General features: G+C 40.3%; 2 protein-coding genes across 2 annotated transcripts in view; one reads left to right on the forward strand and one right to left on the reverse strand.

Annotated features, from left to right (window-relative positions):
* Positions 1–15,230: 15,230 nt before the first annotated feature.
* Positions 15,231–43,504, forward strand: SMCO4 (single-pass membrane protein with coiled-coil domains 4). The gene is made up of 2 exons (XM_086742715.1): positions 15,231–15,401; positions 42,417–43,504. The coding sequence occupies exon 2, from the start codon at positions 42,543–42,545 to the stop codon at positions 42,720–42,722; it is 180 nt and encodes a 59-aa protein (XP_086598841.1). The 5' UTR covers positions 15,231–15,401; positions 42,417–42,542; the 3' UTR covers positions 42,723–43,504.
* Positions 43,505–50,348: 6,844 nt separating this feature from the next.
* The window catches only part of DEUP1 (deuterosome assembly protein 1), a 46,433-nt gene continuing 24,692 nt past the window's right edge, over positions 50,349–72,089 (reverse strand). The window contains exons 6-13 of the mRNA XM_086742727.1: positions 71,677–71,889; positions 67,107–67,252; positions 66,375–66,480; positions 64,625–64,822; positions 63,517–63,603; positions 60,879–61,078; positions 54,927–55,221; positions 50,349–50,805 (exon numbers count right to left, since the gene is read on the reverse strand). Coding sequence (XP_086598853.1) covers positions 50,635–50,805; positions 54,927–55,221; positions 60,879–61,078; positions 63,517–63,603; positions 64,625–64,822; positions 66,375–66,480; positions 67,107–67,252; positions 71,677–71,889 — 1,416 coding nt within the window. The 3' untranslated portion in view covers positions 50,349–50,634. The remainder of the gene's footprint in view (positions 50,806–54,926; positions 55,222–60,878; positions 61,079–63,516; positions 63,604–64,624; positions 64,823–66,374; positions 66,481–67,106; positions 67,253–71,676; positions 71,890–72,089) is intronic.

Here is a 72,089-nt window from a genome sequence, read left to right on the forward strand (position 1 = left end):
TAGCAAAATCAGAGCTACTTATTTTAAACTTACAGTGCTCTCTTTTGACCTGTACACAAACAAGCAGCATAGTGGAGGACATATGCACATTTTACACTTTGTAATCTTCTGGTGTTAATTTATTTACGTGCAGATTTACGTGCATCTGGTTGCTTTCCTAATAGAATAGACCAGTCTTCCTTCCCTAATGAAAGTAGCCATGGGAAAATTGCTTGAGGTGCTATAATGAAAGCAAATATATTATGATTTGTCTTTAGTAGAGCGAGTTAAGCGTAAGTACCTTGTGCGTTAACTGTTTCTTTCACCTGTTCAGTACAAATTTTGCACTAACAATGACAATGTGTAAGCATTTTACACAGTGAAGAGTCAACGTAAACTCCTTGCCATACCCCTGAGAGAGGAGAATGTCATTAACTTCTTTTACAGATGAGGAAACAACATCAGATTAGCATTGTAACTCCATTGACTTTTGTGGAGTTACTCCAGATTTACACCAGTAGAAATAAGACTAACATTATTCCTCAAAAGAAGCCATTTGCTCACGGTTGTCTAGTCACGAAGCTGCACACTCAGTATTAGAAACTGAAGACATCCACGTTTCCTTTGCTGTTATAATAAGATTTTCTACTGAAATAGCATCATAAACCTTTAGCTAGGATAATTTAAAAAAACCCACACCACCACAGAATCTTCCATTGTTCTTGTGTCTAGAAATAACTGCCCTGTGCCTAGAAAGGTCTGCATCCTACGGAAATAAATGAAAAATAAATTATTTTTTATGAACTTCTACTTGCCCAGAAATGTGAATGTTTTTCTGGGTAAATTTAATAGCAGCAAAGAATAATGGGCTGCCAAAGATTGCCAATGAGCAAAGAATGTAAGTTAAAAGCCTTTTTATATGCAAATACTTCATTATGTTTGGGGGTTTTCTTCTTTTTTTTTTCCTAATTTTTTTGAAAGCAAAAGCACAATGGGACATCAGTTATTTCAATTTGCATATAAATACTCAGAATTCACTTTCCACTTACAGTTATTCCAGAGTCCTGGTGGTACCTGTCAGCATGTGAGGTCTGGAGTAAAGTGTTGCTGACTTCTCTAGACAGAGTGCTCTGCAGAAATGAGGGGTCTACACTATTTCTGCAAAAACAGAAAATCTTTTTGCAAGATGTGTGTTCATTCCCAAGTAAGTGGTGGCAACAGCATTATTTTCAAAGCAGCAGTAGGACTTGAGAATACTTACAAATACAACTATCATGTCTCCTAGTTAAATTATTTCTAACGTATCCATTATAAAAACGCTTAGCTGCCAGTTATAATATACTCACTGGGAACTAGAGCTGAAATTCAGCCTTACACAGAGATCAGTACCAAGCTTCACATGTAAGCCCCACTCAGAACAAGGTAAGGTCCCACTCATTTGTCTCCTTGCTCTGAGTGGCCCTTACGGGTTGAATGGGAACTGACCACACTGGCCAGTGTACCCTTCCCATGGCTGAGCGGTACCCTAAGAATTCAAATTCCTTCTTGGAATCAGGTTAGAAGGTAACTGTAACTAAATCTTGAGTATCCAAGATGAAATAATATCAGATCTGCAGACTGAAAAACTACTTTCTGGGTCAGAAACCAACACCGAGGCCAAATGTCATTAAGCAGTTCAGTCATCTCACTGATACGACACATCTGGTCTGCTGAAATTAAAACTGATATTCCAATGGGGTTTGATATTCTTCTGAAAATGTAAGATATTTAAATATTTAAAATCTGAAAATCTAAATAGGAAATAAAACATATATTTCTTCCAAAATTCTTTCTCACATTAAACTCCTTCTAAAGGTAAGTGTATAAGAAAACCAGTTATGTAAAAGTCTTTGCAAGACCAACTTTAAGCCAGAAAATTAAATCCATTCAGGTTTTAGCAGAACTCTAGAGACTGTAGTCCATTTAAAAAAAATTTGCTGAGTTGCGAATCAAAGGTTGAGAAAATCCTGCTAATCTCAAAAATCAAAGGCAGCATTTTAAAAAGTATGGATTGATTATTTATAGTAGTGTGTATGTAACCATCACTGTTGAATTGTCAAAATATTAACGAATAATTAATATTCAAACCAGCAAACTGCAAAGGGAATTTGGAAAATACTTATCACTGTTTCGTTATTTCCATTATCCGCACGTGCTGCTTTCTTTCTCTGTCAGAGATGCGTGGTTCCTAATAGAACTTATCACCAGGTGAGATTTTTATCTGTCTCCCGTGGCAGCACTTGAATGCATGAGAGATGCTGGCAAGCCTAATGGATTTTGTGTGGAAAACTTTTCCTTTGTAAACAGTAATAACAACTTTCCTGAACAATGAATTAGAAAGCCTATGGATTTCCTGGTTCTTGAACTGTAGGACCAAATAGCCATGAAGGTAAATTTTATTTCGTTGGCTGATGCTTGCTTATTTAAGGTAAGTCATATTCACCATAATTTTTAATTAATTGCACTAGTAAAACACAATGGGGGTCAGATGCTAAAAGCAGAGATACAGATAACGAGATACATTCTCCGTAGGGAAAATCTACGATTTACATATGGATCTGTAGTCTTACGTGGGGGGGATGTGTCGCCATCCCACTCTGTCCCTTCTCTGCCTTCTCCCCCACACCAGTTACAGAGCCGGAGGGTGAAAGACTATTATTTTTTCAGGTTTGCTTCCTAGCAGCAGCTTGTCACAATATAAAATGGCAAGTCAGTCTGGGATATGGTGGGATCAGGCCAGTGCTTAACCAAGAGTACGGGCTTTTGATTCCTTCAGGATCCCACTGGGTTAGTTGTCCCTGCAGCTTTTGAAAGCGCAGAGCAGGAACAGGGGAAGATGCATGCTGCCAAGGTGAGCTTGCACAATATACCTTCAGAGTTCCTTACAAAACACAACGTGAGGTGCTGTAAGAGGGTTGTTTGCACAGCAGTGGCCCAATGAATGTGCGCAGCTTTATTCCTGCAAACATGGTCCCAATCTCCTGTATCTCACCACTTATACAAAATTTATGTGGATAACAAAAGATGGCTAGGAGTCCGAAACACTTCTGGGAAAAAAAGTAATGCTCCTGGTTCAGAAGAATTTCCACGTTTCCTCTCTTCAGAGAGTTTTGTGGCTGCTGTGCCACAAACCTTTATGCCTCTGACACAGACCTGTGTTTTTTGGGACTTGAACAAACCAAATGACGACTGCTCCAATTCCTGCTGTAGTCAATGGGAACAACTGCAGTGGACTTCGGTCAGATCGGTTTAGGCCCTTGATCTCTGTGAATGCATTTCCATTCGAACAAGCAGCAGACATTGATATTACCAGAGAAAAGGAGGGTGACATGAATCAATTTTCAAACAAAAGAGATTTACAGGCTAGTTGGAATTACAGCACATTTATTTTCTTTAAAGTTAATGAGCAGCATGATCCAATAATAACTGTATGTTATGCTTTTCATAAAGCTCTTAAGGCATTTCATAATCAATTAACAGCTCAAGCACGTCATCATTACAGAACATTTTGCAATAATCCATTAGGAATTAATGTAGAGTGAGCTTTCCATCATCACCGAACAAACGGCTACACAGCTAGGATCCTCGCCAGGCAGACAGGCTTTGAATTTTCTAATGAAGACTATACATTCCCTGCAAGCATATCAACAGGACTTTCTATTCACCTCCTCCCCACCACCTGCAATTTTTTTTTTATGTTTAGCCATTTCTCTGTACTCCAGTGAGATTAATAAAATCCAGTGTTTCTGTGTGGCATTACCTTTAATTCAGGTATTTAGGACAAGATGGATCACAGACATTGCAATACGGAGTAGTTTTACTCCTGGGCCGAAAATCAGTTCCTAGAGTGCCTTCATGTATTTCTGAAGTCTTTCCTACTCTGAAATGGTAAGACTCCCACATAAACTTTTGCTGCCTCTTCTTAAATCTTGCTGCTATTCCTATTTTTTCGAGTTAGTATTTCTGACCATATCCCTGTCTCCTCAGATCAAACACAGCAAGGAGGGAGAGTGCACCTATGCAGGTTTTTCCTAGCTGTTGGCAGACCTAGCAATTAAGTGCCTGGCTCTCACAGGTATTGTAGGGCAGCAGTAAGGCAATCAGGCTCCTTATATTCCTGAGACAATGTCTGGATCTAAAAGTCAAAGCTTGCACCTAAACAGCTCCCTCGTCTGGCAATAGCAGGCTATTTATTCCCTCTCCACCCAAGGTATTTCTGGCTTTCCAGGCTCATCTTCCGCCCAGCAACAGTTTGTTCCTCCCTCTCTGCAGCAACAGCCTCATGCAAGCATCTTGCCCTGAGATCAGCAGCAGGAACTTACAGTACGATTTACAAGGAGGGAAAAAAAAAAAAAAGCTTCTTCAAAGATGTCTGACATTGGGCCCCCACACTGACAGCATCACACGGGATGTAACTTTTAAGCCGTTTAAGCAAGATGTGTTTTTGTTTTACGAAGACAGCACCCGGCCTATGATTAATATTTTGCATGAGAGACATGGCAGTTTCCCCGCTGTTATGCCAGACAATATGGTTTGATTGCTTCTGCCTCCTGTCAAGTCTCCAACTGGAAACACGTAATATGAAATGAAGTGCAGCAGAACAGATAAGGATGCGCTGAGGTAGTTAAAACAATACTGGGGTAATTAAGGATTGGTATCTGTCCTGGAAACAAAATAAGCCCACTGTTTGGATGGGCTGACTAACACGGCAGGACTGAAAGGCTACCGATGACACATACTCTGTACAAAGTGCAAGGAGAAAAATCATCTTAAAAAGGAAAGTTGACACTAAATGGTGCACACTGGGAATATTTCATTTATTTAAAGGTTTTCAAAGAAAGATTATCCTCCAAGCAGAAACAAGAATAGAAAATGGTTCTTGCAGCAGCTATAGCAGCAAGTTATATAGCGAGAGGTCACTCTGATCTTTTTGCTAACACGTACTGCATCGTTATTATGCACTCAGACCTGTGGCAAATGTAGCAATAATGAAGGATACTGAATGCCAGGGGCAGAAAAAACTAGCAGCAGCTGACTACATAAAACATGAGGAATTCGTCCCATGCACGCCATTTAAAAAAAAAAACAAACCCAAGAGCTCCTTCTTTCCCGGCACCGAAAAATGATGAAGTACTGCCTAGAAGAGCTGTGCTGAACCATGAATTGCTCTTATTAATGCTATATCATGCAACTTCAAAAAACAACCTGCTTTGCTCCAGAAGGCACCAGAATCCAAGCAACAGAGTGAAGCTTACTGCTAGATATTTGATCCGTAACCCCTGTTCTTTTGCATCTCTTTTAGAGACTATATTAGCCCTTGGCACCCTGTAACCTTACGAGGATCGGTCCCCTCCTGTGTCCAGCTGCACTGTTTTGACTCTCAAAGAGAGTCATTAATTCCTAAGTCTTCAATTCTGTACTTACAAAGTAATCCCTCTTCTTTGGAGAAGAAATACAGCCTGTGCACAACTCTTAAATTACTCCCATAGCTGTGCAGTGTATGTGGGAAAAGGGGAAAGGGTGGAAGCACAGATTCCCATTGGCTTCAAATGGGATGCAAGACCAATAAAGGAAACAAACTCTCCTTCAGACAGATCAAGGAAAAATGAATGAAACAATTCCCTCCAAAAGATATATTGCCTCTCTATTTTTGTCCCTCCTGCTAATCATGCTTTGTCTTACACGCAGTCATCATGTCTCTCTTTGATGAGGGAGATATTCATGCAGTGTAGCCTCGCTCAAACTGAGAATATTCTTACTTTATTTCCCAAAGTGAATGTATCAATTGAACCAACTCATCAACTGGAAATTGCTGTGCGGGAGCCAACCCCAGCTTTCTGTGTTGTCAACTGAACGATGCGCGTTGCTGACAAGCTCGACAGAACAGGCCATTTCATAGTTGTGAGCTGCAGTCATTGAGCCAATGTAGATTTCCAGCGGTCTGCTTTCCTAAAGAGCTACTGCTTCGCGTTCCCCCCGTGACACAGCAAGCGTTGGGGACGCTCTACCCTCATTCCTTCTGCATGAAAAAAAAATACTGCAGCGGTTATTTCTAAATAATGATTAACACCAGAGGAAAGCATATTAATATCAGTCTTGTGACTAGTGTACTGCTAGGACGCTGCTTAGATTTGGGTTAGGGCTAAGCTCTGCTGGGTCTGCTGGATGTTCCTGAGAAGTGTTTTACCCAACAGCTCGCTGATAAGATCTGAGTTTGAACGAAGCCCAGGACACAAGTGCCCCAGTTGCTTCTTTTTCCTTAAAGGTTTGAGCTTGTTTTCCCATGAAACTGCCATAATGTCCAGGCTATGGAGCACCCCGAATGTCTCTCCTGGCCACCTCTGCTGAACATGTTCCACTCTGCATAGACTAATTAATATTCACAGGGACTGGAGAGAGTATGGCTTGTAACTTGGTGATGAAGGTAGGCATCTGGAGAGGGGATGGGATTTCTTGTCTGTTCTCCAGGGAGTATATGAGTTTCCATTTACCAAGTATGTGATTGAAAATTTGAGATGAATGCTAGGCGGGCAATGCACAATGACACAGACTTCAATTTGGTCGTAACTCTACTCAGGGATGAACCGCTGTGGTAAAGGAGCATCCTTACCACTTGCTTCTCCGATGTGGATCACAGTTGGACTCTGGTGCCTTCTGAAGTGACTTCAAACTGTGATCAGCGCAACACTCCAGGGGAATCTGCATTTCTGTAGTATCAGATGCCACCACACAGGTGTAGTGCAGTGGAGTAACTTCCTTTAGCTAAAGGAGAAGAATCAGGCAACTGCGTGCTTCTTGGATGTATAGAGCATTGTTCAACCACTTAAGTCCGCTCCCGTTACATTGTTGAGCAACAAAGTCAGGATATGGCAAGGTTCACTAGGTCTCTAAGATGAAGAGAAACCTATTTCCAGTTGTAGGGATTTTTTTTCATAATGATCTTGACACATAACACTTAGCAAAAAAAGATTGGTCCAATCTTCAGAAATTAGTAGAAGATTTGGATTGAATTCAGAGGGTGACAGAAATCACTCACCCCAAAACATCAGTCTTTACCTTTGAGAATCAGTGATAAAATAGACCAGTCACACTTTAATCTAAATGATTTTCTTTAGAAAGTGCCATTTCTACACAAGTGGAGGTTTTATGTGAAACTGTCAATTTCAAATTAAGAAATAGTGAAAATCTTCCTCTTTCAGTATTTTCCAAATGAGAAGTGTTTAACTTCAGAACTTGTCACCGTTTAGTGATGAACCTCATATAAAAGAAGTTTAAATTGAAACAAAATATTTGGAACGGATTAAGGTAAAACATGGGAACCCATATAAAATTAATTTATTTTTATTTAACAATTTAACAGAGACAATTCCTATCCCACTCATCTCCCTGCCCCTCAAAAAAATGGAGAAGCAGCTTCTGTCCACTTGAAATAAGGAAAACTTCTGTCTCTTTTGGTGTAAGAAGAGCTTATTTCAAGATTTTCACAGACGGAGAAAAATATTTCCTAGGCAGCTCTACCAAATAGACTAGTGAGTCTGAGAGCTGTAAATACAGTTTGCAGATCTTGCATCTGTTTTTTGTTTACAGTAATAGTAAGATATCTGTATAGGTAAGTCAGGTTTTCCATAACAACAGTGTGTACTTCAACATTTCTAGCTAGTGGTAGTTCTTGAAAACACAAGAATAAGAGAATACAGAAAACGAACCTTACAGAAAAGACAGCAAGAGTCTAAAGAGGCAGAATTAGGTAATGCATAGAGTAGCTGAGCTTGTTCAAGTAGGTAATTGTATTAGGATTGACTCAGTGTAACCATCTCCCTCTCATAAACGAATGCTTTGCATGACTGGTTTTCTGCGAGTATAAATGCAATGGATTTTTTTCTTGTTATTGAATTTTATAGAAAAAAACCCACAACTACATAGATGGAGGTTAAGAGAGCTAATCTCTAATATTTTATACGAGAGGAAGTATGAAACACACATAGCAGTGAATCCAAATGTAACTAGAGATTATTCGAACTGCTAGAATGCATAACCACGCTTATCTCCACTGGAAAAAGAACCGAAACCAGAACTCCAGATCTGAAGCCATCAGTAATGTACTATTTCAAATACCTCCACCCCCGACTGTGAGCTTCCACGTGGTTCCAGTTTCAAAACAGAATTTCACGCCCATCTCACCTTTGTGAGATTGCTCCTGCAGACCCTGCTCATGCTGAGTAGCACCTACTCATGCAAGTTATTAGACTGAAGGAGAAGGGGGTAAGAGCATCTCCCCCCTTCATTTCTCGCAACACTGCAAAAAAGTGCAATATATATCTTTGCATTATAAATATAAAACCTTGAGGGGGAAAAAAAAAAGAAAGGTTATCAGCTTGGCCTCTGGGATCCACAGGACTGAACCGATAAGAATGTCCACAGATACAATATCAGATGTTATATCCATGGATACAATGTGGAGAAAGACTTTGGAACTGAGCCCAGAAAGAACTGCTGATACAAGAGAGTTCCTTATGCTTCTCCTAAAATTTCAGTGTCTGATATTAATAAATAAAAAGGTTTTTAGGCTGGAATTAAACTCGCATGGTTTTATGAGGGACAGGGCTTCACTGCCCAGTTCAATGTGCATGACATACAACCCTCAGAAATGTGGGAGTTGGGAAGGTCCTTACGGTCAAGTCACAAACTTCTTTTCAGTAGGAGGTAAGCAGGAACCAAACGTTGTCTTTTTATCACGTTATGTATGAAAATGTCTTACAGTGACATCATTAGTGATATCACTGGAACCAGCCAATCTACAGCCAGGATCTACCGCACTCCTCCACCCAACTGTAAGCAGCATAATCCCCCAGCCCCTCCCTTCCGACACGAACACACACGTCCACCTCATGGCCCAGGCTTTACTGATCTCTCTTCCTAGGCCCAAAGCTGGCTTGTGAACAAGGCACCCCAGCCAGCCAGTCCGAAATCTTCACCCTCTCAAGCTACCAGTCCACGCAATCCAGCATCTCACTTCTGATGGCTTTGGCGGAGGAAAAGATAAATAAAAGCACATCTGTCCAGTTCTGCCCAGGCAAGTGAGGGGCAAGGAAGAGAAAAATTCCTAATCACTTCAGGAAATCATCTGAAGTCCTGAGAGATGAGATTTAATGACAGACACTGGCCTAGTACAGAACTGCAAGTACAGTGAGCAAAGCAAGGACTACGGACACAATTCTGCTCACTGTGCCATGGCCCCTGAGAAAAGGAAACGCTCCACAGGTTCATAGCTCCTGAGACCAAAAGGAACTGCAATGTCTCCAGGCCATATCCTCAGCACATAGGCTGAAAATTTCTTCTAGGTGATGAATGTATATTTTCTAAAAAAAGATAGTAATTCCTACTTTTAAAAACCCTGAGTTACAATGATCCACCGCTTCCTTGTTAAGGCAACCTACTGTTTAATTATTCTCACAGATTGCATTTTATTTCAAGGTTCAGTCTATCCCACTCCAACTCAAAGCCTTTGGATTTTGAAATATCATCAAATGTGAAGGCCCATCACAAAGAATTACAGTGACATCTATGTCAAAAAAGAACAGGACCTGTCTCTCTGCTAAACATGCTAAGCACAAAGCTGGATAATACTGCTGTATGATTTTCTCACGTCGTCTGGGGATACCTACGCTCCCTTTAATGATATTATTTTACTTCCCCAGTCACTGTAAGGTGATCATCAGGGAAGCAGAAGGAAGCAGAAGGCTCCGTTATGTGCCAGAAAGAATAAAGGACATGCTGTAAACAGTATCTACGTGCCAAATGCTGCTGGATCTTTCAACAGATCATTGAGCAGTCAACAGCTCCGGTCTGAAATTAGGCTGATTGTTTAGAGAAAAAGTCCTCAACTGAATCAGCCATTTGGATATCTGGCTGCCACGATTTAGGGAAAACATAAAAGAGCTCACAGCATTAGTATGTTTATATACATAAGGGAGGCAAATCATCTGCTGAAAGTGGTGGAACTGCACATTAACTTTTAAAACCAAAAGCTTTTTATACTTAAGTTTCTTCAAAACATTTTGTCCTCTAACACTGAAGATAACATCAACAGTAACAGAAGTTGATGGCTGGTGTGAGAATCCTAAAGGAAGTGATAGTAGGTGTTTGCCAGTTAAGCATATTTTAATGACAACAAGAAAAAACAGAAAATGTCAAACTATACCTAAAAGTAACTAAAAATGTGTAAGCTAATAGAATGAATTTGCACTTGATTCTTGAAAAGTCTCAGCTCTTCCTGTGAATAGTCAACTTCCTTCAATTCCTAAAAGACCAACAGGAGTTGAAAGCATTTAGTAACTTGCAGGAAGTTGCTCAGCACTACACCATGGTGTTTATCGTGCAGACTTTCAAAGTCTGGCTGGCATGACAGGTTCTTCAGACAGATGTCTTGAAGCAAAGAAAAGTCTTTTCTCAAGCCTATGTCTTCAGGGATTCACCGTAAGTCACATAACTGTTAATATATTTATGATGATTGAATGTGAAAATGTTACACGTAGACATCAACTTTCAAAACCGTTGTCATTTAGAGAGCTGCAGGTGCAGCTTTTGTAAACTTCATATAGTTCAGTGCCAAAAGGAGAGACAGTATGAAAAATTATAAGCAGATCTACTAAAGCATTTATATTAATAGTCTGTATTGAAGAAAGCTTTGTCAACGTCTGTGACTTATCTTTCCACTTCTGTAAAACACGGTACAGATGTAACTGTCTGATCTGACTTTCAGTCACAATATTTAGCTACCTGAAAGATAAAGTATAATGTAACACTATACATTTCTGCTCTTTCAGTCTTTCTCAGCTTTGGAACGGTAAGCCTTTGAAAGCAGACGACATACTCAATTATTATCAAGTAAATTTTTTATCTGTCATTTGATCACTTGTGACAGCAAATGAAATGTAAAAAGACTAAACGTGCACTACAGAATTAGCCTGCAAAATAAAATCGTTATTGTAGTGTATCCAACATACAAACTGAAAATTATCTATCAGAAATTTCTGAATAATATTTTTATGCTTTTCAGATAAGATCAAACAAAGTTCTGGTGATGTCACATTTCTGCAGTACCTTTCAGAATATTACACATCATGTCCTGCTGAAAAAGGAATTCTGAAGTCCAGGAGTCATTGGGAAAAAGGATACTGTCTTAGTGTGTTTCAGTCTTCTATTCAAATGTTCATAGATCAGAATTTCTCCTCATGTAGATCAATATAATTTCACTGACTTCAATGGAGTTATGCCAAGTTAATAGCAGCAGATGAATCCAGTCTTTTTTTTTCCTATAGCAATTCACATTTTCTTCCAGAAGTTATTTTAGGCTCTACGCTGAGCAGACCGTTGTGCCTGTGAAACTGTTATTCAGAGTTCAGAAGAAAAGAGTTCTGCAGGATGGTGACAGTGCAAATTACCTCTTTTACCTCGTCAATACGGGCCGGCTTTCTGTTTGAAGGACTTCTCCCATCGTTTGTAAAGTCAGAACAAAGCACTGTGATAATTTACTCTGACTTTGTGTATATAGAGAGCATCACAATCTCTGGGCTCAGTTCTCATGTGAACTACAGCAATTTTTTAGGAAAGCATCCTGTCTCAATTCAGACGTTATCAGTGTTGACACTTTTCAAGTCATACCAGATGTATATTACTCTCCATGTTTATTTGCTTGCAAGTTTTTAATCTCATTCTTAATGTGAATATGTTGAGCTCTAACTTCCATCTGAGATCCTAAAGGGCCTGTTCCTGAAGTCTTGTCCCCCATACAGGTGCTTCCAGTTCACAGCTGATTTACTCCTTAGAGCATCAATTTGATACACTTGCTCTACCACAGTTAGATCGAGCCCCAAAGATCTCCTCTCCAGAAAAGAGAGAGTACTATAGTCTCTGGGACAGTTCAGTGAGTGACATCTATTATGACATCATCTCTGAGAATACAGATGAAGAGCCACGTGGATTTCTCATTTTTCAGAGACTACCAAACTACTTTCAGACAGTAATAACTGATGGTCACTTGTGTTCTGAGGCAGCTGCTGAGCTAGAAAAGAAGGCACTCGTTATCCATCACCTCAGGTACCATTGTTACCAGGACAAAAAATTTCTAGGCCTTATCTTTCAGTATTGAAATTACTCAGAGTTTGTCTTTCACTTCACCGGGAACAGAGAAGTCTCATAAGGTAGAATTGCTCTCACTCAGCTTTAAACATTTAAATCTGATCTGCTTCTTAAGTACTTTTTACAGTCAGTGAACACAACTAGGCATTTCCATGGCACATCCCTCCCATCCAAAACTTGGCAGATGAATATCAACTGGCTTGAGTGTTTCAGGCAACTGTAGGGGAGATTTCCATGTTAAAACTGTTACACATGGAGGAAGACGACTCTGATGACACGATCCAGGGGAGATCCCACAGGAATATGGTATAAACAGAAAGTAAGGAAAGCAAGAGCTCAGAGTAAATCTGAATAAAGTGTTGAACAAAAAAGAAATCAAAGGAAAAAGGAGTTACTGAAAGGTAAAGACATCAGCAAAACCCAGAGGTAGAACTGCACAGAGGTGGTTAGGATTTCCTGCAAGCCTGCTGTGGCTCCAGCACCCTTTGGAGAAAAAGAGGTCCAGAACTGCTGGAGTCTGGGAAAATCTCGCCTTGGCAAGCAACATTTGTTTCTTATTATCAGGTAATATTTTGCCAGTTGGGAAGGATATCATCTAGAAGGTTTTGCCACTGTAAGTTCTCAGACAAGGAAAAAATTCTCCAGGGAAAGGTCCTTTTAGAGTAGGCACCCATAAAATCACATTTTGTATTTGAACTTTTAACTACTACCACAGTTACTGCACTTCAGTTACTGTTTATGTGTGATTTTTTTCTCTTTCTCTCCATCCACGCACATATGTAAAAACATATGTATTTATTAGAAGACTAAGCTGCTACTGTCACAGAAGTAGGATACAACAAAAGGAAAAAATACTGAATTCAGCAATAGCATTTCCCATCCTTTTACAGTACTACATAAAAAAATCTATAAATTCAGAGCAGGTTTAAGAGGAGATTACTGCTCACTGACAGCACAACCTGAAAATACTTTTTTCTAGATTAAAAATAAAATAATAAAGACCGTAATATAATCCTGGCAGCAGATTTTTACATCCAAAGGACACGCAGGTTTATTAAAGAACAGTGCGATGTCTTCAGATGCGAACCGAACCTTTTACTGAGCTGTACTGCAGCCTCCACTGCTACAATCGATACTCCAAACAGCCCTATTTTTCTTGGACAAAAACCATACATATATCTGACATTTGAGGAAGCCAGGTGAACAAATCAATAGCTAAACAAAAATGCACTTAATCATATCTGTTCTGGACAGATGTAGATTGGGAAATCCTATATGGCCCACGTACTGCCTTCTGCTTAACGCTTAGAAATGACTCCGTGTTTCCAAAATGACAATGTCCTGTTGCTAGAGCACTGCTGAAGCCCGAATGATTACAGCAGCAATTAACTGTGTGCCAGCCGGCACCAGACAGATTTATCACTCAAACTTAAGTTCAGGTATTGGTTGTTTTACAATACTTTAGCCCAAATACATGACTTAAAAACCAAGAAATTACGTCCTTTGTAAGTGTGACAGCTTTACTGGAGTAGGTAGGGAAGAGTCACACTTTCACTTTAGCCTTAAATCTACTGGGCTGCATTTTCTTACCTAGAGTCAGCCCAAGGAGGAATTTAATATATACATGTACTTTATCTTTCCCTGACGGTTTTAAGTGGTGACCATTATTGGACATTTTTCATGGCGTTGTATGTGATCATTAAACATACATAATAGCCCTACTAAATGATTATAGATAACTCTAATGCCAAAAATTCCTGTGTTCAAAGGTGCATTTATGCACAGAATGGCTGCTATGCTTAAAGGTGCTCCTTTACTTGACATTACTTCATAAAGCCCTTTGAGATAACTGCAGTGCGAGAGATGTTTTAGAAAAACACAATTTTATTTCTTCTCTGCTTTAGCCCTAAGCGGTTCAGTGTTATCTGAACATCAGCAACAGCACTTCTTTACAACTTCAAAGTCAGATTCTAATCTCAAATTGGCAGTGCACCTCGAGATTAAAAATCTGCCCGCCACTGGAAGAAATAGATGTTTTCCAGCAGAAAGAAGAGCAATAGGAGGTAACAACATGACAGTCTAAAATCACTGAATTAGAAGGTGTATTAAGGTTACACTACGGTGTCTGATACGACCGCTGTTACAGGAAACATTTTAAGAAAGGCATGAGGAAAAGGATGACACCATTAAGCTGAGGAAGGGTTTTGTGGCTGATATTAACCTGGAAGAAGGGTGAGATTCCTCCGAACTGACCTTTTCAGCTAAAACCTCTGTGTCAGGTGCTCTGCCCAGGTAATGTGTTTTCCTTTCAAAATGTGTAATCCTGAAAAGAAGAAAATGCAAATCGATGTCTGAGGTCTTTTATTTTCTACCAGTTAGAGCTACTGTCTGTTCAGGGACATGGTGAGAGGTCTCCTCCGTGAGAAAGAAGAGCATCTGCGGTGGAGCCAGCCTGGAACAGGGCGATGGGCAGCAGCCACAGGTGTTTCGGCGTCCTGCCGGCACGGAGACAGCAGCAGCTCGGGTGGGGTGCGACGGGGCTCCCCCGCAAATCTACTCCTCCCGCTGTCCCCGGTCAGCCCCCGTTCCTGGAGGGTGTGGGGGCTGCTCTCCATTTTTGGTTCAGGCCCATTATCGCCAAGTTTGACCAAGCACTTCCATCCCGCCAGACGCATGCTTGACACTGCCCACGACTTCCACGCTGCCCTCCCGCCCCACACAACCGGCGGGGCGACACCCGAGGGGCCCGGGGGCCCGGGGGAGTCGGGTGTAACTCACCCAACTTCGCAGACCCCCACAGGTTCCCTTCAGGCAGCCCCAGCGGCTCCCCGCGCCTCACTTTCCCGCCCTCGGCCTTGAGCTGCCCCCGCCGCCGCCGCAGGAGGGGGCCTGGCCCCCTTCCCCGGGGCGGAGGCAGCGCAGCCGCGGGTCGGGGGGTAGCGGTAGCGGCCTGGCGGGGGGGGGGGGGCGGGGAGCGGGGCGAGGCTCGGGGGCAGCCGGTCCCTCGGCGTGCGGCAGAGGGCGCCCCGCGTTCCGCCAGAGCGGGGCCGGGAGGAGCCTCCGGCGCGGCTCGGCTCGGCGCGGCTCGGCTCGGCGGGGCCGGGGAGGGAGCTGCCACGTCCCTTGCGCTGAGCGGCGGGGAGAAGCCAGCCCCGCGCCTCAGTCCCACGTGTAGCGGAGCAGGGAAGTTGCCGGCGGCCGGCTCGGACTCTGCCCCTCTCCCGTCCCTTGCCGTCCCTCGGGTGAGCGCAACTCCGCGGAAGGGCGCGCGGCGGCCCGCTGTCCCGGGGGAGGCCGGCGGGGCGGTGGGTACGGGCGGCGGCGGGAAGGGAGCGGCGGGGAGCGCTGAGGGGGCGCGGGTCGAGGCCCCTTGGGGCCGGGCTCCCGGGCGGGCCAACTTCCTGCTGACTTTGGCTCCGAGCGCTCCTTCCCGGGGCAAGCGGCGGCGGCCCGGGCGCCGTGGTTAAAACCGGAAAGTTTTCAAAGCCGGTGTGCGGGCTGGGTGCCGAGGCGGGCGGCGGGGTGGGGGTGGGACCCGCCGCCTCAGCCTCTGTGGCGAAACGGGGGGCGGCCCAGGGCATCTGCCCGCGGGGCGGCCCGGCCCGGCCGGCTCCGAGCCCTGCACCCGAAACCGCCCCGGGCAGAGACCCCGCGGCGGGGGAGGGGGAGGCGGGGGGCGGCCCCGCGGCTGCGGGCGGGGGCTCAGGTGTGCGGCTCGGCGGAGCTGAATCGCAGCCCCCGAGAAGAGCTGGGAGGCTCATGAAGAAAATGACTTTTTAAAAGACTCCCAGAAGACTTTCAGGTTTTGTGGATTTGCTGGTTTGTTTTTTTTTTTTTTTTTTTTCTCCTCCTCCTTAATTTCGGTTCTCCAGTTGCGAGTACAGCTGTGCTGAGAAGCGTCCCAGACCTGTGTCTAAGCAGCCTATTGAAAAAAAAAAAATCTCAGAAAACCAGTAAAAGGTGACCCAGGGAAAAAAAAAAAAAAAAGATAATCCGTTCTGAATGTAAAAATGTGGCTTTTGTCTTTCTTTTTAAGCACCGTGCCTTCGTTTGTGCGTGTTTTGTCCCTGTGATGTGCTGGCGTGAGTTTGGTTCGTAGCTTTTCAGTTCTCCTTGTTGTTGGTTACCTAAAAAAAAAATAAAATAATCTGTTATGTTTCTAAATCGGTTCTAGTTCAAACCCGCTTTTAAAGCAGTAGAGAAAATAAATGTTCTCCCGTCATGGAGATTTTCATTCAGGGGTCCGGATTCTGCTTTTTTACCAGTCTGTGTGGTACCACCCTGGGCTGGGACCTCCTGGGGTTACCATGTTTCTCTCAATTTTGAAAATGTGATTGTCAGTTATTTTTAGCTTTGTTAAAAATTTCCTCCTCTAAATGAACCAGAAGTCTTGTAGAAATTCCCTGATGACCTGTTAAAGAAAAAAAAGTGAAATGAGTTTCTCATTAGTACACTTTTAATAACTTTTTTTTTGCTCTCCTTCTCTCAATTGCCTTTTAGTGGCCGATTTATAACATACAGACCTCCTAGGCTGAAGTTAAGAAGAAAGCTGATCTTAGACTTTTCTCAGCCTTTGTAGATAGAAACTTCACTGATCTTTGTCAGATAAGTGAACTGCTCCTCGTCACAGCAGTTTTAGTTGCTGCTTTCCCTCATCATGCTTTGTGGGAAACGTAGAGAGGGTATCTACCAACAGGAATTTTGGGTGCAGCTGTCAAATATCCCTTATTGTGTAGGAAACTCTAGAAACTATCTGTGCTTTTTCCAGTGTGGACTTGAACAGGTCTGTTATTCTGCTCCTTGAGAGAGTTTTGGTGGAGCTGCTGACCACAGATGCAGGGTGATACAGAAGCAGACAGCACTGGCAGACACACAGAGATAAAGCCGTGTACAGAGCCGAACATCTTTGGATGTTGCCAGGGTGGCCATTGGAAAGCCCTGCTTCTAGGGAGTCCTTAGCACACGTAACAAATACCCTTTTGGGATGTGATTGGTGTTCACAGACCGATGGGACTGCTTTGTGTGAGATATAAGATATTTCGCAGCGACCGCATGCTCACCACCTCCTGTCTGTGGAACACCACCTGAGCTTTGAAGCTACTCCACAGCATCAGACTTGTGTGGAAATTGCTCCATGTGAGGTGACAACCCTCAGTCACACTCCCTAGCTGACTTCTGCTTCGGTGTTGTTTGTTTGAAGGTGTGCACGGTAACAGTGAGAGAGTGGACTGTTTCCTTGCTGGTCACTGCTACATCCATACGCTAGCAAAATAATCTATCTTTTTTTTTTTTTTTTTTTTTTTTTAATCTAATGGTGTTTTTCCATGCATTAAATAGACAGTGAAATGTTTTTGCATATATATGAGATTTACATGCTGATTAGGTGATATGAGCTGGCTTATGAGATGGTACACAGACTGTACACAAAATCTTTTGGCCATGGCACTTAATGTGTAATGTAATGCAATTTCTTTTTTTATTACAAATTTTCCTCCTCCATCATCTTCCTCCCTTGCCTGTTACTTTGAAGCCCAACAAGGCTCATCCTGATGGTGTGGGCACTACCAAGAAGCAGTGGTGTAGAGGGGCTGAAAGATTTTTGCCACGGAGTCACAGGAGGCCTGTCCTGATTCAGCAGGTAGCACTGCTGTCATGCACTCAGAGAGAGATACATGGATCTTTTAGGGTGGTGTCGGCGTTCGGGGGAACTGCGTGCTAATTCTCTCTGCTGAATTGGGCTGGTTTTTGCCTTTACTGTTACAGCTGTGCCCCAGCTACTCCTGAAGCCGTCTGAGCCCTTTGAGACTGAATCTGTCATCTCCTGGTTCAACTACTTGGGTCCAGGTGCTCCAGAACAAAATGATCTCTGTCTCCGTGCCACTCTGTCATGCACTGCAAGAAGCATTTATGGGTGGATTGATGGCATGCAACACAAATTGCTCTTGGACAATCTGGATTTTTCTGTTTTTTTGACGGATTATGTAAATCTTGTCATGCTTGGAGAAAGGTCCTGTGAAGAGATCTTGGCTGTTGTCTTCTCTGGAGATCCCTCAGGATCACCAGAGCAACAGCAGGGCTGCTCTGTAAGACCCCAAGTTCTGTAACAGGTGGCATTTTTTTTCACAAAGAGATTCTGAGGGGTCTCTGTGGTTGTACTGTTCTGTGTTATTCCCGTTTTGTTTTGTTTTCTAAAAGTTATTGCAGTATCAGCTTTCCAGTAAGTGTTCCCCAAAGCCAAGAAGTTACCTTCCTTTCTGCCCATTATGGGGAAGAGTTATGCGGATTTGCTGAGCTCTTAATCCCGTTTGTGGCTGATAGGCCACGCTAATGTGGAAGGGCATCTCTTTCAGTATATAAAGGCCTTAACTGCTTGCTGCCCTAGGAAAATGTGTTGTTAAAATGCTGTAATTGTCTTAGCAGTACTGGCAGCCCATGAGGTTGGTCATGTAAAAAGCACACCAGTGCAGGCCTCATCCCTCTGGGGTTTTTTGGGGTTGTTTTTTTTTTTTTTTTTTTTTTGAGAGAGAGATTTTTACTTGTTAAGACCTAAAATACTTGCTGTGGGCAACAGAGGAAGCGGAGTTTTTTTTGTTGAATGCGGCAAACAGCCAGAGATCAGGTATTTGTGAGGCCATTAGGCACACGTGCACTTGGAGGGGATGACAGTGTGTGATAATACTATCTTTGTTGTCTTCTGCCCTACTAAATTTAGTTTCAGGGGTTTTTTTGGCCTTCTCCATCCTGCTTCATTTGATTTCTTGCACGCCGTTTTTAGTCGCAAAGTAGTTAGTCACTTCTTTCTCTGTTTGAAATGCGAGCTCTGTGCTTCTAGGTGTCCGTGTGACTAGGAGTTTCTGACCACTTTTGCCCTTAGAAGTCTCGTATAATTTCTTGAAGCGTAGGACGTGCCCCAATCGAATTACTCTATATTAAAGTTCTGAAAGTAGAAGCATAATTTTAAGTATATTAGCAACTTGGCAGAGACTTCGCTGCCTAGTCCATCAGTATGCAGGTCAAAACTTAATCTAAATAAATGGTGTGCAGTGATAGGACTTTGCCCTGCCATCTCATGTGACTGTAGAAAACACCGCTTTCCACCCTGTATACAGGGTGCATACATGTATTTCAGCAGCTCCTTTATTAAAGATGAGGTCTCCAGTCCTGGGATCAAAGGAGTTACATTGTGTAGTCCGCTGGTGAGATTCTTTGGGGCTGAAAAGCTTCTGAGCAAAGTAACAGCTTGCGTTCCTGTTTGCTAATATGCAATATTAAAGGCAGATGCAAGAGAGGGACCCTAGTTCCATGCTAACCAAGCGTTTGGTGGAGGATATTGATAAAACCAGAAACTGGAGCTGGGTTTGTAGACACAAGACGAAGGGCAAGTGATTTGTGACACTGACTTGCAGTATGCAAGACACTTGATTTTTAGGTTTCACTTGAGCGGAGGTTGCTAACAGCACTGAAATACTTGTATTTTCACCCTTGTATCAAGTACTGTCTGTAACAGCTGCAAGGGAAGGCTGCTTCTGTGACCATAATGTATTCTATTTCTAATTGGTTTATAAAAATTAGGCACAATAATAGGGAGACTCAGTGAAAGTGTCAGTCTTGAGGAATTTTTTTTTTTTTTTTTTTGTTCTTTAAACAGATGGTAACAGTAATGCTGGGCCTTTCTCAGTCCTTTGCAGGTGCATGTGGACTTCCTGAGGTGAAGGGAAGTAGAAAAGGAGTCTGCCTGCACGCAGAGTGGGTGGGTTCTGGCCCACTCAGGTGGGTATTGACTTTCTGCATTATATGGCAGAGGGTCAGAGGAGATGAGTGTACAAGTTCTTGAGAAATGGCCAGATGCACGGTAGCAGGAATGATGGAATTCGTTATTGGACTTCCCAATGCCTGTGAACTTGTGCCTGGTGCCGTAAGCCCTAGTGCCAGCTAGCCTCTTACCTGCCCCCTTCCGTGATTTTCGTTTTGTCTTGTTTGGATTGCACATGATTTCCATTAGATTTTTTCCTAATGATCCTTTTCTTTGCACTATAGTTATCTATATTTTTTCATTCCTTTTTACCCCAAAGTCTTCTTTGTCAGTTTGTCTGATTTTTTTTTTAATTACATTGTTAGATTTTTCTCCTTCTGTGCACTCCCCCATGTTGTTTACATTTGTTCTTCCTTTATTCATCTTCTTATATTTTTCCCCTTTTAACTTTTATCCTTAGAGGATCCAGTTTTACTCTTGGAGACCAGCCCTTTCTTATTGATTGCCAGCTGCTTTTATTGAAACTAATTTGCATTCTCTGCTCTTATTGTGCTAGACAGAGGACTAGTGATTTTGAGTAAAGCTCTTTCCCCAAAGGCTTTGCACAGAAATTGTCTCTGTATTTTACAAAAAGAGTGGAAAATAAAGAGCAGCATCAGTGCAAAAGCTTCTTCTGCCTAAACCAGTGTGTTTGTCTCATTGTCACATGAAGAGCAGCAATGTGGCCTGCCCTGCTGCAAGCACAAATGACTTCTCCCGGCTGAGATGAGCTTGTGGGGTAGGGGGAGTGCAGAGTGATGTGACCTTATATTTACTTGTATAGGCACCTCCTAGACTCTGGCCGTAGCAAACCCAATCCATTTTGAGTGGAACTATGTGTTGCCTTGGTACTTTTGTTTACAAGCACTTGTGTAGCTGTGATTTTCTTTTTCTTTTTTTTTTCTTTTTTTTTTTTTTTTCCCATAGACAACTCTAAAAAAATGTATTGTCAGTAAAGATATACTGCAGTTGAAGAGCTGTGGCTGTGTGACGGTAAATGGTAAACTTGGAAAAAAATTAAACCGGAGCAGATGGCTGGGGGGGCTTTATTGCTTGAAGTACTGTCTGCCTTCAGACAGACTCTTTGATGAGGGTCTTTAATAAGGCTCCTTGAGCCTTATTAATTGCTAAATATAAAAACCTTGTGTTCAAGCTAGGTTGATTTTGGTCTTTATTTCATGCTAGAGGTGTGGATAATCACAATTCGGATGTGCCAAACCTCAGAGTGTATATTTGTCTTCTCAGACTGCTTTCTCTTTATAAATTGCTCTCGCTGCTTTTTTACCCAGTGTCAGTTTGTTTTTGTTTGACACCTTGACTTCGTGTGTTTGGAAAGGAGTTCTCCGACCATGGTACAGTGCTTAGTATCGGGTTTGGAGAGGAGGTGTGCTGTATAAATGTTACTAAAACTCACTGAAGTGCTTTGCCTGTAAAATATTTGTTTCTAGCATGGCTGCTTACTGGTAGTTAGATGTCAATAGCATCTTACGCTTTATTTAGCATCATTGCGTCATGAAAGATCTTGTGCTTGACTTTGACACCCAACTAGGAGGACAACAGAAGTAAGGAATTGTTCAAGTGAAGCTGCAGCAGGCAGCTTTTAGTTATAAAAGTGCACCCTCAAAGATAGCTTAGGTACCAGCAGCTGTGCCACAAAAAGGCTCAGGGATTTCACCAGTAGCTGTTTGTTTTTACAACCTTAGGTCCTCTTAGAAACCAGTACGCTTATTGTACTGGGTTTCACCGTCAACCCGCTGCACCAGCCATCACAGTGCAGCCTACTTTGGATGGCAGAGCACACAGCTAAACTCTAGCATAGTTTAGGACAGAAACTAAATGTTAAATCTGTCTTAAATGGCTTGAGGGGTTCAGAAAAACTCAGGTTTACTGATTTGATACTGTTTAAAGGAATGGCTTGAAGGCTTGGAGTTACTTATGGTGAAGGACTTCAGCACAGAAGAAGGGGGTGCATGTCAATTTCTTACCTGAATGTTTGGGTTTGATACCATTATTCAGAAGTCTTGATGCCGGTTCTTGCTGCTGAATTGAGATTATTTCAGTCTGCAGAGCAAGCCTTAGCCAGTTTCCCTCCATTGTTTAAGTCTTTCTCACAGTGGTAAGATAAATATTTAACAGGATAGGAAACAGTGTCTGTAAAAGTAAGATTTGCTCTGAAATGTGATTGCCTGAACTATTTCTAGGTCTTTTACATTTCTAAAAGTTGAAGCTGGCTTACTTCTTTCCCTGCTCCTTGCAGGGGGTTGGACTAGATGACCGTTAAAGGTCCCTTCCAACCCAAACCATTCTGTGATTCTGTTCTTTCTGTTGCTAATTTATTTAGCATGTTCACTCGTTGTACAGTAATCGCCAACAAACATGCTTCTGCTGTTTTCTTAAATGACATTATAAATTAGGGAAGAGAAACGGAAATATTTGTATACAGTCATTTTATTGTTTTTTCCATGTCTTCCAGCACTGCCTTCCTGAGTGGGAGAAAGTGAGACCCTTCCTTTCGGTGTCCAAACAGAACAAAATGTAGAAGCAGGAGTGAGAATCCACTTGACTTTTCAAATCCTTTTCTTTGTTAATAACAGGAGGGCTTATTACTATTCAATGTGATGATTTTTTTTGAAAAAAGAAAGTTATTAAATTCAGTGTGTGCTTAAGGGGGACCAAGGGGAGTTCCAAACACCTGGAGAAACCTATAGGAATAAATCTCTGGAGCAAATTCAGTAACAAGGAGTAATATTCAGCTTGGTCTGTATGTCTTAACATTGATTTCCTTCCGGACTAATTGCACCCCTCCTAACACAGATGGGATGTAGCTATACAATGCCTGGCAGACTGACCTGGACTTCTCTGCCCACACTCAAATAACTAGGCAGGAGTTGGATCTTCTCTGTAAGCCTTCTAGCTTTGTTATTTCAGTGCTGTGCTCAGTTTAAAATGCAGGGCTGAGAGACTGGCCTTTTTTAGCTTAGACGCAGCACCAGTCTAACAAATTGCTGCGGCTTTTGAACTGGAGCTGGTTTGCATCTGATCTTCTCGAAACAGGAGCAAGGAAGATGGGGTCTGCCTGTGGTGTACCACCCCCTCCTGCACCATGACGGGTTCTGGTAAATCAAAGCTGTTGACAGCTGGCTTAGCTCTTTTTGCACGTTCCCTTCCTCATTCTCTTGTGTCTGCTCCTGAGGTGCCCAGCTGCCAGTGTCAGGTTAGTCCCAGCTGTCCTCTGTGACTTTGAACAACTTCTGTGCGGTATGGGAGCGGCTGTTGGTGTTTTGGGGTTGATTTTTTGTTTGTTTGTTTGTTTCTTTTGGAGTTTTAGGGTTTTTTTGGAAGAAGGTAGCTGTGCACTTGGTGCTTGAATTTTTAATATCTGGATGTGTTTTCTTGGCAGAGATTGGTTTTCCAATGCCCCTTGCAATGGTGAAAACTGGCCCCTTAAGCTTTTCTACTTAATGCACTTCCTTGACCTTTTCAACCGCTTCATGCTTTTGCAAGGCTATAATCCTGGATATTTTACATATCCCATGTTGCTGAACTAAATCACAGTTTAGGGGTTTTGCGAGATACGAGCTTTGATGATAAATGCATATTTTTTCCCTTGTATAACTTTATAATCTGTGCTGCGTACTCCTGAAGGAGAAATTCAGTGTGAAGAGAGGTCTTCTGACAGTTTTGGCCTTAGCAACCCTTAGAAGCACAGGAGAGGAAAAATTAAAGGGAAAAAACTGCTGTGTGCAGAGTCTGAAGAATTAATATCAGTATTTTCAGTCTCTCTTTTTTTATAATGTGAGGAAAGAGGTGACTGGAGGAAGAAATCTTTCCTGTGGTATTAGCAGAGAAGCACAGGCAGTATTTGAGAGCCAGATAAGGCCCCGCAAGCAGCAAAAGCGTGTTACGCTGCCGAAGATTTCTGGTCGGTGATCAGCGTTCTAAAATACAGTTTAAGAAACAGTCAACAAAATATGTTTTCCAGGGGTTGAAAAGACTTCCAGGTAGTAATGCCTCTTCATCTGTAAGCTTCAAATGTATTTGATAATCCCCATATACTGCAATTCAAAAGTATTTTAAGCTTAACTTTATTTGAATTAAAAAGAGGCATCAGGGCAGGATATTCCGCATTGCATGTTTGCTGCACAACATACACTGTCTGGATAAGTGACCGAAAACTTTGCTATATGGCATTTATTTGCTCTGTCTTCTGTGCAAAATTTTAGTTGTTGCTGTATTTTTTCTTTTTTTTGTGAAATGAATGGGTATGAATTTTTCTCTGAATATTTTCACTCTGTGAATGTTTTATTCATTGTGTGAAAATAATATGATGCTGTGTTACTAAAAATAAAGAAAATTTAGGTTGTAGGCGTTTGTTGCAATGTCATCTGCTCTTTTTTCCCCCCCTGTAAGAATTACAGTAGATGTTGAAGGTTTGTTAAGCTTGGGGAGGGATAAAGTTGCTTTCCAAAATAAATACTATTTATGAAAGTTTATTTCAAGCTATGTACTGGAGAGTGAACGTGCAAGGAAGGAGTATATAATGTTTTCTTTGGAATATACCTTTGCTAAATATATATTTAAAGGTTGCCAGTCTGTTTCCTGCCTAGGAAACCAAGGAGGTCAAAGAGAGGAGGAGATTATGGATATGCTGTTTCTTCACTGCTGTGGAGTTTCTATGAGTTCCTTCTCCTACGCAGTTACAAGCTCTGCAGGAAAGGGATATGCGACTTGTGTTGAAAACTTTCAGGTTTCCTGTTTCTCTGAGAAAGCTGGTTTCTGGCTGAGCCAGTTCAGTTTTGCAGCTGGGCCATCTCTGTGTTTTCCATTGCCCTGGAAAACTTGTGGTCTCCGCTGTTGCTGACCAGCCTGGATAGGTAGTGGGCTCTTCCCTCCAGACTCACACTAGCAGCAGCGTAGTGGCATCAGCTATGTGCAAGTGCTTTTGAATTCTGCTGTCAGTTTTATTTCTTGTGAATAAAGTGTTGCTGTTACAGAATTCCAGGGAGCCATGACTATAAACGTATCAATTATGTGTCAACACAACAGCATCTGTCGTTGAAATTGGGTATCATTTATTTGGCATCAGCATAGCAAAGATTTGGCTGACAGCCAGAGTGAAATATTCCAGCAGCAACTGCTGCAACAGGAGCCATCTCTGAAGTAATTTGCTGAAATCAGGTGCTCTAAAATAATCTTTTAATAAATTCTTAAGACATTAGGGACCTTAAGCAAAAAGCCTTTCAAGTTCCACGTTCTTGTCAATTTTTATTTCTTTTTCATGTCCAATTTTTTTTTTTTTTACCTGCTCTCCAAAGAGACAGATACAAGATTCTGGGATGTATATGTACTGTGATTTAAGATCCTTTTTTTGGCTTTCCATTTTGTATTCCAGCACTTTTTTATATAAAAAAAATCCAAATAAATGCAATCAGTGATGGCTTCTTTGGGGAAACTTTGCTGAACTGTGAAACAGAGGATAATATAAGAAATTACATCCCTTTTCTCATAAAAGATATGTAGTTGTCTGGTCTTTTTCTATTTTTCCTTTTTTTTTTTCTTGATCAACTTAGACTCTCTAATCTTCCTCGCTTTTTTTAGACCTTATCTAAGTAATTTTCACATTCCCAGAGATGTGAGTGAGTCAAACAGTAATTTCAGAAAGTTAGGAAAGCCCCGAGTCCGTAAGACACCGCATTTGTCACGGCCGTTGTTGCTGCGGTTCAGTAAATACTTCAGAGTACCTGTAGGAAATTGGAAACTCGGTTCACTTTGCTTTTATGGATGATCCTTATCATACTTGAGGGACGTAAAGAGGTATTCTTTTTAATGGTATAGCTTGTAAAAAGCAGCTGATTGATTCTGATGTAAATAACTTTTTAAAAATTAACACAGGAAGATGGGAGTTGGAAAGCAGAAAATATGGCAGAATTACTTGGGGTCATGTAACATATGCAAATGTTTACCTTGTGTCTCTTTACTGACTAGACTCCAAACGGTCCCTGTCCCTTCATCAAATTAAAGTTTTTCATTTATGTGCTGAAGAAACTCCTTTCTAGGAAAGCTTTAAGGAACAATAAAGAGATAGAAGTAGTGGAGAGGAAAATATGCATTGGATTTTCAGTGCTGGAAGAAAAGCTTGTAGAATAAAGATGAGCTGAGTTTTTTAAGGGTTTGGGGTTTTATTTTGGTTTGTTTTTTTTTTTTTCCCTGAGGTCTGAAGTCCTGTGAAGTTCAGTTTCTCTCAGAGGGGAGAGAACAATGAAAGGGAGGGAGATCTGTCATATTCCCTGCATTTTAAGTGGCTTGGTTTCTATTTGGGTGGAAAAGCAATAGCAAATTTGGATTAACTCTTAACTTTATACTCTCAAAAGAAATCACAAATCTAGAGTTAAGTAATGAAACCTCTTCAGGAAAATCAATGCTACCTTTATCCAAGCTCAATTTATTCAAGAGGTCAGCTTTGTTGCTGCCTTGGCATAGCTTGAATTAAATGATTCACCTCTTTGTGACTGTTCATGTAACTCCTGGCTTTCCATCTGCTACTTTATATAAGCATAAGCCAAGATGATAACAAAATGCTGTAGTGGAGTGGTATGTGCTATTTGGGGAAAAATCTCTTTCCAAATCCTATATGCAGTATGCATCAGCCCCAGCGAAACTGAGAGAAACCCTTTAAGGAATCCGATTAGCTGTCTGCTCTCTAGATGAGTTAAAATCTCTGTCCACCGTGGTGATCAGTGATGCCTAACTAGTGGCTTATCGGGTAATAGCACTGTCGCCTTTTATAGAGGCACCTTCTCTTGCAGTTCTGCCAGGCATGTGTATTCATTTCAGGCGCGTATAGCACTGAGCGTCGAAGTGATACCCTGTAATAGATTTTAAAATCCTCTCCAGTGCTGAACTTGGCACTGTCTTGTTCTCCTGTGTCGCCCTTACATTCAGTGGGTTTCCTTGTGAGATCCAAAAGTGTCATGTAAGCAGCAGCATACAAGAGGAGGGAGCGCATGCTTTGTGTGAAAGCAGCACTGAAAAGTGCAGCGGTAGGTTCAAGGTTCAAAGTGAAGTATTGTCAAGTACTAGGCAGTGTGCTTGCTCTAGCAGTAATAATCTCTGTAATTTTCTGCAGATTAAAGAAAATCCATATAATTATAAGAAGTAAATATGAAAAATATTTCAAAAGTAGCGTTAGTTAATGTGATAGCCCTGTAAAGTCTAAATTATTTTCCTGGTAAAATGGAGAATGTGAGGAGAGGCAATTCTAACACCAGCAGTCTTTGATGTATTTATCTCCGTAAAACACAGATCTGCTGTCCGTTTCATATCCATAGGTGCTCATGTCCATGGAGAGACTGGCTGAAACGAGCGGAGCACGGTAGTAGCAACTGAGACAACTTGCCAGATGGGAACTGACCTTCTCATCAGCACTTGCCACATGTACATAGTCCTGTATCTTTTGAAAGTGTCTTCTGTTGGTAACTGTTGCTTCCTATCAGTGTTTGTTCATCTTCCATCTTTCTTTTCACTTAAAGGAGATGAATTTTGACTGCAGCTGTCCTAATGGTTGTTTTTTTAAGTGCTGTACACTTTTCTGCTCTTGGGTTCCATTGAGTTACTGTGATCTCAGCCAGTGCTTTCTGCTGTATTTTGTATTTCATTCTAACTTGCTATTCTGAAATATATTAATACTGTGTCATTTCTGTCTAGAGGTTTATGAGCAGTTTCGACCTACTGCTAGCATCCCTAGTTGATTGAAACTTTAGCGTGCCCTCAAGGAAAGCAAGACGATACAAATGGTACAGCACAGCAGATAAAAGATTCTCCCCCTTCTCAAATATCCCTTTATCCCTGTTTCTCCCCCTTCTCAAAAATCTGCTTTGTTGTTGTAGTTCTAGTTTCAAGGCTCAATTACTTCACAAAAAAACCCAACTTACTTTGCTTTTGAACAGAGAGGTAAGCAATGGTTGATGGTCTGTATCATAGGAGGAGGAAGTAGATCTAGGTATCTTCTGATATTTCTCGCCCTTTGAAGGAAAAAGATGATTCTCAGAGTCCTGCTGGAGATGATGTGTACTGTCCTCACCTCCAAATGCACAGAATGTGCTTGTTGATTCTCTTGGGGCTCTTCTCTGAGAGCCCATACTCAAGAGTAGGGGTGCGTTACACTTGGTGTTATTTAGAATATTCAGGCTCTGGACTGGTTAGTAAGAGGCTCTGTTAAACCACTGCCTGTTTTTCTGTCTAGATATTTGGTTTATTTGCCTCTCTGTGTTGCCTCTCTGTGTCGAGCCTCCATCCTTTCTCTTGGTCTCTCCTCTTCTTCCCAGTTCAAATTAGCAGCATTTTTTTTAGGAAAATAACATTTTCCTTCTACTTTATGCTTGCACTAGAAATTCAAAGGACAATGTGTCCCTTCTTCGCTCTTAGGAGTGAAGTGCTGTTTTATAGTGTCCTCGTATTAAACACTGGGGTCACTAAATCTCCTTGTGGCACCGCAGCTCTTGTCTTGAGGAACAGCCTGTTTGGAGCGGTGTTTGCAAAACCATTTCAATACACTTCACTATTACCAAGTCAGGACTGCAACCTTATATAAGCCAGTTTCCATCCACTTAACTCCAGGACAACTTTGATTATTAATATTTATATAAAAGCTTTCATGTTTCCACAGTAAAATTGTCTCACTCTCAGAAGAAAAGGTGGCTTTTTTCCTGTTGACTCGGTGTGAAAAAGCTTGCAAAGGCTTTCAGCAGCACAGCATCTGAGACAGGCATCAGCAGAAAAACTAGGGTCGTCTTTAATTCAGTATTTCATTTTGTGAAATTGCCTACTCTGAGAGAAATAAAACATTTACATGTATATTAACCAGTGTTTGCCAGCTCTTGGAATAAAGCCAGTTCTCTCATGGCCAAACAAATGCTCTGAGTGAATGAGTAATAATCTGCTATTGTCACTCCTAATTTATGGATGGGTAGATAGAGCAGTGTTTGCTGTTTTAAGTTGTCCTATTTGCTTGAAAGACTAAAAATCACGATTAGCTATCAGCTTGGAGTACATATAGCGTCTCTGTTGATAGCTGATTTACTCAATATAGCTGTTGCAAAAGTTCAAAACCTCCGCACGTAATAAGAAGTAATTGTGGAAGTGGATGAGAACGCATGAAGGTTACAGATGTTCTGGGACGGTAATTTGGAAGCTGCAACCAGAGGCTGAAAAGATACATGGCATCTCCTCTTCTCAAACGATATGCAAGGTCCCCGTGCCTCGTTTATGTTTGAGGAAGTCTGTATCATCGTGTGTCTCATGTTGATAGTAAGTTTAAAATCTATGGATTCCTAAGGCTGCATTGAGCTTTTGTTGTTGACGGTAAAGAGTAGGACGTAATACTGAGTACCTTATAATGATGTTTTCCTGTGTCTCTGAGCCTTTTCATTTGCTAAATTTTTCAACAAGTGCAATTAAAAACAGTTTAGAAAACTTGGTTTTATGCATTTATGAGCATGCTTTTTCTCAGGAAGTTAACAGGAAGATTGGGCTGAATAAAAACAGTAATGAGACTTCCTTTTGTGGAGAAAGATGTGTATTTTTAATGAGAACACTTAAAATCCCACCCGTTTAAGGCCCATATTAAATGCTGCAGAGAGGCAAATAGCATAGTATTGCTCTGGAGTAGGAGTCTGAGGCATCAAGAGTCACTCCTCAGATGAAATTGTCCTCGGAATGTCCTGTGAAGTCTTCTGTGAGATCTCCTGGCAGGCTGTGGAGGAGTGTGCTATATCACACCTAAATACATAGGTAGGAGATGGATGAGAAGTACAAACCTCGCTTGTCAGCCACTGAGAGTAAATAAACACAGTGCAGGGATGAGAACGATAATTGATGTCAGTCTTCTCTGATGGATTGACTCTGCCATGCACTTCTTTTAGTCTTTATTTCACTTCCACGCAGCTTTTCTTCCGTGCAGTGGTTTCCTGCCTTTTCCATCCTCTCTTACACACTAAGGGGGCTTTCCTACTCTTTCTCTCTGGGCTTCATTATCTGACTCACCTACTTGTGCTGCATCACGATTTCATTTTTTTTTTCTTTTTTTCATTCCCCCCGCTGCATTAAACTTCCTGTCTGTGGTCTTTTAAAATGAAGTAACAGCAGGAGAGGTTGGTGTTGATGTTGCAGACACCAGGATGTCCAAAGTCCAGGGTACAGCCATTAGTATTCTGTCCATACGCTGTGGAAGACAGGCTCTGAAGAGATGCTGAAGAACATGGTTCCTCAGCCCCTCTGAAAGGTCAGACGTAGGACTTAACTTCTGTACTACGCAGCCTTAGCTGTCACTTGGTGTTCACAGGCGCTTAGATAAGATAAAAAATAATATGTCCCTGGTTTGAGAGAAGGTCGAATAATACATGATCCACACCCTAAATCTACTGGATCGTGGGCAATCAATCTACTGGATCAATGGGTGCCTTTAAACACCCATTGCTTGCACACTCACAGTTCCCAAACCCTCCGTGGACCCCGACGCTGACTTTACTTCCATTGTTACGGGTTCAGAGTACAATATGAAGTGATTTGATTGTCGAGTACGTGGTGTTGCTTCGACAAGAGGGATCTACTGAATATGCCAGAAGACATACTGTCAAATTTGGCTGATGTGAACAATGAAGCAAAATGAGTCCTATTTTTAAGAGCTGGTCAGCAGCATCTTAATAAAAACGGGAGATGGAGGAGAGAACCAACAGCGCCACAAAACCAACAAAAATAACCTCCTAAGGACAAAAAAAAAACCCAAAGACAAAAAAATACCAGCCAACCCACCCAACAGCTTGCAGCAATATTTCCTGGAATTGCTCTAAAGTATGAAACTACTAAGATTACTCTGAATTAATCTATACAAAGCGAGAAAGATACCTGCTTAGATCTCAGCAGCAGCAGGTGCTTGTGGTATTATAAATAGAAAGCAATACAAATTGAGGTGCTTATTAAATTTGCCTTTATGACGCTTTGAAGAATTGCAGTGGAACAGAAAAGAAAAATTACCGAAGGCTCTGGTTTAGAAGGGCGACTTAAATAGCTGTGCTGCCGACGGAAACGGAACATAAAGTAGGATAAGTGATAGACTTGTTCAGAAAAGGTTATCTAACAGCGATTTGTCCTTAGCATGGAGAGATTGGCTGAGAGCTTTGGAGGGATGTGATTGAACAGGGGAGGGCTTAACTTTTTTGGACAGTTTTAATACAGTATTGAATTTTAATAGATTTTCAAGGAGATTGCACTGTAATCTGTTCTAGCACTTAGATTTCTCAAGTTTTTCCTTGTTTCCCTTTTCCCCTTCCACCAGCTGACAAAAACTAATTCTGTGGGAAACGTTCGTGTTTGGGAAATGGACTCGTTCAGAATTTTTGCTGTCTTTGTGGATAAGGCTCTGGTGAGGATTCTATATGTCGATCAGCATTTTCTGTAGTACTTGAAACACTGTAGGGCCTCCACAGAGAGGTGGCTGAGCAGGGCAGCTAACAAATCGTCGAATAAACCAGATCAGAGCAGCGGGCTCAGCTGACAGAGAGACTATTAAAAATGAATCAAAATCTGTAATGTTTTTTTTTTCTTTAATGAGATACTCAGATTGATTTAATTTGGCAGGGAACATACTAGGAAATTGTAATGTGGGAAAATCAGTGCTTTGGGGAGCAGTGAATCGCTCTGCGTGAGATTGGAGATCCGACTTTTTAATCAAGCGAAACACAAGCACGCTTGCTGGCAGAGAGGCGGTGTGCGGTGGCACAGTGTTGCTCCTGCACCCTTCTTGTCTCAGTTACTCTCTTGGAAAATGCCTGGCGCACAAACAGTGAAGGCATCTAGGTCAGAAGTGGTGATAACACACGCAGAACAGGTGGGGTTGTTATCGCAGAGCTGAGGGGGAAAGGGAACGTGTGGGGACAACAGGATCCCAGCATCCACGCCCCGATCTCCCTGGCACCGCTCGTGCGGGCTTACACAAGCTTGGATGCCGTACCAACCACTTAATATATTTTATCTCTGGTGAGATATTCATTTGCATCCATATGCTTATGAGTGGCACAAAAAAAGGATGACTTGGGCAGCGCACAAGTGCGACAGCCCTTGGAAAATTTTGGATCTGCTCAGCAGGGAGCAAAGCTGGTATCTTGCACTAAGCTTGTCGGGGTTAATGCACGGTGGTGTACTGTTGGTGACTCTCCGAGAGCTCTGTGAACAGAGCAGATTGCTTTAAAAACAACCCGAGCGGAAAGGAAGGTTGTACAGGAATAAATGGGAAGGGAGAACATGAGTGCTGTTATGTCGGGGGATGTCATGCCTTGATAAGTGCTTTAAAAGAAGGACGCTTGTACTTCATGGTGGTTGAACTATGATACTGTAGATGGCTGTTCGCTGAAGGTTGTAGGGGAACTTCTGAGGCGGCCTGGGCTTGCTCATGGTGGACTTCATGCGCAGCTCCCTCGCATTGGCTTTTGCTTCTGAGTTTTTGAGCGGGTGGGAAGTGCTGGCAGTAGGACTGAACGCAGGAGACAGAAATAGGCGGTGCAAGAGCCGGTGTTGCAGAACTGATTAGGCAAAACCTCTAAATGCGTGTTTAGAGGGTGGCGTTGCTGGGAAACTCCCTTTGGTTAGGCTGTGCAAAACTTTTTCCTTTCTGTTTCTGTAATTTTATTAAGTCTTAATTAAACTTTCTGCATTTAAATTAGTTTACATTAATGTCACACTGTCTTATTATGTGTATATTGACAGACACGAACAGGGATTTGATCAGCCTAATCCAGCTGTATGTAATTATGTGCCTTCTCCTTAAATAATTGCAAACAGAGTCTATCAATCATGGCAGGAAAGCCTGCAGCTTTATTATAATGTGGGATTGTTTAGTGAAATGTAATAAGACTTCAGGTTTAAGCTGGGAAGTAAACAGAAAGAGATTTTAATGAGATCAGTGATAGGAAGAAAAAACTTTCCCCACCCATCCTGTGTCGAAAGTCTAAGTTCTTATCTTCCCTTCCTCCCCAAAAAAGGTGTCCTGATGGCATTGTTTTCACACTGATGTTGAGAACAGTTCTGTAATTTGAAAGGAATTTGGGAAAAGCACAGATTTCTGGCTGCTGGAGGAAGAGCTCTAGCCTAAACCTGTGGTGCCGTTCCAGTGTAAGGTGGAGGGTTTTATTTCTTTCACGGATAACTTGATTACCCAGATTAAATGAGAGCATGTAGAAGGCAACAGAGGTGGGAATGAAATCTGCCAAACCACAGCACTGCACGAGCTCTGAAACACCTGTCCCACTGGGAAAACAAGTAAGTAAGGGAGTAGCACAGGAACCCACTTCACTGGTTGTATTTAGGCTGATTGCTGTGTGATTTAGTTACTCTCCAGTGTCACACAGTCCTCCCCTGGCACATGTGCAAGCTGGGAGAGGCAGGCACGGTGGCAGCAATCTTTCCTCAGCCTCCCGCTGGAAAACCACACCTGCCAAGAGAAGCTTGAAAAAACAGAACGTCAGACAAGAACTAAAGGGAGTGAGTTTGGGGGAGATCTGAACCCCTCACTCAGTGTGCTGTGGCATTTCATCCAGCTTGCTTTAAATCTGTGACTACCTCCAGGTTACGTCATAAAATAAACCGGTGAGTGCTACTGTCCGTGCATGCTGTCCATTTTCCCCCACAGGACTGTCTCCAGGAGGGTTTCAGGAGTCCAGGTACGCACCCATATTACTTTCTCGTATCGCAGGTAGTTCTGTATCCTGAGCCAGAAGAGGGAGATTTCCCTTTGTGCCTTCACAGATAGTTTCAGTCCGGCATACACAGATTGTCTTGTGGTTAGGAAGTACAGGTATTGCTTCTAGATGTTGCCTTGGTATCTTGCGAGCTGTTCTTTCAGCTTTTCTCTTCTGTTGATCACTCTCCATCGTTCCGCTCTCTGGTGCGCACACACACACGTACACGTGCGCCCCTGCCACCCACGGCTCATGCGTTGCCTTTGTGGTTTTTGTGGGTTTGGATTTAACAATCTGTTCTTGCTGCGGGCATGGATTTTTTTTGCCTGCCAAGTTTTAGCCTGGCCTGAATTTTCAGTGCCAAAGTTTTAATGGCAGTAGAATTATAATGAAAACCAGTGAGGGTCCCTCAGCTCTCCTGTTTGCGTTACACATCTGTAACATCAGGCTCCGGACGTGCTGGCATTCTGCCGGGCGTGCGTCTCAGGGATCCGTTTCAAACACATTTATAGTGATGATGTCTCACGGAGTGGCTGCGTTGGGAACCCGGTAGATTCAACGGGAGAAGTAACAACCAAGCCACACTCTGGATGGTGGGAAAAGCGTGTTTCCCATCTAGGTCATCACCAGCTCAGGCCATGAGTGCTGCTACCCTCTGGGGACAGTTCAGCTTGTGGTGTGAGTTAGCAGCCACCGTCCAGGTCTGGGTGGGCTTGTGACCCTGATGCAGCTGTACTGCAAACCAGAAATGTTATTTTCACACCAGATTCTGAATTGCTGCACCTTCTTGCAGACGCTGAACGCTTGGGGTTGGTCTGGGAGAGCAGCATGTGAATTTTGAGGAGCTCTGACACCAGTGACTTGTTTATTTTTATTTATTTATTTAGCGTCACTATTTAGAAACCGGCTGAATTTCCATAAATACACTGGGAAGATAAATGTTTTGTATCCAAAGGAGTCTTGTCAGGAACAGCTGAGAAAATTACTTTTTAAGAAAACAGCTGAGCAAACACAGACTATATCAAGTCATATGCCAGGTGGTGTGGTTTACTGCGTTTCTGTGCAAGATCATCTGTAGCTGTATAGATGGGGAATGTCAAGCTCTTCTCTTACAGCCTCCCCTAGGAGCTGAATTCATGCGGTGACAGAAATTACGTGTTTGTTTTTCTTGCGTTTTCAGTAAACATTAGTGGTATTTCTTCATTGGACTGCCTATTGCAAAAGTTGTCTTGATGCTGGTTGTTTATCTACAAAGAAAAATGCTGGTTATTTATCCACCTGTTCTTGGAGCAGAAGGACTTGCCTTTTTTTATTTTTTCTCTTTTTAATTGAATTCTGTTCTGTTTCTTTGCTGCATTCAGGGCAGATAGCATTGCACTGCAACGCCATATGCGCCAAAAATACCGTCACCTTATCTCTGTTGAACAATGCCTTCCCAGATGCAGAGATCCGTGGCTTTTTGTTTCTGATACAGATTATTCGCTGTATCCAAGTCCTCAGAATTGTGAAAATCGTATTGAAATAGCTTTTTGCTTTGGTGGCCTTGCTCTCTGAGACTTTCTGGCAGCGTTCAGTGCTGCCTTTCATTTACCAAATGCTGTGAGTAGTTTGGAGACTCTCAAGGCTACATTTACAATAAATGTGATGTTGCAGTAATGATAGGTCAATTCAGATTCAGGTCTAATTTGGAGAAAAAACCCATCACCCTTCACTAAGAAATAATGTTAAACTGACTTCAAAAAGCATCTTAATGGTTCCATATTGTTATGCGCTAATTAAAAGCTTTTACCCTTGAAAACAGGGTTGTTTTGATTTGCTAATCATAATTCCTTGCCGCAGTCAAATAGACTGAGGTGAATTTTTATGATATTAAGAACTGGCCTCATGCTGTAACATGAAAGTCCAGTTTTCACAGAGCAAAAAATTCTCTTAATGCTTTTCTTCATTTTTAGCACACTGAAATCATGACAGATAGTGTCCCCGAAACATGAAGATCTCAAATTTAGCATTGCAGGCATTATCTTCAGCCATGTATCAATTCTGCTGTGCAACTTCTGTCTAACGAGCTCGGTGACCCAGAGCATTTGATGGTGCAGAACCCAGAGTAATTTGTGTGGCTGTTCCTGCAGAATCCTTGCTCACTTAGGTTGTTCTTGTTTAGTTGGAGGGGGTGGCTTGTACAAAGGAAAAGTTTCTTTTTTAAGCAGGCGATAGTCATTTCCCCTTGTTACTGCTCCTGCAGAGCTGTGTTTTGGTACCAAAAGGGACTGTCCTGCAGCTGGAATATTCACTTCATCATGGGGCTGCCTTTGTGTTGCTGAAAGTGTGTTTGTTGGCTGGGAAAGTTTAGGGGAGGGAGGGAGGGTGCGACTGGGATTAAAGTGGTTGGGTAATCCTCTGGGCAGGCTTGCTCTTTAGGGTTCAGCTCTCTTAATCAAACGGCCAAATCTCTGCTCTGTCCATCTTTGTCACCCACTCAAGTGATCACGTGGAACATTTTGCTCCTTCAGAGCGTGTCAAATAATGAAGATTTTTTAAGCTATCGTTTTACATGTAGTGTTTAAAATCGAGTGTAATAATTGTGCTTGAATGTGATGGAAATAGTGCTGGACAATCACCACAGTAGTTGCATAAAAACTGTTACAAGCAAGTTGCGTGCCCCCCCCCCCCCCCCCCCCCCCAAAAAAAAGACTGCTCCTCAGAGCCAGGTTTGCAAGGCATTAGGTGCCTAAAGCCACAAACGCGGGAGCAGATTCGGCTTCTGTCTCAGCATCAGGAGTTGAGTGCAAACTGATGTAAGTGCTTGTGCAAATCCTGCCCAGGTAGCAGCCATCTGAGGGGATGAAGGAGTTCTTCGTAAAAGATGTGAGGATTGTTATTTTTCTCTCTTAAACCTGCCACAACTGAAACACAAGGAAAAATCAAGTAATAAAGTTGGATCTGTGTGGACGGAAAGGCTGCAAGCAGAACTGAGGTCTCTGGAGACCCCAGCAAGAGTTCTATGCACGACTATTCCTGTTTGTAAATCTGACCCAAGCTCCTGCTGAAATGTTTCTTGGAATTTCCATGTGGCTGTGTTTCTAAGCTGGCTGTATCGCCTTAGAAAATGATGACCTTGCGGATGCTACTCTGGCAATGGCCAGAAATTCAGGCTGCAGGAAAGAAAATTCCCTGTCCAAAATGTGGTATTTCACCTCGAGGGAAAATCAGTTACGGAGCAATGATTTATAAAACAGCCTGTGTTCCATGGGGTACCATAAAACAAGTCTTGTCCTTTATTAAGAAGTACCCAGGGTTTGTGTAAGTATTACATGCAGTTCAATCATTTACTTTTAAAAACACAAAACACTTGCTTGGTTTCAAGGTAGGAAATAACATGCTTAGACTTTACTTAAGGATAGAGGCAAGCACAATACTACTTCAGCCGACGTGTTGGTCCCAGGCTTCCCGTGTTGGCTGGGGCAGCACAAGTTCCCTTCTGCTCTGTCAGACGCTGCCATCTCCTTGCAGTGGCCACCGGCTTGGCCACAGTGAAGTTGAAGTTGCACGAGATAAAGGGAGGGTTAAAGCCTTCAGGCACAGGAGACCCTGCACAGCCTCTCCTGGCTGCCCAGAGCCGCTGCGTCCCTTCTCCTGGAACTGCGCAAGCAGAGCACTCTGTGCCCGTGGCCTGGGGCTTCTGCAGCACCGCAAGGAGCGGTCCTTTTTCGCTGGTGGCCAGGGTGGTCTTTATCACGAGGCCAGGGGCTGCTTGTTTTTTAACGGCTGCGTTCCCTGCTAACCAGGCTTCCTTTTGCCCCTTGGGTCCTCCTTCCCTCCTCTTCCCACCTCTTGGACTCAACTCTTCTTCCAGCCTCCGTATAGCAGCTCTGGCTGTAGGACCCTAAAGTCATCAGCCCTGCAGCAGAAATAAGGAACAAGCTGATAAACTTCGTTTTAGTTGTTGACTCTGATGCTGGTGTGTCCTGGTGATTGGGAACTGCTCCTTTTGGGGCTTTTTAACGCTAAAATAATCTGAAGAGTGTTGTCTGCTGTGAGGTATCTTGTGTCCTTTTCCCTACTGCTGGCAGGCAATTTGAGTACAGTCTGTCCTGACTGTTTGCTGGTTTGTTGTTTGGTTTTATTTTTAATGTCTCAGTAATGTCCATGGCCCTAGGGGAAAATTCAAATTATAAAAATTAATTCTTGTCAGATTGTTTGCTTGAATTTCAAGATGTTTCGCTGTTCCAGAAACGTTACAGTGTCAGTAGCAGGATGATGAGGCCAGTTTAATTCAAATTGGCTTGCAAACACTTGTAATTTTGGATTTGGAGAAAAATTATTCAGCTTAACATGGCTAATACATTGATGCTGTAAGGTTGGTGATAATAAGTTCTTTAGACGTCTAGACGTGCGATTACACTCAGAGCAGATAAAGGAGATCTTTGTGCACGTGCTGCACGTAGGAGGAGGTGCAGAACTGCAATACTCGGCAGGCACTGGTGTCGTCGGAGTCAGGGCTGCCGTTCCGGGCTCGCAGGAGGAGCTGCATGGGATGTGGGAAGCTTTTAGTTGCAGATTACTAATGGTGACGGTTAATTTCACCAAAAAAAGGAGGCAGCCGATTGCTGTAAATTCTGTTTGGGAGATTGTTGCTCTGGTTTGAAGGATACCGGTCCCCACAAGTTTCACTGCAGCGTTTGGTACAGAATTACCCCTGCGCAACCATTGCTGACTTGCTTTAAGGTGCTGGCAAGTGCTTGAGCGTTGGTATGAGTGACTTCAGCAAGTCCACTCATTTGTGCTCTTAGGTTTTGAGGTTGGCTCTGCAGAATGGTTCAAAGTAACTTAACCCAGGAGGTAGAATGAAGAGCACTTATATAAATAAAAAGCAATTTGGATGACGGGCAAGGATGAATGTAGTTGCTGTGGATGTCAAGCCAGGGTACTAAATTTGTGAATTTTTATTGTGTTGAAGAGTAATGTCTCTAGGTTTGTCTTCAGTAGCGTGAACTTTTAAATATTTTGTTCTGCTTGAAACCTTAACTTTTCAGTATCAAGCTGGAGCACTGCAGTGTCAGAGAGAAGAGAGTCTCTGTAAAATAGATTTTCAAACAGCACTCATTTTCTTGATTTGACATGGTTTCTTTCTGGCCAGCAGATTCCTGCTTTTAGGAGAAACTTTGCAATAGTGAACTTAAAAATAATCTCATCACCCCATGCAATTTTATTACCAAATTTTAAATTGCAAAATTCATAAAAGGAAGGAAGACTAGTGCCAGACTCCTGTCACGCTGTCTGGGCTACAGATATTCCACATTTGCTAGAGTCTGTTAGGCTCTTCTGTCCTATTCCTATCCATGTCCCAGTTGAGGGAGTTGCTGACTTTCCAGTAAAAGCAGTAGTTGAACTAATTTGGTGCTTGTTTGCAGCCTGGGTGGATACTTGGGGCAGGTTGAGCAGTTAGGAATGAGGGGCGGCCTTAGGAGAATGTGTACGGTCTGGCAGTGAGCTCTCTCCTGTTCAGAGGAGGCTAGGAATGGAAAGGAGACTCAGCTTCTGTTTGAGGAGAGAAGGTGAGTTTCCAGTTCTTCTGCGCTGTGGGGTTAGCTGATGACTAAGGTTCCGGTTCCCACAAGACTGAAGTACCTGTGAGACATCGCTTGCTCATTGCCCTTCTGATAGCTACTTGCCTGGAGACATTTTAAATGGGCAGTGCTAACTAGACTGTTAATTACACCCAATCCCATGCTACATTTATATTATTACCTTCCTCTCTTTGCTTGGGTTTCGCCTTCCCAGTGCGCAAGCAGGATGAGATGCGTCCTGACTGAAGGAGGATGTAGCTCAGTAACTTGGGATGATTTGTTCTCAATGGGCCATGCACCACATGGGGAGCGAGACTCTAACACTGTAGTCCCAGCCCTGGCCCTGACTTGCTCTGCTTTCGGTATCTTGTTTCTTCCTTCCCATAACTGTCAGTAGTAACCTGCCTTCCAGGGAAGTCCATGGGTGGCTGGGAAGAGGCTTGGCAGTGGAAGGGGATAGCTGTGGCTCTCTTGCTCTGCTTGCACAACAAGGGCCGTGGAATTTCATCTTACGCAGCTGAGCACTGGTTTTTAAGCGCTATTTTGTACCAACATGAACATAGCAGCATGTACAACATCCCGGACCTTCCTTGTTGGGGGAGCGTTGTCCCTTGCAGCAACTGTCTGACACTGGCAGTCGCATCCAGGCTGCTGACGGCAGCAGGGGCCTGGCAGTAACTTGCAGAGATTCACTGCGTCCATTTTATGGTTCAGTTAAGATGAACCCTGAGGCTCATCTCTGAAAACTGTGGGCCAGTTTCTGTGCAAGTCTCTGCCAGTAGCAAAGCCAAGTCACACAGGCTACTGGAAACGTATTTTGAGACTGATGCCAGATTCCCAAACTGGAGAGCATCAGCTTGCAATTCAAGTGGTGCTGACATTTGCAGGAAGGCTTTCTCTTCGAAGCCGTCAGATGTTAGCTAGTGCGTGCAATTAACTTGGTATAATTTTTGCTTCAGAATGAAATATTCATTCAGAAGAGACTTTAAAAAAAATCCTGATTTTTTTAATGTCTGGGTAGCAAGTGATGCTGCGCAGAGCAAGGCATACATTTATTGTTAGAGAGGTTGGTTTCATGGCAACTCCTGTTTGTTACTATGGCACACAGAAAGTCCCAAAGGCTTTTACTGTCCATCACTTCTTGGGTCTTGTGAGTAATCTGGATACAGAACCCACTGACGTACATTAACGGAGTCAGAAAACAATATAGCCTGAAACGCTCCGATTGTCTGATTATCCCAGAGGGCAGACGTAAAACTTTGTTTTGTGTAGTCGCTTCCCTAGAGTTTGGTAATAAAGCTTGTGACCAGAGCAGGAGGAGAACAAAACGGAAAGGGTAAAACAGAGATTTCTTTTGCCTGAGAGGAAATTCAGGAGCTGGTTAGAGAAGTGATTGATAAACAACAAAACCAAACCAGAAACCCATGGCTTGCAGAAGGTGGAATACCGAAGGCTCTGCCCTGAATCAGTAAGAGAGTTGAGGATTTGCTGAGGAGAAACAGCAAAGTTTAGAAGTTTGGTTTCTCTGTTGGTTTCTCAGTACCACACGGTTGCTCTGATAGTCTGGTCACTTCCGTAAGTTTGAGTTAGTAGAGTTACTCCACATTTTCCACTAATTCATGCAATATCTCACCAACCTAATTGACTGGATGTCATTCACAGAAGGCAGGTTGCTGCTGTTATGAGAAAGGATGAAAACTTTGTAGTTGTGCGTAACTACAGGTGGGGATTCGTGGTTTGTATGTGAGCATTTTAGTTCGGTTTTGCTTCTGTTGTCAGGCTGACAAATAAAGTTGAGTGCCAACACCAACAGAAAGCATCTCACTTCCAATGCAAACCTCTTCTTTTTTTAAAAATGTAGTCATAAGACAACTTGTAACATTGACTAGAGATGACACATGAAGAGCAAATCGTGTCTGTGGTGAACTGAGCGAGCTTTGCTTGTTGACACATGCTCCTCACCTACAGCAGCACGCTAAAATAATCTTTATATTTTGATATAAAGAAAGGGGAAAGAAAAGAGGCAGTTGCATTAACCCACTAATTTCTACATACATTTTACTCTGAGTACGTAAGGGAGTGATGGAAAAACATCCGTTCATAATTTACTTTCAATTCAACTCAACTTAATATTTGGCACCAGTAATTGATCCCCTCCAAATTTGTGTTTGGATACATCTGGCCTGTATCAGCTCTTGTGCCGCTGCAGAAATGGGGGATGTGGTGAGGAATATAGCCAAACAGCGGGCATCCTCCCACCCCCCCGCCTGGTCAGTGAATTACACAGCTGCAGGCAGCCTGGGGGCAAAAAACCACAGAGTATGGAAATGTTAAGCACCACCTAACTCTCCTTGTTTCAGAGAAGCTTTCGTATCGTGCAGTGTTTTTGTTAATCTCACCTTATAGATACTTCTGCTTGTAAGAACTGGTCTAGCAGACGCTTTGGAACAGCTGCCTTATTAATGACTGGTTGTCTACAACAGTGATTTGTAAGCAGGCTGGTTATCGCTTGGGATGTTTTTCTTATAAAAATGACAGCGGTAACAGGAGTGACAGCACTGAGTCATGTTGTGATTTAGACTTTGTTTTATGGCAGCAGACCAGAAGTGTAAGTTAAGCAGCTCTTTCCCCGCGTTTCTTCCTGGTAGAATACCCTTTATTCCAATAAATTCCTGGTGTGGCTGATAAACGCTCGATGCTGTTCCTCATGGCCGGGTGCGTGCTTGCCCTTCCTCGCCCAGCAGGTTTGTGGGGAGCCGCAGACCTTCAGCTGGGAGCCTGCTGCTGCTGCTGCAAGGAGGGGCGGCTGGTACTCGGTGCTGACGCAAGGCTAATTCGTATGTTTTCATTAAGTCTTTTACCTGCGTTATCTTGTTTGCCTTAGAGGATAAGATGTATGGTCCTGGGCTTTGGTTCTGGCTTAACAGAGTGCGAGTTCAGTGCTCCTGGACAAAGACATGCAGGGTGATGAACTGCTGTAGCTTTTATGGGGAAAGTGTCACTGATGAGCTGAGCGAGCCCACTGCGATTCCTTTTCCTTGAAAGAAGCCGCAAGGATACTGGTGCCAGTTGGCTAGAAGATTTACCAAGTGGAGCTGCAGATGGTTTTAATAACTAGAATGTATTTTGATCTTGCTCAGAGTAATTGTTTTTTTCCTTCTCTTGCAGTTTCTTGCACAGCCAACCACTTGAAGGAGTTCTTCAACCCTTTGTTTCGGAAGACCTTGGACTATTTTCCGCTGCGCAACTCCCTTCGCTCCCCTGTTCTGGTGAATAAAAGATCCTAAGAGGAGGATGAGGCAGCTAAGAGGAAAACCCAAAAAAGAGACTTCCAAAGATAAAAAGGAGAGAAAACAGGCAATGCAAGAGGCGCGGCAACAAATCACAACCGTGGTGCTTCCCACGCTGGCTGTTGTAGTGCTGCTGATTGTTGTGTTTGTTTATGTAGCGACTCGTCCAAATACAACCGAGTGATGCAGCTTTTCAGACTTGCTAGCTTTGGGGTATTAATGATTTTATCAAGAGCCAAAAGGAACTCTCTGCCACTCTTTCAGTACTTTACAAAGGAACTTGCTGGTATTTTCAGTCTTTCTCTTGGTTAGGTCCCGCAGATTCTCTTTCGGAATGTAACATAAAACGTATTGGTGAACATGCCAGTACCTTTTATGGTCCAGTTCATGTGCCTTTCAGACTTTTAAAATGGTGTTTTTCTTAAATCTGTTTGAAGCTCTATATTGTAAAAGGAAATCGTGTTCTGCTATAAATTTGTAAAAAATCAGCTTCCAGCTTTTATCACTGTTATGAGTAACGTTGCTCCCATGAGCTCCTGTATGTCTATTTCAGAACTTCCAAAGAGGTACATTTCTGCTTTGTACTTAATGTCATATGAAGTGCTTTGATTCAGAAAGGATATATTTATTTTTTGAATAGAAGAAAGAAGTCTTACTTGGAATCTTCAAATTATTTTGCAAAAAAATGTGACTTATTGTGAAAGCCTATATTGTGTAATATTTTTTTCATTAAACACTATATAGTTCACTGAAAAATAATTTCTTTTTGCTGTGAGATGCCAACATGCAAAGTGAATACTTCAGGATCTGCCGGAAGGAATCTTACAGAAGTTGGAAAGGGAGATTCTGCCAGTTTATGGTGAAGTAACTGATAATAAACTACATAAACACAGATAGTTGTTTATCTGAATGTTAAATATTTAAATCTGTATAAAGTGGCAATAAAAAAGTGATTTTTTGGATACAGCCCTTTATTTTTTTTATTTTTTTTATTTTTTTAAGGAGGGAAAAGGAATATTAGTATAACTTGGGTCTCTCCTCTGTTTGCTGAAGTGAGCTTGTATCCTGTGATGTCCACCTCCCCATCTCACATAAAGGAAGCTGTGAGCATAGCTTAGGCAGTTTTATTCTAGGAAATCAAACTATAAATTCTGATCAAAATGCTTCAGGAACCCTGTATTCTTTTACAGCCCCTTCTCACCCAAATATTTTAAGGCAGTCAGTAAGCATTAACCTTCAGAAGACTTCGGGGAGGGAATTTGAGAACTCTTGACTGCTGCCTAAGTACAGGCCAGGTGAGGAAGAATGTGGTGCTACAGTGCACTGAAGCATAGCAGGAAATATTTCTGTGATGAAAGTCAAAGACCCCTCGAATCTTTACTTGATGTGCTGTCCTTCAGCAGGGGTGTAGTCCTGGGGAAGTCAATGAGATTGTTCATACACGTCTTGCTTCCTGTGTTAACCCAGTGTATTGTTCCTACTGCCATCTGAAATTGTTTTGCAACAAAATTTCGGCAAGCAAATGCAATTCCCTGCAGTGGACTTTGCCCTAAGGCGCTGTTCTCTCGAAGTGGGGTGAGTCTGTGGCCAGCTGTAAACGAACCCAGTTCAGAATGAGACAGCTACCCGCTGATGCTGGGATGGCCACGGCCTGGAATTAAACAGACTCTGCAGACCAAGGTGTTCTTGAAACACAAACTTCCCTGAAAACTGAAAGGAAGAGCTCAGATGAACTATTAGGTTGGGTTTTTCCCTCGCAGTTTGCAGCATAGCTGGGATACGTGCTCAGCAAACTACACAGACAGGATGTCCATCGTGCTGCGCCCAGAGGAGTGTTCACCCACCGAGCGACCAGGGGAAGGCTGCTGTGGAACCCCTGTGCGCACTGAGACTGAAAATGGTCTGTGCTTCAGTGCTGAGAACCAGTTCCTTCAGCTGGAGAGATCTGAAATGATGTGTCTGTAAAAGTAATGGCTCAGTCTGTGTCGTCTCCCAGGCACCAAATCCTTTTTGTCGTATTTTTATTTTATCCCCAGTCATGGAGCTCTGATAGTTTGCCCTTTTTTTTGGAAAGGAAGTCTTCAGCTTGAATAAAATTTATGCCTGAGGAGTGAACAGAAGTGTGTGTAGTTTAAATATGTGTGTTCTGGCAGGGCACTTGGAGTCTCGGGCATCTAGAACAGACGCAAACTTTCCGTAACCTCTTCCATAGATTCCTCTTCCTCATCTTCCTCTTCTGTAGATTCTTAACAAAGGTTTTCCTGTCCTTGCTTGTTCTGTGATACTTTCTGACAGCTCTAACAAAGTCCCTCTGACTTTCCCATCTCAGTAGCGGGTTTATTTCAGTCCCTTCCACCCATTGCCCGAGCAATAACTTCATAATTCAGAAAGCCTTCCCTGAAACTGCTCACAGTCATTATGTGAGCTTTTTTTCTCTTCATTTTCTGCAAGAGTTGAGTCTGTGACATATGAAAGTACTTAGCTGGCTGATAACAACTAAATAGGTAAAAGGTCAGTTGGGTTAGATAATATTTAAGATTACTTCTCTAATGAGATGTTTCATTTCTGCTGCTTTTTCTTATGCCCTCCCTTTGTCCCTTGTCATCTGCAAATTTTTCAGGTTACAGTAATTATCTTTTTGGAGCCAACTGTTTATGAATATGAACATATAACTTCATGCTAATAAGAGACCTGGCGTATTTCAGTTCCCTGAAATGTGCCATTTTACTGAGCGCTAATTGAGACGAAAATAGTGTTACACATTCTTAATTGTTCCGTAAACAGAAGGTAGAACTGATTTCACAGTTTGAATCTTGAGGGGAAAAAAATTTTGTCTAGTAAACAATGAAGTTGGATTCTGACATTTTCTACCAAATTCCCTTTCACTAGTATCGGATGTGAGAATGCGCATTTGGAAAAATGGTCTGAAGCCTCTAGACAGAAACTGTCAAAAATCACCGGGAAATAATCGGGAAGTAAATTAATGGCAGTGGCCAAATGTCAACTCCTGTGAACTTCTCAGCTGAAGGTGTAACTGTGTCTGTTTTTTTTCACCTGTATGTATTATTCCAAGTGTCAGTTGCCTTCAAAAATGTTTTAGAAATAGGGTTTCAAACCTTTTCCCAGCATACTGTAGCTTGTGGGCAAAACTGAATGATTTATTACAAGCATTTTCCCAGAAAACTCCTGCCGAGATACTGCTTCAGCAGTGTCTTACGATACAGCTTCCAAGAGTGCTCATTATCAGGTGAAGTCATTAAAAACCTGCCATTGCCTTCTGATAAATCAAGTTATAGAAGCAATTTTTTTAAAACCAGTTTTTCAAAGCATAAATCAAATCTGAGTCAAATACTTAAAGATCAAGGTTTGAACTGAGTTTTATAAATGTCTTTGAAGTGCTGAGAAGATGAAGGCATCGTGTCAAGTGTTCTCGCAATGGGTGGATGCCCGTCGGTGTTATGCATGGCCCCAGCTCCTCAAAACCACGTGAGAGAAGCCAGCTGCACTGCCCGTGGTCTGAAGGAAGAACTACACGTATTTTCAGAACTCAAGAGAAAGTGGCTTTTGGTCTTCTGTTTCAATCCATCTACAAGAAAGTGGTTACTTACTCAAATATTGATGTTCAGAAAACAGCACTTTTGGATATACACAGCAAAGAAAATGCACCCTTTTTTTTTCAGATTGATGTTTGGTGCCCAGATGGCACGTGCATGGGTTTGAACACTCCTGTAGCTCTGGAAGATGTGAACCAGAGCCTGTACATTGAGTCTGTGTCTTGGACCTACAGCACAGAGATGTTTCTTACCAGGGCAGGTAGTTCCAGTTCATGCGCTATGGACCAGCAAAACAAAGTCCTGCTGTCCGCGTCCCAGCCGAGCATCTTCACTGTCACTACAGTTGGAGCTGTTAGCTGATGTCTTTTGTGCACTTCTATTTCAACCCCCAAAAAAATATTGTTATGATGCTTACATGGGATTCCAAGGACCAGGACTTCTGTAGGATTTCTTGCTCCATCTGGGATTGTACAAGGGTTCAGGTCAAGTAAAGTGAATCCTACATCTGTCACAGGAAATTCAATGATGAGATGGCTTAGGACTGTTCTTTGCACACAAGCACATTCTTGTAAGGTAACTGGGCAAACACATTCTTGCCAAATCTGTTTCAAAGCCCCTGTCAGTTTGGTTAAGATTAGGTGAAAGGAAGAAACCAGTCGGTTTGTTGGTTTAGGAAGTGAGACTGGAGCACAGTGTATCAGTGTCTAGGGGTGTTGCTCAATCCACTACCACAAATTTAGATGCAGTACACTAAATTACGGCCTGTTTGTGGATTTGAGGGTGTCCATGTGATTAAATAGTAACTCAGACACAGTTGACTTTGAGATCTGAACCCTACAGTGAGGGGAAAAATACCACACAGTTCCCACATTGGTTTGGCCAATTGAAACAAGCTCTGCTCTGAACAATCTTTAACCTAGCATTTTCTCGGCAGACTGCTGTGTCTGAGAAGAAAAAAACTTGCCTAGCGCATGGCAGTTGATGTGAAATCTAGTGGTTAGTTATTTTGCATAGAATTAAATGGAAAAAAAGTGATTGTGAATGATACTATTTGCTGTTGTAGGCTGTAAAGCCAAACGAGCACGCAATCCTGCGATCGGTACGATACAGGGTAAAGACCTTCCCCCAGTGCCCTCTGCTCCTTCCAGCTGGTTGGTCTCTGGGAGAGCCAGGGGCAGAACAGGGCCGGACTGAGTGGAGTTCAGCACATACCTGAGCCAGCCGTGTAAACAAAGCTTTGCTGACTGGCTTTGCTGTGTACGATCACCTGGGGCTCACCTCATTAGGCAGTCTCTGTTGATGACTTCTTTCTCATCCCCACTGGCAGTGTTCAGAGTACCTGCCGTCTCCCTGACACTCTCCCATTCTTACACTGCTGAATTTCCCATATGAAAAAGGAGAGAGTAAAAAATAGTAGGGAGAAAATGTGCTGAATACCCAACTTTCATGTGAGCCAGTTTTAAATGTTTCTGTTCAGTTACTGTCATTTCACCGACAGCCCCGTCAGACTTGAGTTTTAGGAAGTGAATTGGGCGGCAATGGTCTGGCGGCTCTTTTACCACCAACTATTTCAAAATTACATCTCGATGAAACGTGCTGGCAACTGTGTGTACATGACCTCTGTTTTTCCTTCAGTGAAAAAAGCTGGTGGCAGCCTGAACCATTGTTCTTTTTACTTAAAACAAATCTTTCAGCTGGGAGCCAAAAGAATGCTTTTCCAAAAAGCTTTGAAAAATCATAAAAGAAGCCCAGCAGCTTACAGGAATTTTCCATGGCCCAGCTATTCACAAAGTAGAAGAGAAATTTGCTGTGTTGTTTTGGGTAATCCATAGCTCCCGAACATTGCACCTTGTCCTGTCAAATTAACTTATGATTAATAATTCTTTTTTTTTTTCATTTTTGTTAGAAAATGTTTATTATCAGACATTTATAGCCTTGAACCCTTCTGATACTTTTTTTTTGACAATATAAGTACATCTCCAATCCCTGGTCATAAAATATATCATTTCTCAGTCTTTATTATTTTTGCTGCCCATCACTTTTCAAAAAGTTCTCCAAATAACTTGAAATGTGGTACATGCTGTACAAACTATTTTTGGCATGACAATATCAGGGATATGTATTTTCCTTCAGGAGCCTCTCACCAGCAGAACCAAATTTCTACCATTTAATATAGCTGAAGTATTCAGAACTGAACTGGTTCTGAGGACTGGCGTGGCTCTGGCTGTATCTGGCAGCAATATCTTGTTCAAATTGGGGATTGTCAGATGAGGAACTTTTGATTTTGGCCAGCGAGGAGAAGGGTGACCTTTCCGGTAAGTAATGTGTTTAAAAAATGGCACTTTGATCCGTACGGTCTCTGCACATTTCTGGCACAATATGCTCTGAGCAGAAAAAAACAATAAACAAGCAGGCTGGTCAGACACAGGTACTTTGCAGTTTTCAGTGCTTTTCACAGGGAGTTTATTATCTGGCATTACACAAAAGCCAGGCTGAAACCAACTCTGTCATTTTATTAGTCAAAGTTAGTAGCTAGGCCAGATCTTAAAAAGCTTTACAAAAAGCAACCTGATCTGGTTGGAGATGTCCCTGCTCCTTGCAGGGGGTTTGGACTGGATGGGCTTTAAAGGTCCCTTCCAACCCAAATCATTCTATGACTATGAAAATCTTATTCATTTTTTGATAATTTCATTTATTCGTTCTGTGTCATCACACAGACCTGTAACATGAGAGGGATCCTCAGGCTTGGACTGGACTCAAACACATAAAATTTATTTGAAGAACTGGAGCACATCGTCTTGAATGTTTAAATCTTGCAGTGGCAAAAGAATCTGGCTAACTGGGTAATACCTTTTTTTTTTTTTTTCCCCTCAGCCTTCTGCAAGACAACGTTTTGCTGTATTTCTGCTTCTCTAGGTCTCTCCCAGCTTAAAATGTGGCTTAATTTCCAGAAGTTTCTAAATGTCTTCATTAGTTCTTTTAAAACCCCAGATGAATCTCCCCTTAAGTGGAGGACGCATATATATTTAGTTTGTTCAGATGTCCTTCCATCATCTTTTTATTCAGCCCTCATTCCTCCAGCTGAGTCTGGTAATTTTCCTGTAAAAGATTCTTTGATGTCCGCATTTTCATTACTCATTTTACTTCAAACCAAGCCAAACTAGTACTTAAAATCTTGGTATTTTGTGTAAGTGTGATGTAGTGCATTTTTTAAAGGAAATACAGCTTCCAAAAACAATCTACATATTTACTGTGGTCTTGAATATTAATGAGACTTCATTTACTCACAAACTGGAGCTGTTTGACAGTCTGGTATTACTTGTATCCAGATTTTTCCAGGAAGTTGGCAACAGTATATGCTGGAAAGCAGCTCTTCAGTATCTCTTTCACTGAAATTGGTGGCTCATCAGCAATGTCTGTAATTTCTGTTTCGCTTGCACAGCAATAGAATTCTGTATGAATTGCAAATAAAAGGAATCTCAACATTATGCAGTTTTTCAGGACATGGAACTGAATTAACTCTGCTCAGCTTTATGTTTTCCTGTGTTTTAGAAAAATATAAAGAATTTAGGCCCTTACCAAGTTGTCTAAAGTTAAAGGTTTTTTCCCTATTCCAATGAGCCAAGAATGTATGAAAACATCAATACCAAAACAGGTGTTTTCAAAGACAGGACTTAGAATCATCATAGAATAGTTTGGGTTGGAAGGGACCTTCAAGGTCATCCAGTCCAACCCCCCTGCAAGGAGCAGGGACATCTCCAACCAGATCAGAGCCCTGTCCAACCTGGCCTTGAACTTTTCCAGGGATGGGGATTCTACCACCTCTCTGGGCAACCTGTGCCAGTGTTCCACCACCCTCACTGTAAAAAACCTTTTCCTAATATCTAATCTAAGTCTATCTCCCTCTACTTTGAAACCATTGCCCCTAGTCTTAAAAATTGTAAAGTAGTGATGTAAAGCACAAAGCACCTGAGATCAGGGCTGCCCCAGATGAAGTCTATAGGTCTGGCAAAAGAGGCAATACGGATGGCTTCAAAACACATGCTTTGTCTATCCATGTTCCTCTCATGGACCTGCATGGCTTACAGTGCAAGAAAGAAAGAGCTCAACCTTCTCATTTCAGGAGTCTCAAGGGTGGTTCCTATGGCCAAGAGTAACCAGAGCATAGATAAGCTCTTTATGTTAGAAGCTGTGACATGGCTAAAGGCCCCTCTCATTCTTGTTCTGTGCAATCTAGAGAATTTCTCTTGGGTGATTATATTTTCAAGGGAATGATTCTACTTATTAGCCCTCTGTACATCACAGAATTGCGAGTAACTTACTTAATCTCTGCTGCACACAATTTAACTATGCAAAACTAACCTGCATATTTTAGGATATGTTTTACAATACACCTAAATCCTTAGGAGGATGATTATCTTACTGAAACCTTGGTGTTAAAAATACATGTGCCTAAATACATTAAGCAGCTAGTTACAGATTTTAGTTCTAAGAAAGTAATGCATGATGACTTGGTTTTATTTTCTTAATTATGTGATGGGCTTAGGTATGCCTGCTTTGCTGTATCCTGGTGTATTTTTTTAGAGTATTTTCAGAATGTCTTTGCAGTTCTTCAAGGTGCAAATTTAAACGTTCTTCAAACTCTTTTGTATGTTTCTCTTCCTCTTGAAGGAACTTTTCTGTTGTGGCAAGGATGGACATCTCAGGGGAAGTCTGAGCAATGAAGAGAAAATCATGGTTAGTAAAAAGCAGCGAGTACTACAACATGTTTGCATTACCAAATTTTAGATTTTAAAATCATCTTAACTATAGCAGCTATAAGGCTTAGATCTCTCCAAGAAAACATGAATTTGGGGATATGTTTTTAACATCATTCAGGTGCCTAAATGACATAATGTGAAGATTATGCTTGAATACCTGTGATATTCACAGCATTAGGATGCAGATTTGCCATTAAAAATTTAAATATCACATTAAACAGAACTAAGCTGCTTCAGAAACGCCGAAGTCTTTTGATCAGCTAAAGGTTACGTTAGTCACTTGTATATTTTAGACCAGGACAGAGGACAATAATCTGTTTTTTGGAATTACAAAATATAACTAGTGTTGGGTACTGCTGATTGCCTCCTGTAATTTCAGCTCTCTGCTTCTGTGATGTGATGATTTCTGAGGAAAAGAAGAAAACCTATGCTCATTTCAGTACTATCAACTTCAAGCCCTGACATTCTGGAGAATGTACTAAATTTTATTTGCTGCAACTAGTTCACTGAATAATCTTCTTGGCATTTAATGAGCATTTAGTAGACTGAGACATAAACCATACCAAAATCAGGCTTAAAATGGTTGTCACGCGATGCAGAGTTGAATAAAGCAAAGGACATGAGTGAGTCTTTGCTGGAACAAGTTATGTATTTTTAAGCAGCAATTTTTGTTAATTCTTTTTGCTAATACTTAAGATGCATTCACTGGAATGTCTTTATCAAAAGAAATATGAAATAATTTTTCTTTGCCTAAATATATTACGCTTGTTTAAATAAAGTCAATGTTTATTTGTATAAATACAATTTTATTACATGAATTTTTAACAGTTGACTGAGAAAAAACTTAGTATAGGAGCTGTAATACTGAGTAAGAGAAAGATAATTTTCTGTCTTTATATGACCATGTATGGAGAAAGATGACTAACATGCATTATCTTAATTAAACCACATGTTAAATAGTTTTAATAACTGATTGAGTTATTAGTCTAGAATAGTATCTCAGATGAGATTCATGGTCCTAGTTTGGAATTTATTTTCCTCAGATAATGCTTCTTTTGTCTTTCATTTTTCTAACTGGAGCTGGACAGAAAGGGGTTAACAGTAAGCTTTCAGTTGGGTAGTTAAGCAGCGAGGACTCTACTTTTTCATTTCCACAATGTCAGCTGATCCCATATTTCTTTGGTGTAGAGTAGAAATAAGAATCACCTTTTTGCCTCACCATTTGCTGGAAATGAAGGAGTGCACCTGATAGAGATGCGTATTTCCACATGTTAAATATGTTTTCTCCTTAAGAAAGAACTCCTCAAAGTGCTTATGAATTAACCTGGATTGCTGGGGAGAAGCACTCCAGGAAGCTAAGTCTATGCTTTCTCACAGATTGCCTAATTAATTTGTCTAGAGTTAACCTCTTTCTTGCCCCATGAGTTGTCCCAGCATTCTCTGATGCACTTGCAGCAGGCCAGCAGGAAAGCTTTAACACTTAGGATACTCTAATATTTAGTGGTCAAATCATGACCACGCTAACCCTACACTGCAATGCATCTTAGGTAGCAGGTATAGATGCTTGTCTTCAACATGCTTCTGCTCATATACAGAAATCAAAATTGAGATGCCTAGGAAATTGCCGAGCAACGTAGGAAGGCTTTTTGAAGGCCTAAGTACCTAACCAGCTAGGTAACAGTAACACCTAAGAGTGAGAGGCATGGACCACAGCGTGCCTCAGAGTAGGATCAGCACTGACAAATTCATTCCTAATAATGTCCAGTGGTGGAATTCCCACAACTTTCCATTGCAGTCTATTTATTAAGCAATTACTGATCCTTAATGTTAGAAAGTTTCCCAATGCCTCCTTTAAATTTTCCTTGCTGCAGCTTAAGTCTTTCTTGTCTTTGGAAGTCTTGAAAGTAAGAACAGACGATGTCTTGTCCATCATCTGAAGAGAAACAGGAGCAGGTATTTGTGACTAAAAGTTAAAAATCCAGATTGGGAAGCACAATGTACACAACTGCTTACTCCAGCTGAAAGGGACACATACTGTGGAAATGGACTATTCTGAAGCTGCAAATAATCTTATTAGCTATTTAATTTATCTATTTATTTAGTTATTTATTTTCTGAGGCTGGATATTGGACTGTTCTATGGAATATTCTTCCCAGAGACAGGGAGTGGATCAGGCAACCATTTTCTGACATTATTAATTTGAGAAAGAGAGCACAGCCCAAAGTGCTGTTCAGAGAAGAAGTATTTCCCTAGATTTGGAAAGGCTCAAAACAAGCCAGTTTTGGGGGTTATTGGAATTTCCAGTGAATCCCAGCTGAGCTTTCTAGTTTGCTCTAAGGGAAGAGTGACTTCCTCTACACATGTAATCTCTGAGTAAGAATGTGAAAGGACAGAGGTTCCAGTGGAACATTTACTAAGGTTGGCAGGAGATTCTGTACTGGGAGGAGAGATACAACTCTTACTCTAAAGCCTCAGAGATTATTTTCTCTTTTCCCTAAATACCAACAGAATAATTTTGGTAGGTATCAGGACATCACCTGCAATTCCAATGTTTTCAATTGGAGCTACAAATATTCTTCAGAAAAATAGTCCCTTACAATATCTTCACAACTTTTGAACATACTGGAGAGTTCACTTAGGTGAAACATCAGTCCAGAAAATTCTGTCAAAGAACTCTGGTTTACAACACTTTGTATGGTTTTTTTTTTCCTCTTTCTCCTTGATGCCATGGTTTTCCATCTGAAAACAGAACTCTAGATTAACAGACTGTTGAATCATCTCTGCCCTAAAGCTGTGGTATCCAATGTCAGTCTGAGTGATGATTTAATTTTGACGCTCTTCAGAACTCGTACCTGCTTCAATGCCACTGATCTGGACTTAGATTGTATGAGAAATATCTCTTGCTTAATAGTTGCATTGTGTACTTTGCCCACACACCAGCTGTAAAGTGTTTTCCTGATAATCTAGTCAACTGCCTTGGCATTGACCCTGTCCTTGAGCACCATCTGGGAAACAGTTTCCCTGCAGCTTGCAAAAGTGTCTCAGAATGGGCATTCTTCCTGCGCTGGCCAGAAACAAAAGCTTTGTGGTCTGCTGTTTCTTCCTGACACTTCTGACAGAAGTGAGGAGGAGAACTGGTGTTTCTCAGACTCTCCTGAAAAAGTCCAGACAATTATTTTTCTCATTAGCAGTTTAAAGAGGAAAACTCCCAAGACATGAGAAACCAAAAGCCATTTACTTAAAATTCCTGTGAAATGTAAGAATATAAAAATGGAAGCGAGGTCAACCACCTAGGACTATGTGGTTCTCGCTGTTCTCTGACTACTGGGACACAGCCGCTGGGACCACGGTCACTGAAGGGCTGCGCTGCAATCCCTGCTTCCCAGGAAGAGGATAAAGCTCAAATTTAAAGAGAGATCTAAAGTCAAAGAATTATGGAAAGTTTTTCCTAAGAAGTTGCTTTAGGCAAAGTGGGATTTATCCCATGTCATGGAGGTTGGTTATCTCCAGCCTACAAAGACTGAACGAAAGAATGCTGCAGTATTACTCTTTCATTTCAAGAAAAATAAGGATTACAGCAGTTGTCATTTATGTTCCTTTCCAAATACAATAGCTGACACATAGAAAATAGTTGCTGCAATTCCTCTAATTTCATCCATCAATTGAACGCTGTAGAAACTTGATTTGTCTAACAGCACTTAAGGCAGTAAGTTTGCAGGCGTTATGGAAATGCACTTAAAGCAGCGTGCCCTTTCAGAAGGCGATAGGAAGCAGAGTGCCCCAATATAGAAGGCAACGAGCTAAAATCTTAGAAATCTCTCTCACAGTCACCTAATGGCAGGTAATTATCACTATTGTTATTAGAGCAGAGGTATGGCCCAGCAGGGGAGGTTTAATCTCCAGAAAAACTGCATTTATGTTAGGATAAGGTATTTCCATTTTTGCTGGGCTGGCACTGTATAAAATGACAATGACAACAGAGTTGATCTAATTTTTGGCTCCTCCGAGGCTTCATTTGGTCTACAGATGGATCTTTGAGAATGTTATGTGTTATAGTTACAGGAAAATACTTACTGATAATTTGATTTCTTCTGCATTGTAAGCAGGGCTTAGTAAGCTGCCTGTTCTGTCCTTTTCAGGACCACCAAAGCCCAAAGGATGTTCCATTAGTGGTGATGGAGATCCATAATCTATTTTCTTTTCAAGACCTCTGTGAAGTGTATGAGAAGACAAAGCTCTATCACTTTTTGAACCAGTGGGATTGCCTTGGCCATACAAAGCAGGACTACAGTTTCTGTGGTATCCACTGGCTGTGAACATAGCAGTCTGCTGGCGTTCCATTTCCCACACGTTTTCCTTTTGGAAAGTTCTGAAAGAGAAAAAAAAAAAAATCAAAGTATGAAAACCAGTTAAAACTCTAAGCTATCACAGAAAAGTCAAGGTTTTTTTTCTTTTATTTGTTTATGCAATTTTGATTACTTAGCTGCTCATGCATGAAGTTACGGGCATAAGATGAAGCATTACCAAGTTGCAGCAATTTAGCAACTTTCCACCTAAGCTACTGTAAATGCCTCAGTGTGCATTCTGTGTCTGCATCAACTGTGACCAAAACCACACTTATTTAAACACTTTTCACTGGAGCTTAATTTGAGTAACCTTGCCATATAATTATGGCAGGACAAGCGTTAAGACAGAAACTTGCTTCAGGTACAGAAGATACCAACACTCCTGAAGTGTTCGTTACCCATCCTTTGCCAAAGCTCCTTTTCAGTGGAAGGAGCTATGTAAGCACTCTGCAGCCAGGTCTTGATAACTTAGCTTAAGAATGATGGGAACTAGAGCGAATTTAGCCACAAGAATAGAGGAAATGAACTAGCAGAGTGCAAGAGAGATGCAAACCCCCCCCTGCTATTAGAGGTTGGATAAGTAGTTGATTTTGAACTAATATCACCTTAAGTAACTGTGTTCAAATATCTAGAATTTAGAATAAATGTTTAAATAAGTTAAATACATAATAGTACAGGAATCTTTGATCCTGCATTTTACTGCAAAACTAATTTTGCCACTTATTTAATGATAACACACTGGAGATGAATATGAGAAATAAAGAAATTTTTAAGATACACTTTAAAAAAATTGTACAAGAACAACTTTCGTAACAATAAGTGGAATTGTCAAGCTTACAAAAGTATTTTTAAGTATTTTATTATGATGTTCTATAACTCCCGTATCCCACTTACAGTGATCAGAACGGATATGAAAGCATGTATATGTATATGTATTCATTTGTAGTTCTGTAAAGCAAAAACTATATTATGGTTAACAGCAATGAGAAAAAAAGAACACTATTTTCTTCCAATTCAAAATATCTTCTTTTCTAATTGACCAATTCTGAAACCATACTGATAAGAGCAGAGAATTTTCAGGCTAGCTTGCCTGGATGTCTGCTGAATTAGACTAATTTTCAATTGCATCTTTACTTGTATTATATACCAAAGCATGAAAAAAAGTTGATATTTTATTACATTTCTGTTACAATATTTCTGACTGAGGTAAAAATTTCTATTGTACTGAAGTCTGTGCTTATAATAAAATAGAAATTTTAGTCTTGGCAGGTGACTACTATACTTAAACATGATAGTTGTTTGAAAACCACTAAAATATAATTATTATAAATATTCAAGAGTATGCAGTGCTGCTCAGATCCAGGGAAAAGGCCTATTTTTTTTTTTTAATAAAAAAAGAAGAATTTTCCAAGCACAGGGAAAGGACAGTGTTTTCTGCAGAAAGATCACACCAGCATTTTCTAATCTTAATTTAAATATTTGGTGTTGGGAGAGGGTGGCTGTGCAGTCTTAACGGACCCTGCTTGTACAGGAGCCCTGAAACATGAAACTGAGTACTCCATAAACGCACTGTGCAGAAAACCTCGGAGCACTAATGAAGAACATATTTGTATCTGATTGTAAAACAAGTAGTGATTAAGCTGAATGCTACAGCAAAGCAAATTATAAGCAAGTTGCTATAATATTATTATTACTTTAGTATTATTATTATTATACATTCTAACATAAAACTCTCTGAGAATATTCACCAAACCTTCAATTTTTTTAAATCACCGAAAATGTCTGCCTTTATAGGGGCACAGTTTTCTCCTTTCTTTCATGTTTTCCGTTAAATAAATACACTCTGCTCTTTGGGCACAGGAGAATACCTTTTTTTGTTGTTGTTTTTTTTTTTTTCTCCAATCCATCTATTGTTTGGATGAAGGGTATGGTGAAAAAAACTGCCACATCTGAGGGTAGATGGCATGAATAATAAAATCACAGATTTTTTTTTCATCTTGTGTTCTGACCTTTTTGGAAGTAATTTCCTCTGTAAACCCACAGTAAAGTCTATGTGATCTGTGTCCTTTTTTTTTTCCCCTCAGAACTCCTTCTCTATGTATTTAATAACAGTTATTACTGTTATGTTATAGCTTATTTCACTAAGAACAGAATTTTCAGACTTGAGTGCCTACAGTTATGGTAGCTTTTAGATAGTAAAACCAGATACCTCCCACAAAAATTAGTGATTTTTTAAAGGAACTCCACTTCCTACTGCAATCCATGGGATTACTGAGGCTGTTTGCTATCTTGGAAAAACATGACACTTACATTTAGGTGCTTTGATATGGATTCTGTGCCTTCACTTCAGACAGGTTTCACAGTTGGGGTTTAAATTTCTGCCAGTTCAGTGGAAAATAATATCTAAGAACAGAGTTCTACTTTGAATACAAATTTAAAGCTAGGCAAGTATCTGGAAATTTTTAGAAAACTGTCCATTTGTTTACACTGGCAATGCAAATACACTAGAACTGCAGTTGAATACTTATGCTTTCAGTGGGTTTACTGTCAGGGTATTTAACATATATTAAAATAATAGCACTGCTGATATGGTGACATAGGGGACAAGAAGTGAAAGAACAATGTCCTCACAAAGAGATTTTATATAGACAGGATCGATTTTTCCAGACTCATCTATAAAATCAGCCTTGTCCCTATGCGATCAATAACTTCAGTGGTGCTAAACAAACTCCTTGTGCTGCTTGACACAGTCTTGAGAAAGAAAACACCAGATCTTTAATGACCAGAATGTCTTCAGAACTCGTGTTGTTATCCTGCAAATACAACTGCTTGGTTTTAAAAATGGTTAAAAAATATTTTCCTGAAGAGATTGTTCTCACTGCTTCCAGTTCATTTATTGCAACAACTGCTACAGTGGTGACTACGACTAGGAGTGTGTGACCTCCAAAGGACAGTGAAAACCTCCTCAAGACAGATACTTCACTGTCAACGCAGATCCTTTAAGTGATCCCCAGCCACCTCAGCAGACATTCAGTCCCAGCCTTTACCCCTCACTTTTACCACAGGATGAAGTGCGCTTTGGCTTGACCACGTACGTATTTTGTGTATATTTTTATGGTAAATAATTAGTCTTTATTTGGGAACTGACATGCATGTTTTAATTTTAGAAGAAACAGGCTAAAGGCATCAGCTTCATCAGAGAAAGCCCTCTTCAGCCATGCCAAAATTTAAATAAACTGTATGTGGCCAAGGTCTAAATAAAGGCAATTAGAAGTACGTCAATTATCATAGATGAGAACAGTAATTAATTAAAGTGGTTACAGGTAGGATGTGGCTGCAGTATTTTTTTTTTTTAGCAAAAAGATGCCACTCCTGCATATCTTACCTTGTAATATTTAGAAAATTCACTATATACTGAAAGACAGAAGAAATTATGCCTCTTTCTAAACCGCCAGTATAACTTCCTGCAATTTCTTGTATTTTCTCTAGAGGTCTCCAATCTAACTAATGGCTGTGCCCATGCCCAGGGTTCCAGTACTGATTGTGAGACATGACTGAAAAATACTATAGAATATATTTGGTTGAAGTGTGGGTTTGTTTTTTTTTTTTTTCATTGTGCAAACCTTTCTAGCTTTCTGAATGCAAATAGGAAAAACAAAAAGTACAGCTTCTGATAATTACTACTGAAAACATAAACACTCCCCCTCCAACACTATGTTTTCTATTTTTTTACGATGTAAAAAAAGTCTTTGTGGCCTTTCTCCTGTGCCATAATTACCATGGAAACAGAACTGCAAATTAAAACAGAAATAACATGGTTTATGCTCACAGTAATATATCCCAGTAAACATACCCCAGAGTTTAACTCAACCAACATCAATAGCCTGCTTTATCTGCCTACAGTTGATGGTTGAAAATTTAATTTTAGTTTTCTCAGAAAATCTTGAGAATTTGTTTGGGAACAGAGAACTGATAGTACAGAGAGGGCACAATCTTAAAAAGACTGTCTGGCTGATGTGTATGTACAAAACACATGGAATTTGCACATTTTTAAAAATCTGTATATGTATTTATTTAGCTAAATAGCTTTTCATTTAGGAAATCAAATGCATGGTTTAGATCCTGAAAACCAGGCCAAATGTATCTGTTTCATCAGATTAATTAGAATAATAATTTAAATTGTATTCAGTAGTGCAGCTGAGATTTCTGTGGTGAGAAACTTTAGCTCTCCTAGATTTCTCTCTCCCAGTTTTGGTTTAAAACTGGTCTTCAATGGCTATGAAATAAAAATTCTGCAAATTACCTGCATAGCTCTCATACACTTAAATTCTGATGAATGAAATTTTAGAGTTCCTCATGTAGAGCAAGTGTAATTCCTGAGAAAATGGGAAAAAAAAATCTTTACTTTTTCTTACTTCAAGATGCATGAGCAAAAATTGCGTTGACCAATTTTTAGTGAAATTATGAGATCTACAGGTGTAGAATAGTCTGCATCTTGGTTTGTCAATATTTGTTTCAGCAAAATCTTCAACACCATTTGAAACTTAGCAGGAAAACAGCCATACCTGCTACTTCCATATATATGTGTGTGTGTGTATTACGTATATGCATATATATGTACATATATACATATAAAATATATATATTTACATATACATGAATACTACCTTCAACACTAAGCATCATATTTAAAAGGAAATGTTAGGCAAGAGTGTAGCTAGATATAAAGGATGCCTTTCTATTTTGCAGAACGAAATACAACTTCAAATTTTGCCAAAGATTGAATGTACGAGTCTGAAAGCTCGTACAATTTTTGCTCCAGTTATTTAAACTTTGCTTCACAGAATTGTTTTACATTAGTGCTGTCATCTAAGTTCTTCATTACAAATAATCAAAATATTTAGCTTCCTATTAATTTTTATTCTTCTGTACTGTGAAATATTGTTTAGCAGGCAGTTTAATTTTCTTTTTAGTACTGCAATGCCATGATTTTAACCAGTTTGAAGGTAATTCAGTGCTTCACTAAATACAGGGAATTAAGAAGGAAGTCATCACTACAATGTTTTCTATGAGTCTAAGTGTCATTATTTTTCCCTAACAAGCAGTTTATTGTAGTAATGATTTATTCTGGGCATGTAAATTATGTTTCTTTTAAAAATCAGGTCACTCAAGAACACCAAAACGAGATGAGGCATTAAAATACATTTAATGAAACTTTCAACAAATGAAACTGGTGGGACACAAAGCTTTTCAGCAGCATTTGTAGTTCAAACTGCTTATTAAGATAACCTCCTGTGGAGTAGTTTACCTCTCATGTTGGTTTTTATATCCTTTCCTTGTCTTGTTTTTATTTGGCATTAAAAATACATTCTTTCCTGTTTTACAAACCCTGGAACTAAAAAAAATTTAAGCAACACATGAAAACTTCTTAAAGTTGTTTCATGAGACAAATATTAAAATAATGATCAAATACTTCTGGGAATTCATTTATTGCCAAATTCAGTTAGCCACCCAGAAAAATGTAGTAAATTCTTACAAGTATACTAACTTGGTCTGATATTTTTCTTGGTGGGAATTCTGAATGAACAGAAACAGAAAAAAAGCTTAACACCTTGGCCCAGTTAGGTGCGTCCAAAAAACTTACAGGAAGTTTCATATAGGTGTACGGTCTAAATATTACCTCTCTTCCTTTTCTTGCGTCTTTGAATGGCTTTGGTAGCTGTGCTCTGTTTCTCCGTATGTATCCATGCAATCCAGTATCGATGTTTCTATGTCATTTTGTAGTTTAACAAGACTATTTTGTAATCTTACATTCTCATGTGTCAGTTTGTGAACGGAAGCTGTGGAATTTCCATGTTCTTCATTAGATAAATCTGTACTCTATTGAAGGAGATAAGTCCATCATTAAATAGTTCTTTTTTTTCCACAATAAATGGATGTCAGTATTTTTAACAGGCAAACACAAAACAATGTTCTATGCTAAAGAAAGACCTAGCCACCATATATAATCATATAGCACTTATAGCAAACCAAGAGAACTGCCTCCAGAAAAAAAAAAACATTGTAGATAAACGGAAAAGAAGGGATAACAGCCTCTATAACACAATAAACCAAATTACAATTTCTCAACAAACATGCATTCAAAATATTATTGTTGTAAATTCATCTCCTGCTTTGTAAAACTTATGACATAAAAGCAACCATAGCAGCTATCGCTGCAGACTGTATTGCTCCCTCCAGTACCAATTCCACCCAAAATAACAAGAAAAATTATAGAAATTCATTACTATACCAGATACAGGGAATGTCTACAGGCACAATTTAATATCTGTGTTGAGATGCAGTCACCCTCAGTTTCAGAAGCAGCAAAGTAAAGCCACGTTAGCACAGTGCTCTCTGTATGTGTTACTAAACCCTGCTTCCGCCCACACGGAATACAAGCTAAAATACAGAAAGCTGGAGCAACACGTGCACTGCGACCAGGAGCTAAAAATGTCCATCCACTGGCATATAAAGAGGAGAAGATGGAGATTAGCTCTGGAAGCTGACTACCCAGGATATTCTGTTCTTGTTTGTCCTATCACCTATTCCATGAAGCCTGCGCTGTACACCTGAACTAGCTAATTTGGAACTCTCTCTCTGCAGAACACTCCATTGCATCGTGTAAATATATTTGCTGTCATCAGTATACTGTCATCAACAGAAAATTCTCAAAAGATTTATCAGATTACACACAAAAGACTAAAAATCCACACATTTTATTAAGTTGTGCTTTCATATATTTTTAGATTTACCTTATTTATTGGAACCCAATAACTCCTGAGTATTAAAGATTTAGTTCTTTGTATACTCCTAGCACAACTGGGCTTGTCTGATCCTTGCAGTAACTGATCCGATGCCATCTCTTCCTATAAGCCTTGCCTCGCTTGGCTAGTTTTAGGGGAAATTTATGAGCCAAGCTAGCACGGAGGTGCCAGAAAGTGCAAGAAAACTTAATATTTTGTGCAAGGAGGTGGGGCAGAGGCTCAGCTATGTCTCCCAAGTGGAGAGGGGTGTCAGAAGAGGAAGGAGAGTGCTAAGCACCCTGCCACTAGCAGCTCTAGAATCAGCAGTACACTTATAATGGCATGAATCCCAAAACTGAGCTGGCACAGCTACATTACTTTTGAAATCTAAACAAGTCACCTTGCCTGATGATGCATTACACCATGCTGACTTGGGCTGGGACTCATTTGTGTAGTGCTCTGCTGTACAAACACATCTGTAAAATTCCCTCCAGTCCCTGCAATCTTAATACCAAATACCTCACAATCTTTAATTTTTAGATCCCCACAATACACTAGTACGAAAGAATTATTAAGTCTTCAAACACATTGATATGTGTAGTGACCTTGGTATATCTAGTAATTGGATTTTATTGTTAAAATTTAAAAAAACACGTGATACCTACAAGGATTTTCGTCAGACAGCTCTTCTCAATCCATCACTGCAGAGAAGAGCTAGACATGCATACACACAGCCATCTATGTTTCCACAACAATACATCATATATGCACATACATATAGTCCTAATAGCACATATGTATGTGTAGGCATTACATCACTGATAGACATATTCGCTACTTTAAGGGACTGGAAAAATGTTACATTCTTTCATGCATTTATCAATCTGCAGTAAGACAATTAACAAGCTACAAATTCCCCAAAAATGTACTTACAAGCAACATGCCAGTGTTTTTTCTAGTTATGTTATGTCAGCAGTGGACATTTTGAAGCTGTTTGTGGAAGGTAGCAATATATAATATTTATTATATCCATATAAACTATAGTTCTACATGATATTATGGCACAATTTTTGTGAATTAAATTTTAAATATCCCCTGTTTGGAGAGAAATAAATACTAAACTCTGAAAATAAGCTGGAGGGAGCAAAATGTGTCCATTTTTTACACTGTTATTTAAATATCACATTAACAAAGGGGTAAAATAGTAAAAAATGGACATATTTTGGTATCTGTGAGAATGACCGTTTAAAAATAAATATTTTCTGAAATATGTGATGTCAATTACAAAAAATTGGCTCCCAGAAGCTGTTTGGTGTCTAGACAGTTACTAAAAGTTTAGCTTACTTCTAGCTTACTACAATTAAGGTCAAAATTATTCCTAGCTATACCCATCTGCAGGCTGTATGTGAATATCACTTGGTTTTGATTATGTTATAAATCTTATTTTTATTTATTTATTTAATGCAAGCCACCAAATCTCAATCTACACTTACAGTAACTGTTCTGCATATTGCATAGATTTAAAAAAATTACCGTGCAACTTTTGCACTCCTGGTTTTCCACCATCTCCTTTAGTAGTGTATTTTCAGATTTGATAACTTTGTATCGGAAATCTGACAACTAGGAAAAGATTAAATTCTTAGTTAAATACAAGAATATTACTGTTAACTTGAAGTAACACTGAGTATAGATACTTGCGAGTTTAATTTTACAAAATATAAAGAATTATGAAACTAAGTATATATTTTTTAAAATACAGCAATACTGTATTTTAAAAGTCTTAGAAAGAAGTCTTAAACCATCTATAAAAGATAAATAAAATCATAGGCATTGTATTTGTGTATCTGTTTGAAAGAAGTAATCACTTAGGAAAATAAGGGAGTTCACATGCTGTTACAAGATCCAGACCAACGGATTTTGCAGGCCACTGGAACTGGATGAAATCCTATTCATGAAGCCTAGGAACAACACCCACTCTTTAGTGATACAATAGGGAATATGGCCCGGTAAAGACTGTCACACAGTAGGAGATGTCTCTCATTCTCCCAGACATTAACTTTCTTATTATCAAAAGTAAAGTATTACATTAATTACAATTTTCAATATGCAGTGACCCTCTCAGAAAGCCCAGAGATACCCAGGAATCTCTAAATATGAAGGTTCTTTTGGTTTACAAAACTAAGGAATGAAGATAACATTCGTTTTTAAAACTGAAATTTGATATTAAAACACTGTATCATACAGTTTTGAGCAGAATTTTCTAAATAGATTTGTAACATTCTTCAAAAAGCTTTAAAAGAACTTGAAAAATTAGGAAGCGTTCTAGATAATCTAATAAATGCTTCTAATGATAAAGCACATACAATAACAACAAACTGGAAGTTGTCAGTGTCTTTTGCATGTTAAAATGGTAACTGCATTTGATGGTTAGAATGAATTGCAATTTAGATGTACAGCTGACATTTTCTGGCGCTTTCTTCTTCCAGTATCAATTTGGATGCTTAATAATACTTCACAGATATTACAGCACCGCTGTTGAAAACTACAGCAAGAAATGTAATGCCTTTTTTCACAGATAATTTATGTCATTATCAACAGTGTGGAGTAAAATGATGTTGGCTGGTTTTGCCTGCTTGCATACCTGTTGTTTTGCTAACAATTTGTCTTTTATCTCTAACTCCATTTTTAACTGTCTTTCCAGAAGACCAGCTTTCTCCATGATAGTTGCTATAGTGATCTCCTTCTGATGAAGCTCTTCTGTCAGGTCAGAGATTTCGGTCTTCATTCTTTCCTGCTCAGAGCGATGGGACTGCTCCTCTCGATAAACACGGTTTCTTATCTGTAGGAAATATGTTTCAAAAAGAAAAAACATTGTGCAGTAAATACGATCGCATCACTTGCTACCTATCGGTGACTGGCTGTTGCTTCCAAGACATCAATTCTTCTAACTGAATCAGAGATTTTTGAAATTGTATAACAAAATGTCTTCATGAGTCAGTGCACACAGCTTTATTTATTTTTACATCTTTTTTCAACACTTCTCTTGTGGTTTCATTTGCCTATTTAGTATTAGAAATGGACAAAATATAAGGCATTTAAATCAACATTTTTAAAAAATGTAATAAAAATAATGTTAATTTTAAGAATTGGAATTTATGGCAAAGAATATGCAAGGAAATATCCATTCAATAAACCTAAGTATGATTTATTTATATTGCTCCTAAGTTAATTTAGGTTTAAAATAAGTTTAATGCTGCCTAAATTAACTTAGGAGCAATATAAATAAATCAATCTAGAGACTCTTTAATGAGAAACTATGTTAGAAATAAAGAGTATATATGGTAAATCATTTTATGAGAATTTTTCCTGCCACTATATATACAATTTAAGGTCAAACTTTCTGCACTATCTCCAGTGTAGAGTCCTCTCTGACAACACAAAGATTGTTTTCATAATCTTTCTACTATAATCAACAATTTAGTACTGATAGATTTTTTTATTATGTAAGAAATAAAACTACAAAGCCCAGTATAATAACCTTTGAACCCATTTTAATAATTCCTCACAGTACTGTACACAATCAGTAACAGATGGCATTTCATTTTTATTTATGCAAACTACACAGAAATATGAGAATTGTAAACAAATAGATGTAGATGCAAAAATCCTAAGGGCTAGATCATGACTGTCATGCCAAAATTGCTGCATCCAAGTCAGCTGCATCCAATTAGAGATATTCTTGCTTACATTGCCACTCAGCAAAACCACAACATGCCTGTAAGAGGAGTTCTGAGCATCCTTACTCCCCGAGCGTTTTGGCCTGCCAAGCCATATGCCGTTCCACAGTGCCACTTCCAAAGTGTGCAGTGCAATGTGATGCACAGTTCAAACTAAAGAGCACTGCCCTGGGCTGTGCAGCAGGTGATGGATTAAGCTTAGCCTTGCATGGGAACCTGCCATAGTGACTTGTATCAGTTGATCTGTTAGCGTATCTTACATCTGAGAGCACATCCAAACTACTACTTATCTCCTATAGCCTATTAATTACTCCATAATAACTCTCCATATCCTTGAAGGGTTAATTACTTGCATGGTATTATCTGAATCACAGTGATACTCAGACATGGTCTCTTCTGTTATTTCAGTGAAGTAGCTAGCTCTGTTGTTAGCGCACAGAATCAGAATGTCAATTTTACAGCTATACAACTATCTCCAGAAATGCAACAACATGTGAAAACTTTTTGGTATCCGAAAACTTCATGCTCTCCTAAAACCACAATTTAGTTTCCTGCTCTCTTCTGCATATGCACATACTCAAGGTCAGTACTTTGCTCTCTTCTAAAATTCTATATTGCAGTTAAGATCTGGAAATACTTAATAATATGAAATACCTTGTTTAGCTCTTCTCGTTGGCGTTCTTGACTTTGTGCCAATAGTAATGACGCAGCCTTTTTATTTTCTAGTTGCTCAGTAAGTTGTACACAAGATGACTGATGCCTTTAAATAAGAAATAAACAAAACATGAAACAAGCAGAACATTCAATAACCTTTACCTTACAGCATCCTTTCCACAGTGTAAAACTGTGGGAGACTTGCTTGCTGATAAGAAAAAAAGAAACAGCCAAAGATTTGGCCTAAAGCTGGTTGGATCTTGGGAGATTTCTAGAGATTAGGGCCAATACAAGTGTGTGCAGAAAGAATTTTGAAATCTCTTCTAGATCGGTATTTTATATAATCTCAAATAGCCACAGTAGATTAGGTAAACCATAAAAAGATTAACATTTTATTCAAAGGAGTTTAGGGAGAATCTTAATCGCACTACTTCCAAAGTGTTTCAATGCCGAGAAAATGAAAGAGTCTGTAAACATACAAAGAGAAATATATGAAATGTATTGATTTGTAAAGATCTAGGCAGCATTAAAGCCCTTTAACAGAGCCTGCATCTAGGGCTTGCAATCTTATCATATATCATTGCCAATCAAAATGTTTATTCTAAAATTGTTTACAATCTGACATTTGAATCAAGAGTATGTTTTTAAACAGTTGATTTAAATCAAATGTAAGAAAAAAGTTATTAGCTCAGAAGTACTTGTTAATTTAAACATTGTCTTCAACATACATACTTTATTTTAACTTCCTGCATATCTTTATACTCTCTGATTTTCAATAATTCTGTATGTAACTGTTGGCATTCCAGTTGTATCCTTCTCCAGAGGGCATCCCGTGACTGCAGCTCATTTCTCATTTCTGAAAAGTTTGCCTCCATGTTCTAAAGAAACAAGAAAATATATGAATAGTTAGATAAAATTAGACAGCTCAAAATGCTGTATTTTAACACATCATTTTCGATACATGTATAATTTGTATGAAAGGACATACATGCTTTTATTTTGAGTTTCATTTCTGAAAAAGGCATTGCTTTTATGTCAGTTCCTTTCTCCAGAAATGTCATCTAAAAATCAGATGCTGAATCTTCTTTACTGCTTGTGATGTTCCAATGCATCTGTCTCTCAAACTATTGTAAGAAACATCATTCAGAAGTTCTTTATTGTATTAAATGCATCTAAAATACATAGTTGGCTTGTTTCAGCAAGTTCTGCACCCTAGAACATGTTTCACACACAAGAGTTAGTGCCATAAGAAACTTCAGCTTTCTATTTTCCTAACAGCATTTCCAAACTTACAAGCTGGAAAACTACAAGGATAGAGAAGGGCAGATTAGGTGCATGTCTTCATTAAACACTACCTGGAAGTTTGGAGCAGATAGATCTAGACTTATGTACTTAAGGCGTGCGCTCAGTCATCTCCAAAGCTAGTTCTACCTGCATGGAGTTAATTGCTTATTTAAATGAGCATCACAAAATTTTCAAACAATCACAAGAAGATTTTTCTTAGGGACTCCACAGATCTTATCTCTATTTTACCTTTAATTTCTGATTGATAATGTGATAGACAACCTGAAGATACATGTTACATTTGGCATCATAAAATCTGAATTTCCCCCAACTATTTTCCCCAAAATATACTGAAAACATAGTAAAGATAAGAACTTGGAAATATAGCCCACAAATAACAAAAATAGCAATAATAATCAGATTATTGCAATAATAATATCCAGAGAATATTTACTTCCTGTCACCCAAGATCCAAAAGCATGTTCCAAAAAAAAAACCATTTTCCAAGGATGTTGATCCTTTGTTTTAAAAACAATTACACTAAAAATACTAGTATTTTTTGTGACTACTTCATTTTATTTTCATATACTTTCCACATTTAAAAGCAAAAATAAAGGCTTTAAACTTTCAAAAGACAACTGGAATCCAGAAATTACACCAAAAGCAGGAAACTTCAAAGGTTTATTTCCCTTAGAGCCTCATATTAGAATGACCTTCCTTCCAAGAAGCCTGTGGTTTTTCCTCTGGCTGAAAGGGCTGCTGAAGACAGATATGAAACGCTTTTGTGGTTTTTTTTTATAGGGGCTGCATATACAGATTCATTCATCTTATCCTTTGTTAAATTAAGGCTGAGAGAGCTTTTTTAAACTCCGAAATGCAAGTCAGGACATATTCAAGTGAAATAAAGCTTAATGAATTGTTAAAATTGTCTGCAAGACCTGCTTATGATCATCTTCATGACTTCAACATTCAAGAAAGAGCCACAATTATTTTATAATATATGAATTTAGGGGAGGGTTAACCCTCTGATTTCATTCTGAGGTGGATAAGGGGAATGAAAGCTGCACAATTGTGTGGTTGAAGTCATATCATCTGTGGCAGACTGCAGCCATCATACATATTTACATAAATTGTATTTTTTTTCAGTGAATTATAATAATAGCAGGAACAACAGCAGCCACAGCAGCAGCCACAATAATAATTGAAACAGAACTTCAGGTCAAGAGTTTCACACATCACTGCAAAAAAAATAATTTAGATATGTGCCACTTAGTATTTCAGCAAATATCTACTGCATCTAGTTAAAACACCAAAAAGAAAATTAGTTTTGAACCAGAAAACTTCAGGTTTTGTTTAGAAAATATATAATGAAATATAATTTTTTAAGAGTCTGTTTCAAGTTGAAAAATTTACCAAATCCTCTCTTCTCTCCTGTGAGAAGTTTTGCTTCACTTAGCTTACTGTGCTTGATGTCAAAAGGAAGTCTCAAAAATTTCCTGATAGCTCCTGTTCTCATTCTACTCAAAGCTGTTCAACCTTTTAAATACAATCATGTGCTGTATTTCTATGTAGATCAGTGTCCTGCAGCCAACTTAATGCAGACTTTCCAAGAACAAAGCCTCCTGTGTGATGTTTTCAGGCTGCCTCTCATGTTATCATAGAATCACAAAATAGTTTGGGTTGGAAGATACCTTAAAGATCATCTAGTTCCAGCCCTTCTGCATGGGACACCTTCCACTGGACCAGGTCGCTCAAAGCCCCATCCAGCCTGGCCTTGAACACTTCCAGGGATGCGGCACCCACAGCTTCTCTGGGCAACCTGCGCCAGTGCCTCAGCATCCTCATAATGAAGAATTTATTTCTTATAGCTAATCTAAATCTACCCTCTTTCACTTTAAAGCCATTACCTCTTGTCCTATCACTACATGCCTATTATAAAAAGTCCTTCTCCAGCTTTTCTTCAGCCCCCATTTAGGTACTGGAAGGCCGCTATAAGGTCTCCCTGGAGCCTTCTCTTCTCCAGGATGAACAGCCCCAACTCTCTCAGCCTGTCCTCATAGGAGAGGTGCTCCAGCCTTCTGATCATCTTCGTGGCCTCCTCTGGACTTGCTCCACCTGGTCCATGTCCTCCTTACACTGGGGGCTCCAGAGCTGGAGCAGTACTGCAGGTCTCACCAGAGCAGAGTAGAGGGGCAGAATCACCTCCCTTGACCTGCTGTCCACACTTCTTTTTATGCAGCCCAGGATGCGGTTGGCTTTCTGGGCTGCAAGCCGACATTGCTTGGTCATTGTATGACTGCAGTCAAGTTTGTCAGACCATTCATAAGGTAGAGAAATAGTCTGCAGTCTCAGTTTCTATCTTCTAAAGTTCTTATCTGTACAGCCAATAAATTGGTCTTCCATTCATTTCACTTTATCACCGTTTCCTTGCTAATTAACAGTATGAGAGAAATATTTAGAAGCAGATATAGGCATAGAAGATACATGAAGCACAATACTAGGCCTGTTGCCATTCCCATGAGCCTTCTCCCCACCAAGATTCCCATCTACTCCCTCCTGTACCCACATCGGATCCAACTATTCCCACTCTCCACCTAGCACTTGTTCATGCAAACCTTCTTACTTCTTCTAGCTAACAACAGGTCTTATACTTCCTTCTTTCTCACACAGACATTCCTAAAAAAATATATTTTCTCTGAGTTACATATTTTCACCATACATTGACTTTACATCAGGGTTTCCCTTCTGCAGCTATTTGCTAATGCAGCTTTTCTAACCAACACAGCAGTATTCCACACCATCAGCACAGTTATTCTGCAACTTATTGCCCTCCACTTCTGCTTAAAATGTCTTCAGTGCTTCCTACAGCTCCTGTGTTCTATTCACATAATTCCAAAAATCCTCTTGCTTGAAGATTTTCTTAAAAGCTACAGCACACTGACATTTACTCTCTCTGTTGTAAAGCATCTATCCGTCTGCTCCAGTTGCCGTGATTTGTTCCACTCCATCTTCTAGTCCCACTGCTTTCGATGGCAGCCTTTTTAACAGGCCCTGAAACAGAGTTTTTTGCCTACATACCAATAACTTGTATGCAATGACTTGGTGAACTAATGTGCAAACAAAATGTATAAACATCATACCTGCTAAACTTGCTGTTCTGACACCACCTGGAATTAACCTCCACCACATATAGGTTAATTCCTATGCAGTATATTGCATATGAAGTTAAACTTCTGCAAAGTTGTCTATAAACACAAATAGATTATCTTTCTCCAGAAAGAGTCAAAGTTACTATAGGCCACTCAATATATTACTGAACCTTAAATAAATAAGCAAAAGCTAATTCATCTGTGTTACCAGAAAAAAATAGCAACGAGAATCTCATTCCTGATCTATTTCAAACATAGCTAGTAAAAAAAGGCTGTAAAGATCTTGCATTATCTCAATCTTGGCAGAACTCATACATCACGACCAAAAGAAGAGGCCCAAATGGCTGTCTTCATAGATCAGAGCTACAGTGAAAAATGGTAAACGAGGGATAAGATAAAAACTGACGGTTCCTCATATGGCTGGCATCTTAAAAATTAATTGACTGCAAAATCTTCTCTCAATAATGAAGTATACCACACACTTTTCTATATACTTATTTACTAGCTATATGGCACAGCGTACAACAAATCAGATAGAGAGATTTCATAAAAGCACTTACATACAAGGAACCAAGTGAACTAGGCTACATTCTTGTAGATGATACAGATATAGTTAAGTTATAAAACCCTAGATAAACAGACAAGAATAAAATATACTACTACATATCAAATATATTTCTGTTTTCTCTTTAAGTGTGATGCAAAAAATGTACTGTTGACAGCTCACTCTATGTTCCTCCAAAGAATACACCTAATATACAGATCTTTTATACAGGCATCTCAGAAGTACTTTTTAAAGTGTACTCCTAAGTAATTAATTCTCCAACACTAATTCCACAGTCATCATGAAAAAGAAATACTATTACTACCTGGCACTGGTTTTGGTACATTTTCAGATCCTCCCGGAGTTTCAGATTTTCGTCTTCTAACTTATTCTTGTTTACTGCTATTTCATTCACAGTTGCCTTTAGCTTTTCAATAATCAACTCATCCTTTTCACTTTCAGGCTGGCCATAAGTAGTTACCTCTTCTTGGTTTTGTTTCTTATTGCTTATTTGGAATTTACAATTCTGGGTCTGCCCCTATAAAACAAAAAAAAAAATCTTTAAATGAAATTCAATAATTATATGTAAATTGACAGGACCAAACCATTACTACTAAAATCATAAAGCTATTTCCATCCTCAGCAGGATTTGCTTAGAAAAGGTGGCACTGCTTCACTAAAGGATGCTTCCTTTTCTAGTTTCATGTTTCTTGCCCTCAGTAGAAAAAGATGTTTCAG

Source organism: Chlamydotis macqueenii, chromosome 1 (genome assembly GCF_036417535.1).
Source record: "Chlamydotis macqueenii isolate bChlMac1 chromosome 1, bChlMac1.mat, whole genome shotgun sequence".
In the NCBI taxonomy this organism is placed as follows: Eukaryota; Metazoa; Chordata; class Aves; order Otidiformes; family Otididae; genus Chlamydotis; species Chlamydotis macqueenii.

Excerpts from the sequence above, each read along its gene's own strand:
- SMCO4 (XM_086742715.1), top strand. The coding sequence starts at position 42,543 with ATGAGGCAGCTAAGAGGAAAACCCAAAAAAGAGACTTCCAAAGATAAA.